The 72,089-nt window shown below is 43.6% G+C and overlaps 1 protein-coding gene across 1 annotated transcript; it reads right to left on the minus strand.

Annotated features, from left to right (window-relative positions):
* Positions 1–11,120: 11,120 nt before the first annotated feature.
* Positions 11,121–38,579, minus strand: PCSK1 (proprotein convertase subtilisin/kexin type 1). The gene is made up of 14 exons (XM_059833436.1): positions 38,400–38,579; positions 36,417–36,521; positions 32,853–32,963; positions 30,413–30,559; positions 29,880–29,956; positions 27,692–27,780; positions 23,467–23,639; positions 20,985–21,197; positions 19,712–19,812; positions 18,486–18,719; positions 17,114–17,271; positions 15,004–15,137; positions 13,006–13,167; positions 11,121–11,483 (listed from the first exon to the last, which is right to left on the minus strand). Exons 1-14 carry the CDS (start codon positions 38,577–38,579, stop codon positions 11,121–11,123), a joined length of 2,247 nt encoding a protein of 748 aa, XP_059689419.1.
* Positions 38,580–72,089: the final 33,510 nt, after the last annotated feature.

The following is a 72,089-nucleotide window of genomic DNA, read 5'->3' on the forward strand; positions in this document are numbered from 1 at the left end:
AATAGGGGCAAGGAGGAATCCTCTGGCGCTGCTGGTTATTTGCAATGTCAGAAACTCGGCTCCCACAAGGACCAACTGGGAAGCTCAGGAGTGACACTGGAGTGGAGGCTGACCCTCCGGGGCTGGATCAGGCTGAGCCCCATCAGCAGGCAGACCCGCTGCAGCCAAAACCCATGAAGCTCAGCAGACCCAACGGCTGCTCACCCATCCCTCTGCTCCTTGGCCCAAGCTCCCCACCTTGCTTTCCAGAAGGGAGCGGGAGGCTTGCTGCCTTGGCAATGCACGTCTGCCCTGCAGCCACTGCAGGAGGTGAGCTGTTGCCTGTCTAGCAGCAGTCGTAGGGAGGCTCCCAGGTCTTCTCCAGCTTTGCCCCAAGGTCTGGGACTCTGTTCAAGCCAGGTCCTCATGGTCACCCAGCTGTGGGCAAAACCACTGCTCTGGTGGGCTCTGGGGAAGCAAACACCATGCTACCATCTTCTTCTTCCCCTGTTTAACCTCTCTGTGGGACATGTTCGAATCCCTTCGTCCATGGTAGGTGCTGCACAGTGTTGGCAAGAAGTGCTTCCTACAGGTCATCAGAAACCTTTAGCTGTTCCCTCGTGTCATTTTTCAGATGATCCCTGTATGGCAAGAAGGGACTCAAGCAGACCTGCCGGCGGAGGGAGCTGCCTGTCCGAAAATGCAGACCCTGCCCTAGCAAAGGAGTAGCAAAGGCAGTGAGGATCTCTCTGTGTATGGACGTCGGCGGGATATGTGTTTCTCTGCCTGTCCTGAGCAGAAAGCAGAGCTGTGTCGAGGAAGGTGCTGAGCAGCATCCAGGGAGCAGGAGCTCTGGACGCTGGCAGCTCCCTGCAAAGCTTGCAGTCTTTCTGTTCACAGCCATTCTCATCAAGAACATTCCCGAGGCTGATTGTGATTCTTCAGAAAACAAAAACGTTTTCTTCACACATGAAGGATCATGACAAGAGCACCGAACGTGAATGTCACAATCACAGGCATGGTCTTTGCCACTCCGAAGTGTAAAGAACAGCTGTTGGGTAATGGGACAGCGACGAGGAGTTGTGATTGTTGCTATTACTACCAGACTGGTTGGGTCTATAGGCACAGAAAAGTCTCTGCCAAAGCATCCCACTGTTGTCCGACACCCACATCCCGCCTTCACCCTTCATCTCACTGCGTCCTGCTCTGACTTCAACCTGCTCGGAGTAGGGACTGTCCTACAGTGCCTATCTGCTAGCGGTCTCATGCAGCACAGCTTCACCTTGGTCAGGCTGTGTTTATCTTGATGAAGCCAGAGTATTATTAAGCATAAAAAAGCAGTGCTGTGGATTCACATATTACCTAAACCTAAAAACATCGTTTATAACATTTTAATCTGGCTGAGGGGCTTCCAAGCAACCTATTTGTCAGCGGTAGTAGTTAGGGCATGCCAAGAATAACCGCGAATCGCAAGGTTTTTGAACAGCAGTCACACAGATGGCACAGCAAGCTGCTAAACATGCGAAGTATCTGAAGATGACTCAGCCTTCCCCTCTTTCAGGGTAAACAAAAGGTGATCTTGCCTCTCCTGCGTTACTTTTCCGGTTAGCTGAAGTGCTAGTGCTCATCTTTCTCCTGGCCATCTGCAGGCTGGAAAAAATTAAAAACTAGGACAGCTGGTGGAACAAGGGAGCTGTGGCACGCTGCTCTCCAGTTGCAGTCTGTGAACGAGCGTGAAACATCGTCACTGAAGGAAAGCTAATGTTACCCAAGAGAGGAGTTAGTGATGATTATCTTTATATTGTTTTATATAGAGGTACATGCATGTGTGTATGTGTATGATATCAATAATTCTAGAGGAGAATGACCATTATCTTCAACCTGGGTAGTTCTGTTCCACATCCCACAGCTCTGGGCTAATTCACAGCTTTCTAGTCCTGAGGACGCCCTTATTTCACGTTGGTTACAATCTGGAGCCTGCTTTGGTACCTGCGAGGGAACCAATAAAATCCCACATGTTACGGGACCTCCAAAGCTTACACACAGTGTGTAGATCCTATTGACAGTAATGGGAATTAAATGCATGAGATACTGGATTTTGTCATTAATTTCACTGCAACAAAAACGCACTGGAATTGAAAACACAATGTTTCTATTTAAATCTAAAAGAGACAAGAAATGCTTGGACTGCTAGAATGTCTTGGTGAAAACATATAGCAGTAAAACAAGTGCTCTTCTGGTACAATTCGTTCTGGTTGGAGACTCAATATAAACTATACTGGCAGCATCACTATTTCATTGATAGTAAGTGCACCTGGACAAGCCATACCAGAAATCACTGCCCAGCACAGATCAAACCTCAGCTGTTTTGTGACTGTGTAGGTAGGGCGGAGATCAGCAGAGAGAAATTATGTTTTATTTGGGCATTTCTGTAGGAGACTTTAGGCTGGGCAGGGCTGGGCTGGACCCAGGTGAAATACCAGCCTGATTCTGTCAACACTGCAAGAATTACTGCAGGCTTCACAGGTTATCCAAGCTTTCTCAGGTTAGGGAAAAAGGTGCATTTTTGCTAAGTTCTCGTATGTCATGTGGTAAGTTCCATGCGGGTAGCCTCTAATGGAAGATCACCTTCAACCGTTCATTAAGGGTTGAGGGCAAGGAGGATGCCTCCCTGAAGCAAGAAGATCATTCTTTTTTAAATTTATAAAGCCTAAGAGGTTGTTAACTCCTTTTTGTGATTCATTTCTTTCAACAGACTGAGTGACAGCAGCACTGCCAGATGAAAACCAAGACCATGAGCAAATCAGCTCCATTTGTGAGTCAGGAAAGGATGAGTGGATTGGGCCCTGTAAGGAGACGGGGTGAGCTAGACATCAGCCTTTTTTATGTGCAAGGTGCAATGCAGTAAATTAAATCTCTTCCTCTTCCACCCACACAAAGAAACTATTTGTATGACTCCGCACACTGCAGATGCAGGCAAGTAGAAGACGTTCGCAGGCTGAGCCTCGGCTTTGTGTTAACAGAAGATGATTACGCTCAGTTTAGTGCATAATCCCCTAGCCACACTTTGCAATCCATGCAGGAATATTTTGTTCCAGAGAGAGGCAATATGGGCTGGGGTTTAAAAAAATCCAAAGGGATTTAGGTCCTCAGATGCTGTTGAAAGGTGAAGGAAGTTGGGCTCCTACTTCCTTCTGCTTCCTTTTAAAGTTTTAGCAATGACACACTCCTCCATCAGCACACCTTTGCAAAAATAACGTGTTGTGGTCATGCCTCAAATAGGTGTGTCTGGGCTTGTCGCATAGCGCAACAAGCTGAGCTGACACAACTGCCATCAGCTTTGCTGAGAAAAGTAAACACTGAGCATCTCTAAAGGTAAGCACATCTTGATTAATGTTCCTAAAAATGGGCAATGGCTTGGACTCTCAGCTGGTATAAAATTACAGGGGCAAAGTCAAGGAACTGATCTCATTAACACAAACTGCAGAGCTGATGAACCTTGAATATCTGGAAATGCTGGGCTTTGGATTTTATAATTAGAATTCTAGTAGGAAAGGGAGACATGAGAGATCAAGAAAGCAATGAATTTTGTTACAAAACAAACCGTATCTGACTCATCAGCATGAGCAGCAGAAAGATCTTTAAAATTTGTCCTTTGAAGCTGGGGTAGTGCAACTGAGAACTGCTTGAATAAAGAGAATGGAAAAGCACAAAATTCTCTCTTTCTTCTCTGGGTCTGTTTCCAATCTGTCGTCTCTTTCTTTTCTCTTCCTTTCCACTGCTATGGAATAACACCCAACTCAAGTTATTTTCAGCTAGTTTCATTTCTCAAGTACACGAGAACATTTGTAGTGAGCCTGTAAGGACAGCGGAGTTATTCAAAATCTATGTCAAAGCAAGTAACAGCACATCTGTCTTCAGCCTGTTCTTCAATCCCAATGCATTTGTAGAGCACCATAATATGAAACTAAATTAATTATTATTATATGCTATGGTCTAGCTTCTTGTTAAATGGATAGCATTCTCTGAACTTCATAAGAAGACTAAGGTCACCCCAGTTCGAAATGCTGGAACATCTGAAATGTTTAGTGAGAATGTGAAGTTAACCTGTGTTAACCTGTGTGGAAGTAGGGTCTCCAAACAGAGGGCTTGCCTGGGGCTTTGCAAGTGTTGTTTCCTGATGAAGAAGGGCTTGTACACACTTCCCAGAGGGAAAGTGATTCACTGAACCAGGTTGAGACCCCATACACTGCAATGTAAGCAACTCATGAAACCAGGCTGCGCACTGTATGGAAGTCCAGGAGTGACTCAGGACACAATACAAAACTGCAAGCAGACATTTGCAATAACTAAGCAGAACTTTAACATCACATCCCCTTACTCTGTGCAGCAGTACCCTGGAGGAGCAACACTTTCGGATTCAGCCGAGAGCTCAGTCAGGTACTTCACAGAATCACAGAATCATAAAGGTTGGAAAAGACCTTTAAGATCATCATGTCCAACCATCAACCTACAGGGCAGGAGAGTGATTTAAGCAAGCAGATAAGATTAAGCACACGTTTAATGGTTTTACATCACCTGCAACATGTGCTTAAACGACTTGCAAAACCAAAGAATGCCCATTGTTTTCCGAGTTGATTTTCCTGAAGCCTGGGGGTCACACATGGCCGTATAGAGAACAATCTTGGACTGAGGTGGGAGATCCTTGCAAATTTTCTGTTGTGACCAGTGGCCTGAAGAGCTTCAGCCCAGCTTTTCAAAAGCACTGAGCAGCTGCACCCAGGTGTGCTCAGCACGGCTCAGCACCAGACTGGGAGCAAGAGGAGGAAACAGATGAGGACAACATCCACACTGCCTAACTTTAGACATGTAGATTCAGCGGCTGAATTGGTGTGTCAATCAGAAGGGAGCTGCTACATACCCATGAGACAGTCTCCTCTATAGTATGATTCAGAACAAGCTCTGAATACTCTAGATGCTCTAAAGGAGACTATTTCTATTAATTTTAAAGGAAATCTAAAGAAATATTCAGAGTACTATGAACACCCTTCCCTAAAGAATTGCAAATTCCATGCTCAAAGCTGTGAAGGAATTTTGACTGCAGTGTTTTCACAAGATACCTGTGATCCAGCATTTACGGTGCCTGATACAATGCTTACCTGTTGTCTTACAAAGCCAACATCACTTAACTGCCTAAAGTGTTCAAAGCTCCCTACAGGGTTATGTCTATTTTTTGCATAATAAGGGTAGGGTTATTTTTCCATTAGTGCAACTGCAGAAATACAGAATTCTTTGGCAAAATATACCTCAGCTGTTAAGAGGATTATCCAATGAACAAATCTCCCTCCCCTGAGGCCCTCTAAAACAACCTGCATTATCAATGCTACTTTGGTGCAAAATCCAAGCTGAAATTTAAACTCTGTTATAGCAAATTAGTGCTGCATCTTCCTTCTTGCTGTTCCTGCTAAGAGTTGCTATGTTCTGCCATCAAAGAGAACTTACATGGAGTCATGTAAACATGTACATACAATTTTTTCATGCAAAGGTATAATGAATGAATTGCATTGGCTTCAGACAGCCTGATGTAAGCCACTGTTTGAGCAGTGTTTTTAGTATCTACAGGTATTTTCAGAAAAGTTTCATTCAAGTATGGTGCACCACTCTAAAGCAGGGTAACTGAAATACAGTGTAAAAGAGGAGAAACTCATGGCTACAAGTAGTTTTTCCTGAATCCTCAGGTTTTAATATGTCCCTCACAAACTGTGAGTTAGCATGAAGGCAACCGCGTTCCCTACTGAACATTGCCTTGACCTCCTGGATGTTTGCGATGCTCTGCATCACACCATCACTATTCTTAAGCACAGGACTAATTCACTAGGTCTAATGGAGGTGGCATATGGCTCTCCTCTTTGTCTAACCTTTATAGGTCTGTTTCACATGAGCACTTCGTGGATCAGCGTATGCAAAGCTGCACGTCGTCCTTAGTTCTAAGTGCATTTCCTTATCAGAATATATGGCACTGCATTATGCCGCGTGTTTATGGTTTCAAACACTGACCGATAACGCGGGCATAGTCAAACAAAATGGTACACGTAACAGCAACCAATTAATTTGTTTTAGGGAAGGAATATGACATCTGAAAGAAAGAGATACATGCTCAGCTACATTTGATGGGAGGTAGTCAAATAGCTGAAATGATATAACCATTAAGATATATTTTCCTGATAACGACCCATATTCACATATTATCTATTTATTTTTCTCTGGTATCTTAGTGGAACTTGGAACATATTTGACCTATTTCTTTCCACTGGGCATTTACTGTGTTGCTGGAAGCAAAATTTCTCATTCTTTCTGGTTACATTATCCTCATAAATTGCAATATGAGAAGTGGTATTTTAAATGAGTACTTGTGTCATTATATAGAAAAATGTTTACTGAAATGACCTCTGTTAGTGCCTGGTAGGGTTGGAGTTTGAGCCTTTTCAGTCTGCAGTCAGAAATACTAGTTAGCCGAGTGATTGATTCAGAGCAAAATACACATTTCTGGAGTTGTCCCTTTCTAAAATTCTATTCTGAATGGCATGGTTCCTAGGAGCTCTGGAAATGGACTGGCTGAAAGGAAAGATTGGGTCAAACAGAAAGGTTTTAGGCTGTCCAGATATTTTGTATGTGCATAAACACAAAAGTGGTGTTGCATAATAATGACCAGGCTTTTTCCTGTAATTTTTAAACTACAGTTATTTTCAGAGCAGAACTAATTTGGGAGCCAACTTCCCTTAGGTTTGTGGTGTTTGGAAAATTGCAGTGGTAGATGTTGGTTTGCTGTTGCAGAAGGAGGGAGAGCACTGCTCCTCCTGCTGCTCTGATGCACATGGAGCTCAGCGTGGCTGTCACCTCCACGGTGCCATCTGCACCTAAGATAGGTAAAAGCTCATATGTAACCTTCGGATGTTTCCTGTGAATGTGCACTTTTCATAAATAGACTACATCCACTCCTAATTTCTGACACTAAGGTAATTCTAGTTTCGTGTTTGTAAAGTCTCCTTTTCTGTCTTAAAGTAATTTTCTTTTCACTAAAAATGCTTAGGATTGTTTTCAGATTGAAGTGATTTTGGGAGAGGTGAGAAACAGGACACTTCTTTGGAAAACTAAGTTTCCAAGTTTGGAGCTACAAGATACGACTGATCAGAAACTGCTTGGATAACTCAAAACAGCTGAAGCTAGAAAGTTCAAATGCAGCCTGACATTTAAATAGCAAGCCAACTCGAGAGAAAATCCATTGTTTAGTGTGGAAGCTAGTTCATATTGCTTGAATGTAGACTTAACATTTCTTTTTTTGTGCTACTTCGGGAATCTATTTTCTACACGCATTTACTAAAAGTATTCCTGCTATGGAAATGTAGCTTATTGAAAGCACAGAAAAAGTTTTAATTATCCTTACAGCATTTGACAAAGCAGGTTTTGTTAATCAAGCAGTACTTAGTTGAGACTTGAGAAGCAAACTAAATGTGATCCGTAAGTCCTCAAGAACTCAAAGCTTTGGAAAGCAGACTTGTTCACCTCCACAGTGTTTGCTCAAACACGATGTCCTGTCAGTCCAACAGTGGGAGAACGGGCTTTCACAGAGAAGGCTGCATCTTTCTCGTCACATCTGGGCATGAGCATAGGCTGGAGCAGCCCAGGGAACACCCCAAGTTGTGTGGATGGCTACATGGTCACCACCAATCCCGCTCCTCAGTAAGGACCAGCAAACAGCTACCCCTAAAAATAGTTCTCCACAACTATTTCCAGTGTATAAGGGTATATAAGGGCTTGGTTTTTTACTGGCTTGAAATGCGGGGGCCGGGGGGGGGGGCGGAACAACAAATACTTTAACTGCTGCTGCTTTGATGGAAGGAGATTAAGACCTGCATGTTTAATTTGACCCCCTGACTCATTCTGCTGTATTATTTCATCATAGTGCTTCTGACATACACATCTGCATGTGAAATAGGCAGAATTTTGTAATTCAGAACCAGCACGTCTGAATTACAGGCAGTGCTGCTGTCACTGACGTCCGCAGCAAATCTTAACTTCAGCGGCAGTTGTGAAAACTAAGCACTCCAGCGTTCCTGGTGAGGAAATCCTCTGCAAGTCTTCACTTTCAATAAATTACACATTTTCTCCACCCAACCCCCTGTTACTTCCTCAAGCCATTATTTTTAATTCTAAACTATATTTCCTGGTCCTTTTAAATCAATTGCTTGACTTCATCTTAGTGTTTTCTTTACAGATGTTAAGACCACACACTCTGAGCTCTGCTAACACACTGTATTATGCTACTAGTAGACAAATTTTAACATCACATCACATACATGTTGCAGTTGCTGTTGGAACATGCCTTTTAAAAAATACCTTTATTGGATGAAATTGTCTCTTTCCCAAGAAAAATCTGGTTCTTTAATATAATTTATTAAGCCTTTTAAAATTCTGTCTGCTCAATAAAATCTTTGCTATATTATAAATACCTGTAACGAAAATATAATTTAAAATTCTGAGAGAAAACATTGTTTTTTCCTGTTACATTTTTCACAAAACCCACACAGGCACCAAGGAAAGACTAACAATAAAAATAATTTACTCCTGTACAATCTACTCTGGGTTGGAAACATTCAAAAGAGAGATTTTAAACTTGTCCTCTGATGAAACTTTGGCTACAACATGGGAACTGATCTTAAAACAAAGGAAAGTCCTATGTTTTCCACCTGTTTAATCTGAAAACTTCTTTCAAGGACTGATTGAGTGTTGCTAGTACTTTCCTCGCTGTAACATACTTGAATGAGGACTGGCTAAAATTGCTGTTGTCTGAGGGAACCAGCCTCTGAGCTCCATTGCATGGGACTAAAAGTGGTCCTACCTCACCAGATGGGAATATCTATTGTGGAGACTAACTCCTAGGTCTGAAAACTAAACATTAGTGGAAATAAGTTAGTGCTTTCACTCTGCCATAGCAGCAATTAGAAATTTTTACGTTTTGCTTGTTCAGAAGTTACGTATTGGCAGAAAGCTTGTGCATTGAAGAGACAGCACAAGAAAGCCTTCTGATTTGGACCACCTGCAGGTATGTTTTTTAATCACTTTTCATTCTAAGCCAATTTCTTAGTAGAGAGGGAGCGATTCAGTACAAGAGACATTCAATGGTGGAGTTGTTATCTTTAACAATGGACTAGAAATATGGAAGAATTCTTCAAATCAACTAAGCTCAATCTATTTATAGCTGGCAAAAAAGCAGACTAAGCCCAACATAGGCATGAAACCATCACAAAGAATGAATAAGCAGAATTTGGTAAGACAATCTTAATTTGGTAAGACAATTTTCAAAGTTGTCTTTAAGCAGTCCCTTTTTCCATCAAAGAAGTCTTAAGTACTGTTACAGTAAATAGATTTACCTTTAAATGACAGAATTTAGTGTGAAGTTCGAAAAATCTCTATCCAACTGACAAATTATGAGCAAAATGCTGAAGTCCTGTCTTAGAGACACTTGCATCATTTTAAGGAATAGATAGTGAAGGAGAGAATCAAATATTCCTAGAATGTCTGGAAAACACATTTCTATAGCAGATGAGAGAGAAAGAAAAGTAAAAACCTGTCAGCACTTGTTTGGATTATCTTTAGCACTGCAATGATATAACTATCCCCTGGGAATCTTCATTTCCTTGTTCTAGATCCCCTCCAATTTCTGTGCATCCAACACTGCTTTATTTTTTTTTAGATTATGAAAAGCAAAATAGTATGTCAATCTTGACTCTGACTTTAAAGAGGTATGTGTGGAAAACTGTTTGTCTGGTATACTGCTAATGTCAGGGAGCTGCCCGCCCTTACTGCTTTCTGACAGCCACTTCTGTCTCCTCCTCTTCCACCTTCTCCTTCCTTCTGTTCCTCTCCCTCCTCCACATCCCATGTGCTCTTTCCCTCCATTTCTGAGTCCCTTCTCAGGGCATTTTCTTTATCTCACACCTCTCCCCATCCATTTTGCCTTATCTTCCTAAATATTTGGGAAATGTTACATCTACCACAGATACTCCAAGATCCAGTCTTTAAGTGGACTTTGCTGGTAGTTATCCTTTCTATTCCAGTTTGGTCACAGTTCAAGGAAAGGACAAAATGATCTCAGCTTTGTTGTCCTGACCACTGTAGATGTAGGCATCTCAGAAGGCATTTGTATTATTTAACTCTAGAAATGTAACTGAGGTTCCATAGATAGGAGGTTGCTCCCCCAAAGCTCAGACAGTCGATACAAATAGATCAGTACTCCATCAGGTAACTCGGAACCAGTGTAAAGACTAGCCAAGTGCTCTGAAGTGCTGTCTATAGGAGCCTCTGTCTTCATTAACTAGATACAGCCTAGAAAGACTAGGCTCATAATTCAGGCACTTCACTTAGGCAGTGAAAGTTACGTGGTGAGAATGCCATCCCATGGTCTGGCATGCCTCATTTGGGGCTCTTTTATGTTAGTGTATGTCTGTCTGTAGTCTAAATTGTGAATAACTGCATCAGTGTTCGCTGATGCTCCAATCCAACTCCAGCCTCCCAGCTGCTCCTTTACAAAAGAACAGAAGGGTAAGGGAGCATTGTTGTTTGGAGAGGGAACAAAAAACCTATGACGGAAGCAGTCCTGGCTGCAAGTGTTAAATCTGGAATAAATGCCAAGTATAAGATAGGCTGCAATATTCATTACAAATCCAGGGATGAAAGTATCTCTGCATAGCTTTGGCAGTTTGGTTCAAAACTGCTTGGTAATTCAGGTTTTGAATCCTACTGCATGCTAAGTGAATACGATGGAAGAATAAGTAACGTGAAAATTGTTTAAAATAGAGCGTTAGGGTTTTCAGGGGAATACTATTGCATTTCACGCCTGAGGGAGAAAACCTACTCTGATGGTATTGAAGAAAGGGTTTGAAAAAAGCTATTACTAAAAAGCATGAGTTTACTGCCTTATCCTCCCACACCCATTTTTTTCCCTTCCTTGATATTTGTATTAAATATGAAGCAATCAAAGCAGCAATCACACAACTAGAGCATACAACAGACTTTTGAAAAAAAACTACAGGTGGGGTGGGGAGAATGAATATTTCCAACTCAGTGCCATACCCTATAGTTTAGTTTCCTTCATTTATAATATCAACCAAAGCTTGCAGCAGTCTATCATCTCTATGCTTGTATGGTTTGGCATTGTAAAAAAGATCAACGTAGTCACTGTACAGACTTTCTTCTGAGTCTCTCAACTGGGAGGGCTTGTTTAATTTCTCGAGGGCTTGATAGAAGTGTTCGTATGGAATATTTAACTTCTCACTTGCAGTCTTCTTTGGCAGTCGCTTCTGAGCCATCTGTCTGCTAAAAGCACTTTGCAGTAAATGTAGCATAGCCTCTGATGAGATTTTATCTTCTTCTTTGTCACTGCTACTACTGGTATCTTCTGTGACTTTGGGTTTTTCACTCAGGTTTCCCTGTGTGGTATGATCCTAGAATACAGATTAGCATAAAAAAGGTTAGATGTCAATGAAAAACTGACTGGATTAAGATTCGCTCTGATGACTGATTTCCATCTATGTGTGGGTAGATGCTCTTTTTTCATTCAGGAGCCACTTAGCATCTAGAAAAGAACTAGACCATTATACACCAAAACAGACTATCAAAAGGACTATATGTTATAAAACATCAAATCTCCCCACAATATAGGAAGTTATAAATCCAGATTCTACATTGGCAGGATAAAACACGTCATTTTACAGCAGGATTTGTCCCAGTCTTAAGAGGTATTTCTGGTTGTACTATGGGAGACAGCTCCTCAGCAGTCTAACTGAAGGAAGTATATGCAGTGGTGATGGCAGCTCTGATCGTGCCACATACCCTTGTGAAAAGAACTGAACAGGTGCTTCCATATAACCTTCTCTGGAGATGATCTCACCTGAGAAAAGACAGTGAAGTATGCCTAACGGGTGGCCATGACATATGTCTTGGAAACCTTGGAAGAGTAATGCCAGATACAGATGGACAGAGAAGTCGGTGAGAGGCGTGACCTCATTTCAACAGTGTCTATGATGCCTCCCATATTGACACAGTAGTATGTGGCTGCATGGTTTCCTCATTTACACTAGGACTGTCTTTCTAACTGAACACTCATTGTATCTTCATCTGTTTTTTACTATGTCCACCAATCTTTTCCTACCGTACCTCCTGAATCCACTTTTACTTTCTTCCGATTTATTTTCTTGCACATGGCTGCCACTTATTTAATGTATTTAGAAACTGTAATCATGTCTCCCTCAATCTTCTCCTTCATAACCTTGGCTGAGGAAGGTTAATCTCTCTATACTTTATGGACATGCTGATTACTTAATACGGAGACAAATTGATGTGCTGTGATTACTGAAGTATTCCGAAGATGTTGACATAATCAAGTACTGTGAAAATGTACAATGCTACCATCCCGTGCATCCGGAAACCCACTGTCACTCTCAGAAGCCTGAAGTATGTTTAGAGCACTTTACCTGAAAGGTAAAGAAGGGGTGACAAAGGAGCTAGCAGCAACAGATCCCCTTAACCAAACCTTCTGAAGCAGTGAGTCCCTGACTTTTGCCACATCTTTTGTTACTAACTTCATTCCAAACTCCCCGGAAGCACTCCAGCAGGCAAAGCTCCTTTTGGATGTGACACTTATTCCACTATAATCACATACATTTAGTGTGCCTGTCAGAGGTGTATTCCTCCCTCCTTGTACCACTCAACTGCATTAGCTATTGAGTTCACTGCTTTAGTAGCAATATCCTCTTACCATCCTGAAACTCTTAGATGTTGGCATATGAAAACAGTGACTAATAAAAATATCAGCTGTTGACATGGAGAAAATTACAATACACAACTCAGAAGTGGTCAGGGACTAGATGAAATGAATACAAAATGAATGTGTCTTCTTACTAGGAAAAAATATCATTTTCTTATAAACTGGAAACTATGTAAGGAAAAAAATTAATGTAACGCTACCTCTACAAAATCCGTCATCTTCTCCACTCCTCTTCTGTCATTTTGCACAGCATTGTAGGATGTGTATACACGCGGCTGCTTCATATGTTCAGGCTGGGTAGCAGTGCCATGCAAAATCAATTTCCAATTTACAATCCTTCCTTCATTTTGTATTCTTCTGGACTAAAGGACAAGCATGGCATTAGCATAGGTTCTCAGGACATAAGAAGATGAAACAGGACACTTGATCTTAAAGTAGGCAGAAGTCACTGAAATAAATCATAAGGCTTTCAATATCTAAATTTAGACAATAATTTATAAGCACCAAAAGACTGATATATTAGAGACAGGATATATCAGAAAGTGGGATTTAATACAATGGCTTAAGTACTCCAGATATTCACATTTTGAGGCAACATAATTATTAATTAATCATGTAAGCATCAATGGAATTTTGTCATAACACAGAATGCTAAAATTACGAAAGTAGTATTTTGTGTTATTAGTATTTGTTCATTAAGCCACTCCTTGCCAATTTCCTCACAAAAGTTACCATTGGAATAGTAATTTGGAATAATATTCTGTAGTGGTGTACAACAGCAATCTGAAACACAGCTTCTGGAAGTGAGCAACAAATGCTTTGTCCATTAGTTTTGGCAGCAGTGTCTGAAGAGTAGAAAGTGGAAGAGACAAGTACAGAGAACACTGAAACTTTATTTTACCAGAGCTTCTTTCAGAATTTTTGCTCAGTCATTTAGTGACTGAAGATAGCTGCTGAAGCTCTTCTTTTCTAATAGAAGTCTATACCAAAGTTTACATTCACAACTTACACACAATTAAATTACGAGTAACTCTGCATGGGAATCTGTGATTTCAGTTAGGGTTATTAATCTGAAAACTTATTTCAGGAATCACAAAACCCTACAAGCTGAGGAAAGAGTGCATTACCTCTTGAGGACAAAAAGCTTGGTTTATGTAAGTTTCAGGAACCTCTCACTTAAAAATGGAAAATGAGAGATAATTACAAAGAAAATGCTCTTCTTAACTTTGTTCCAAAAAATGCATTATATTTATTACAAAGAGCAGGGTATCTGTAACCATGGGGTTACCTATAAGCCTGCAGTATTAACACTACCACTGTTGATAATAATATTTACTTCTACTGCCATGTCCATCTGCTTAGTACTTGGCATTATCCTCCTGTTTACAATTTGAGGCCAATAGGGGTTGGAGGCTCAGTGTCTGATAGGAAGCATTCAGTTTCTGGCAGGATCTGACCCTAATGACAAGCTTATTAACAGACAACTTCAACGCAATTCTCCAGAGATGAGTGCCCTTGATCGCTCTCTCTTTGAAGAGAATGATTTTTCAGTTGCCTATCAAGCAGCTTTATTCTGGTGTCTCGCTGTTGTAATCCGTATCCCCAGGTGGTTTTAGTAAACTTATTTATTTCATATCTGTAGATTTCTTGGCTTTAATCCTTAAACCTTGTTCAGCAATAATTACTCTAAGAAAGAGGTTAGGGAAAGGTATACATGAGAATAGCTCTCTGAGGTCACCAGAAATTAATTAATTCAAAAGGTTTTGAGTTAATGAAAATTATGCACATGCACCAAGAGAAGACTAGATCTATCTTGTGTTCCTTTCTGCAGAAAAACCTAATTTGCAGTTAGTCATATGTTAATGCAATTACATATTTCACTCCATGAATCACAGACAATTATATTAAGTGATTTCTTTCAGTGACATATAATGTGTGAAAAACATAGGCATGAAATCTTTTTGACAGGTACATGTCAGTGAAATGAGGATGGTCCTTCGCATTTATGTAAAGAACAAGAAAATCTGACCCTCTTTTTTCTTTAATCTTTAATCCAGATGGATACTTAGTGTAAATAAACTCCTGTTGTAGCTTGCTTAATGAGAAGACTCACTATTCAACATGCTTGGTAGCAGTCAGTGATCATTTTATCTGTGTTAGCTTCCAAACATAGCTAGTTAACATACAGACATACTTACCACATCAGTAATTCTTAAAACCCAGGTGCCTGTTGGATTCTCTCCCCATGTGTGAACAGACATGAAGTCCCAGTTCTTAAAGCCGTTGGGAGATTTATCTCTCTCTCTCTCAGCCAGTAAGACAGTGCTGGTCCCTGTGTTAGTGCAAGATCAACAGTAGTGACACATCCACTTTTACTTTCCACATTGCTCAGTTTGTACACTATCTTGTGCATGGGTAACCTGGAAAATACACTATTTAACAGTGGCTCATGGAACAGGAAACATGCTATTTCTGATCCGTGGTTCCTTTAATTATTTTCACACCAGTATTTAGGAGCATAAAAACTATCACATCAGGTCACGCTAAAAAGGTACGTCTTGTTTAGTGGTCAGTCTCTAACTCAAAGAAAGTAGTGGATGCACATAAAGAAGCATAAGAAACAGAGGTCAAACACAGCCAGTATTTTTCACTGATGAACAGTTCAGGAAACTTCTGAGATGGAAGTTCTGAAGGCAAACCAGCTCACGCAATATTGTGAAACAAAAGCCTTATCCTGAATTCATCACTGTAGGTTTTTTTTGGTGAGTGGATGTAAATTGCTACAGTCTGGAACTCCAACAGGGTGAAAAGTATTTGCGTTGTTACTATTATTACAAACATGCTGCAGTTCACAAAGGATTTCTGCAGCAGAAGAGACTCTACTGCACAGTAGGAAATTTGTTGTGCTTGTTTGCATGTAAGGAGAGAACAAGGGAGCTATATTTACATAATAAGGAGCAGAGAAGCCCCACGGAGCCTGATCACAAGCTATAAATATATTTAAAGGTAACACCTTAAATATAGAAAAGGAATAACATACATTTGGTAGTACTGTTTTGCAGGAAAGTGGAAGCAAGAACCAAGGGAAAGAACAATTTAACCATGATAGCAACATGATACAATAGCGGATGCAGCAGCACTTGACTATTGCTACCTCACCTAAACCCACAGAAATAGGTACAAACACGAAGAACATATTCCTGTTGTCAGTCTTTTGAAAATGGGCGTTTTTCTAAGATGAAGCCATGCTTCCTACATATTAGCAGTAGAACAGTGTCTTGGGAGGGAAAAAGTAGAGTGAGAGATACTGTAGCTGTCATCTCTATGATGTACCTAGAGACAGTCCATATATCTACTCCTAAACTAAAACTCAGAATTAAATTTGAAAATACCACCAAGATTCAAGGGTGAAACACCGCAAAGCAACATTTCTCCCATAAGACAAAAGGTAAACTCAGAGAAGGAAGAATTAAGGTTAGGTTTAAAAGGAATCCCAGACAAGGTAGGGCTTGGAAATATACTGTACATACAGTATCTTAACCCTGCTCTGTAGTGAGGTCCTGCAATAATGATATGAACACGGCTCTACTGGTCTATTATCTGTGAATTACTAGATTAGCCTTTAATATCAGTAAATTAGATTAGCCTGATGTTTAAATTCATACCTCAAAGCTTGTTTATTTTTTATAATAATATCAGTTGATCTAACAGATCTCACTCTCTATGAAGTTGTTTATACTCATTCTCCTTTATTTTTTTTTCTCCCTATGGTGTTATTTCAGGGAATTGTCAAAATAGCTTGCCATATTCTAGCACATTTAGTATTGTTGTACTAAGGTGCCTAACAGAGGCACTGTGTTTTTAAATACACCAATGGGGAGACACAGTTACATGAAATCCAGGGAGTCAGATACCCTGTTTTCCATTGGTTTGTTAAATCACAGTAAGGCTGGTAAGCGCTATTGAACTATAATTTGTTGTCTGCCGGGAACTCTCAGTTTTTATAGGTCCTGTTGCCAGAACAAAAACATATTAGAAACGGTGCCTTCATTTACTGAAGGGGGATTTTCCAACATGTTCTCAGAAAAATAACCCAGAACACATGAAGGCTGGAAAGGGGTTTCAGAGAACCAGTTCTCTAGTCCCCACGATGCTTTGTCCTCTCACTCACCTGTTGGAGGTAACTAGATTTGTCTAACAATCTGTTTAGCTCCTTTTAAACCACTGAAGAGCACAGAGGTGGCTTTTAATGTAATAAATGTTACATACTACAGCAACACAAGCAAACTGTGTCTTTGCCTCCTGTACCTGATGGAGATACCAGAGTGACATGAAGATCACCTCTACGGGAATACTCAATCGTTGCCTCAAGCTGCACATGCTCCAGAGATGCAACAGAGTTTTCTTGACCCTCGCAGGCTTTTGTGGGAATTTCAATGATGACTTCCTCATTTGCTCTTAATAATCTGGCAAAATTACAGGAGTTCTTTGATTACTCACAGAAACTTTTGATTCTGGATCATTATGTGAAATGCAAATGACACTTTTAACACCCATATCAGAATGATGAGAAAGGAAGAAGTAAAGACAAATTCTACATTCATTATTTTTTTGAATGCTCCAGTAAAAACCATGTGGAGTTCTGGAAGCACAGGTAATACTGAAGTGGACCAAGTGATAGGCACTGTATAAGACAGACTTGTGCAACACACCCTGGAAGCAAGAAAGCAAGTTTGATAATCAAGGGTTTCTGTCCACACTTTGTTGTCCCACAGAGACTACAAATAAAACAAACTTTGCTGTCAGCTACATCACAGGACTATATCAGACTTATACTTAGTTCCCTCACTCAAATATCCAGAGGAGCTGTTATCATGAAGTTAAAATACTGCAGCAGGCACAGCCATTTTAACCCTTTGTAGTCAATGCCATCTCAAGAACAAAAGAGCTTACATCTTCTGTACATTCTCTGTACAGAGAGCTACTGTGCATAGGTTTCCCTGCGCAATTTCCATTACTTCTAATGAGAAAGGGGTATCTAAATCTCCACATAAATAATTCTAAACTCAGAATCTTGGGATCTTTGTTTTTATAATGTAACATAGAGGACTGCAATAAAAGTACATAAAACAGCAAGTATTACATACATCAGTACCGGATCAGCACTCCGCCGAAAGAAGAGAGCTCATAAAAGCAAACTGATAGTAAAATAGCGTAAATAATAACGTTACCAAGCAGTCACACTCCAAAACACTGTAATATGTTTCTACAGACAGACTTCTGGTGCACTCACACCATGTATTTTCAATCTTTGAAATAGCTGTATTTTTTCTAGACAACAAATCCATAAGTGAACAAGTGGAGACAAAACCAGTCTAGATATCCTTATTGATTAACCAGCTTAGTGACTAATTATAACTTACCATATGTTGAGCTCAGTTTAGGCTTACTATGCTGGGAGCACTTGTGAATGTGGCTGCTAAGCCTTTTCAGGAAGCCTTTGAGACACTTGTGTTTCATAAGAGACATGCTATGGATGCAACTAAAGCTCAATAGATCATCTTGATTTCAACATATACTATGCCTGTCACAGGACAAAAATTGCTAAGACTGATTACACTATCTTTCAGGCTTTACTAAGATAGATGTAAGTTTAGTTACTGCTAATGCAAATTCTTACCTTGGTTCAAAGCTTTTGTCTTTGACAATACACTCTCTCTTTTCTGGTACACCTTTCCATCTTTTGGGATCAGCTAAATCTACCAATGCATTGGCATTGAGTAGTCCAAACCCAAATCGGCTGTTGACCATCAGTCCCGCTCCATTCTTTTTCCATCCTGGATTTCCAGCCAGTGGATCGTATTCTGAGGTCCACACTACCAAGTGCTGCATATCCCTCCATGTTAGATTTGGGCTGTTGAGAAAACGTTCCTGGTTAATTGTTTCAGGGCTATCTATCATTTTTCTCTCAATTATTAGTCTGCAACAGAACATGCTTTGAATGTATATGGCATCCTATTATTTTAAAATATAGAGCATGTTGCATGCATATCCTCACAATACTTCTCCAGGTAGAGAAGACTTCTGTGTAAATGAAGAACGGGTGTCTAGCAAGATTAGAGTCCAATTCTTCAAAATTATTCAGGCATTTAAAATTAACTAGCAAAACTAGTACTTCCCACCAGTCTTTGTGGGACCTGGACTTTGAAAAATCACTGGGTATTTGATTCTATCTGTGATTAACTCTACCCTTTAAAATATGGCCCTAAGTATCTTGGCTTATGTCATCAAAGGAGTATGCAATAGAACATGGAGCTGAACCTAAAACATTCAAGTACTAGGCCTATGCCCTAATGCCTGAAGTGTTTTCTGTGAAAAAGCCATTGTCCTGTCCTGTCCTGGGTTTTTTTTACCCTCTCTAAGTGATGCATTCTGACTACCAGCCCTACAGGATCTGAACCTGCCTGCTCCCTGCCTGCTCTGACAGTCAAGCTTGGGTAACTTCCATTTTATGTCTCATCATTGGCAGAAAAGGTTCTGTAAATTGACTAAAGACTTAATTTAAACTCCTGCAACCTATTGCCTTCAAACTATGTTCTCCTGATACACGTGCAGCCTCGCTGCTTTTAAGTGCAATTGAGCAGAACTCAGTAAACAATTGTCGCCAGTGCACAAAATGAACTAAAATTCCTCAGTCATCACGTTTTACTTACATTGGTTCTGCTTCGCTAGGAAGGTGTTGAGACAAGTAGCTGCTGATTTTTGTCATCAGGCTGAGCAACTCTGACTGACAAAAAGTAGAGCTGCAGCATGAGATGGTGCCTCTTTAAAATAGACAATATTTTGGGGAAGATGGTGGGGTGGCTGAGAGAGAGGAGTTTCAAAGGTAATTGTGTGACATCTTACTTTGCTTCCAGCGCTAGAGCAAAAATTCCTGCTGCCAGTGGTGCAGATGCAGAGGTTCCAGTGTGAGTCTCTGTACATTCATTGTGAAGATCAGCACTCGTCTGACAGAAAAAACAAAAAAAACAGATTGCATGAATAAACAGTTGTAAATACAGTCATATCCACACTCACAAACATAACCATGTATCCTTTACTTGGTGTGTATTAATACATTCCTCACCAGCAGAAAAAGTGATGGATGTTTAAATCTGTTCATATTTCAATCCACTCTTTTTACTTCAACTATAATTTTTGTATCAAAACGCTTTGTGTTAGAACAAAATACTCCCACACTGAATATCTTATTTTATTCTAAGGTTTCACAATAAGTGTTTCAGGCTTACTGGTGAATCATAGAAACAGATCATTGTGTTGGGCCTAGAACATTTAAAATTACTGCTTGCTAGAAAATTACTCATAGGATTAGTATTGGTGTTCTGCTCCCTCTTCAGCAGAACAACTATAATTTGCAATGAAACACGTGCTTTATTTGGAAATTAAATACCAACTCATCTGCCCATGTATCTACATCTCGGCTGCGAACAGAAGCCACTTAGGAAGGACTGATCTCCTGGCTAACTTGGATTGACATTGTTTTAATCCCCACCACTGTAGTTTATTGTAAAATTAGCATCCACCAGGGCTGAACAGAAATTATAGGTACTTCAACATTATTTTATCACAGCAATTTTCTTGAGTACAAGTTATTTCTTGCACAGTTAATGAAGGCACACTGCTCTGCCTGCTTGCTGAGTACCTTTTACAGGTTTGGAAGCACTATTGTTGCTGTCGTAAGTGGCAACTCAGGGGCTGACAATCTTACAAAAGGTAGTGGCAAGGTATATCAGAGGTAATGACTCACATGGTACACTAACTTCACAGGTTCTTTTTACTTTTACTCTAAATCTCTCTTCATCTGCCCTTCCTGAAGAATGGGACCATATCAAACTTCATGCAGAGAGCGCTGCCATACACAGGGGACAAATTCAGCATGCTGATTTAACTGCATTGACACAATGATTTTGTTTAGCCATTGCTTTACAGTAGAAGATGTTCCAGGAATACAGTCACTTTTTGGATTACAAATTCCTCAGTATTGCAAGGCAAAAGCACTAAGCATGTAACACATAATGTAAAGCAGGCACTTGAAACCAAGCATTTAAGAGCTCTCACTTGTTATTTGTATATATAATACATTTCTATGTTTGTTCTGAATCTGGTAAAAACAACCTACAATTCTTTGGTCAGTATAATCCCCACTGCTGTATGCTGTGGCCAGAGTTGAAGAGCACTTCTCTGCATACCAGGGAGAAAGGCCTTGCTGAGAAGCACTGCTAATGGAGATAGTGTAGATACTATCAGTGTAACCATCACAGTCACAGTTGTCACCCTGACGGCCTCCGTTCCCAGAAGCCCATACGAAAATGGAGCCTTTCCCACTTCGGCCCTAGAGAAAATGGAAATGACTGGTTATCAAAGAGATTTCAGTCTCTGTAATGTATTCTTAACAACTCCTCACCCCCAAAAAGCCTAATATATCAAACATTTTCAGGCAGAAAAGGACAATTTTCCATAAGCACTATAGAAGACAGAGACAGAAGAAACCAGCTACTTGAGGTATCCTACTTCACACCCTACAGAACATGTCTTAGTTTGACTAGTCTAGGTTTAGTGTTCCAGGTACAACTTTCTTCAGAATAGGTTTTTAAGTTAAAAACAGAGTCTGTGCTCAACAGGTAAGTTTTCCCGCATGCTGATGCTTTGGTCCTGAACGTTTCCAGGAAAAATGCCCATTTTTTTAAAGAAATGGCAAGTTTATCAGCGTTTCTTTCACTTGCCTTCCCTGTAATCACAGAGGTACAGGCAAGCAATATGAATGATGTACATGATACGACCTTTTCACCAATTTATTTTTTCTAAGGAAGCCTTTCACGGTTAGCAGTCACTTGCTGAAATACAGTGAACCAGCAAGCACATCTGACTGAAAACCCTCCCTTCTCTTACAAATCTGTGGGCCAGCACCACCAGTCTCCAGACATAACCACTTTCATTCCCTGCTCTGGTCTCCAGTGTGTAATGGGGAGCAGCAGCTAACAACTGATGCTGACAGCATGAAAAACATCACAGCTATCATAGAGGAAACAGGTATCACCCTATCTAGTCTTAAGCTGTGCTAGTCCTTCAGAGGAGAAACATCCATTTCGTGTGAAGAGCAAAAGTTGATATGTTGTTCACTATTAATATATGTACATTCACTGGAAACAGCAGTTGAAATCAGATTTTTATCATCCCACTCAGATGAGATTTGAAGTTATTCATGCAAGCACTAAGACACTTGCAGCACTTAGAACATTAAAAATAAAGAAAAGTAAGCTGTACTCTTTGTGATACAACTGCTAAAATGGGAAGGACAAGCCCTGTCAATTACAGAAAATGAAATAGTATCTTCCTTTGAGAGCAAAGGCTGCAGCCCAGGAAAGCAGTGGCATATGTAAACACCTGCTTAGATTTCAGAGTGCTACTAATGCTTCTCAGATGCTTAAGGCTAAGCATACGCTTAAGTGCTTTCCCAGGCCAGCAATGAAGGTGTCAGGGATGAAAGTTCTTGGCAACCCCAACTCTGACTGACTTTAAGCAGAATGGAGACCATCCAGATCCTTGCAAAAGGAAGTCTGACAAATGAATGGGTAAATTTGCTCCCCTTAAGAAATAAAAGACAGTGTAAAAAAAGATACATTCTTCACCAAAGAACCTGCTTTTTCAGAGTAAGACCACTGAACATCGGTTGCCTAATTATTGCCTTTAATTCTCCCTCATCTCTTGCTGCCTACCTATGGATTTAGATCTCTGTTTATCACCAGCCCACTCTTCTTGGTCTTCATTCTTCCCTCAGAATACCTTTGTCAGCTGTCAGACTCTTCTTCTCTCCTTCCGTCTGCTAATGTTATCTGCCCTTTTTCCAAAATCCTCTTTGTCTTTGCTTCTGTCCTTCAAGTTTTCCCCCATTTCTCTCCTCTCCTGTCTCTGATTCAGTCTTCCTCACTATATTACTGCCTGTCCATCCTTAGGTATCTTTTTACCTCACTAGCAAGTGCAAGAGTATTTATCAATACATCCCCCGTAGCTCTCAGTTTGCACCCCACTTATCATCCAACCAGATTTAAACAGGATAACATAAAAAAGAACTGTAAAAACATTGTTTCCAATACTTTTCATCATGCATTTTTACTATCTTAATCGGATCATGATATGCACCAATTTATAAACTAATGCAATTAACATAATACAAGCCCATCCACAGGGGGCTAAAATGCATCACTATTTCACATACAAAAATACTCACAAAGCAGAAATTTTGTATTAAATTTTATAGGCTTTCAGTGCAGAAATCCAATTACTGTTCAGTGCAAAACAAGCAGCAGAGAAGGGTGGGGGTAGGGCGAGACAAAGGCAGCAAAAGTAAGGATGGAAAAAGAAAGCTTGTCTGTGGAGAATGGCAGCTTAAAACTGGCTTAGAAAGCTCTAATGGTGCTTGTTTAAAAGTCCTGTTCTGGCCGGTAATTCCTCTGACCTGTATGATAAAAATCTATCTCCTCCTTTTCAAATATGTTTGAGCAAAGACAGCACAAACCATTTTCGTTTCTTCCCTGATATCAACCATTTTAAAATCCTGTTCTCTGGCACATTTTATTGTACCTTTCTGTTAACTATCATACCTGTTTTATCCCATACTCAAAAGCCTTCTGTGCCAGCCGCCCAGGTCCCTCCACAGTTTTACCATCATCATTAGGGCCCCAGCTTGCACTGTAAATATCCACGTGTTCTGGATTGAAACCGATCGAACTGGCTTCAATAGCATCGGTGACTATTCCATCCAGCATACGTATACCTTAACAGAAAAAAACAAGCAGACTGGATTTACTTGCTGTTCCCTCTTCGTCTACGTTAACTGTTTGTAAAGTTTCCAGCAAAATTAATCCATAACTATAGCAACCACAGCCTACTGCTGTTCATGTAAGTAAAACTCAGGACAGTTCATGTCCATGTGAAACAGTACACTTACCCTTTATTTGCAGAGCTCAGTCCTCTCTACAAACATTAAAAAAACCCCTCTTAAAATCTTGGTTGCCTCTTATTTGCTTCTTTCTTTCTACGGAGAGCCAAGAAGATGATGTTTTGCTTACTGTTCCTGCTTCTTCTTACTGCATTGAGCTCTTTCTTGACTCTTTCTTCCTCTCTGCTAAATCTGTAACAAAGACTTCTCAAACTGCTAGGATGTCACTAAAATTCAATAGGTTTTATCAACACTACTTTTATCTTTAAGAGTTCTAAGAGTTTTAGTTCAAAGATGTAGTTCTGAATGTTCTGACTAAACACTTTGTCCTCAGGGTCGTTAAGATTTTGCTGTCTTTGTGACACCGCGATTTCACTAGCTCTTCAATCTTCACCACAAAAAATTCTCACTGTTGTTTTACTGCCACTATTTTTCTACTGTGAGCAATCCAGAGATGCTAGAGATATCTAGCCATTAACATTTTATTAGGAACTGCATGATCTAATCTTCTTCAGAGCAAGCCTGATCTCAGTGGTACTTAAAATTCAGTGGCAGACAGCAGTTCATCTGCACTGGATCTCTTGCTCTGCAAATCCCTAGCTCTGCAGTAGGATTGCTACCACTGTCCAGTGCTGGAGGAGGGTAGAAACAGCAGAAGTCTGGCAAAATTCCCACTATGGCATGGCTCTCCCAGCAACGGCAGCAATGTAAAAGCCACAGCAGTCAGGATTCAGCCTGTGTTTTCAAGCAATAAAAATGTCTGGGTTGTCTTGAACTTGGCGAGTTAGTACTACAGCAGCTGCACCATTACTGGCAGTTGGTGAATTATGAGTACTCATTTTCTAGTATTTTCCACAAAATGGGGATTTTTCCAAAGCACGGCAAGCAAAATGTGGTCGTTCTATTAAAAGAAAAAAAACACACACACACAAAAAAAAAAAAACCAAAAAAAACCAAAAAAAAACCACACCCAAAAAAACCCCACCCCAACCTCCCCTTTGCACTCAATGTCTTGTTCTTTTTTTATACTATCAAGCAGGGAAAAAAAAGACTGTAAGCATAATTCTTTTCCCAAATGGCTGGCCTCTAAGACTCGTAATATCTCCAAGAAAAAGCTGGGCTTTATTATTTCATATTAATTAGTGGCAAAAACAGACAAAGAAGTTAATCCACTCAACCACGGCTACTCCACTATCACTCACAAAGCTAGGAAAAGAATCAAGGTATATCTTGTGCCTCAGGTACTAAAAGGACCGCTTACACTGGATAGGCTTAAACTCATAACATTTTGAATACTCATTTTGCAGTTGGCTCAGAACTGTGAGATTCTCTCATACCACTGTGCTGTGAGCAAAGATCTGCCTGTGTGGAAATCACTGCAAGCTCTGGGTGTTAGCTTGCAACACATAATGAGATACTGGGAATGCAGAGAGTAGTGTACAGATATTTCCCACAGAAGAAGACAAAGCCAACTCTGAAGAGAAATAACGTAGTAAGGAAGAAAACAAGACCAGTGACAACACACTGATGAAAACAGTTCAAGAAAAAACCCCACTGTCTTGTCTTTGTGATCTCCAAAAATCCTGCTTCTTTAAGTCAACTCTGGGATTTGATGACTGCAGCGATATTTCCCTAAGCAAACTCCAATTATGTCCTTTTGCATAAACTCTTTCCTAATCTTGCACATGGTTGCTCCCATCATCAGTCCCACAAAATCAAAGGGCAAAGCCCAAGGTAATTTCAGACACATACATGTATCTGCCTGGGAGAAGGCTATTTTTAGCAACACATCACTGTGCGGGAACTCTCAGCCCAGTCCTTTGTAAAATGGAGCTTCTTAATCATTTGATTTCCATGGCAGCATCAGAGAAATATCGTAGCACAGTACTATGGGTAGGTATGCATGAATATGTATTCACTCTGCTTTACTCCAAAGGCAATCGTACACACACACACATTTCTCAGCTCTACGCAGAACAAGAGGTGACTGTTAAAGGACACTGAAAGGTGTCACTTTGAAAACTGGCATTAAGAAGTATTTTCTTTCACACAGCACACAGAAAAGCCTATGGGATTCACAGCCACAAAGTACTAAAGAGACTAATCAAGGTTTTAGAATAGGGCCAGGCATTGTTGTGACTGGTGAGAACACTCAGAATTATTGAAGTCAGTATTTTCACGGAAAACAAAAGATTTTGAATTGAATGTTTTGTTTTACCCCTCAAGGGAAAGTTAAACCAACCTCTGATGCTGAAGGTTAGAGAACAACGTATTCCAAATGTCAGGGTTTCTTTCCCTAAAGTAGCTGTTGCTGACTGTCAGAGAGAAGGCATTGGCTGTGGACCACTGGATTTATCCAGTATGGCAATTGCTACAAGCAAACAGCCACTTGAAGAAGTCACCCTGAACTAATGTCAAATAGAAGTGTGTAATGTGTCATTTCATGGACTTAAAAAAAAAAAGGAGGAAAAAAGCCTGTGACAAAATGAATCCGATATAGCTTGGAACATCAAAAAAGCCTTCCAATGTTTAGGCACTCCAAATTTATCTGAATCTTTTGAAGACTTCTCCTATCTTCCATTGCTCTTTGAACACATTTTTGTTATGTCCCTATCTTAATCAGGCTGGTGATCTATAACAGCTTATAATGTCTTTCAACTTTTCTATTCTTTCTCCTCCCCCCACCCACGTGTAAGCAGCTTTCTGGGTAATTTGGATTGCTGGACTGCGTTTCCTCCTGTTATTTTTCTTTTCTAGACAAATCACCCAGCACAGATCTGTAGTTTGCATTTGCAAATGAACACAGAGCATATGCAAATAACTGTGGAAGAATCTTCACTGTAGATGCAAGTGCCTTAAAATATGGGCACAGCAGGAGTTCAGACATCTTTGCAGCTTCATCCATTTTGCCCTGCTTTGAAAATTTGGCGTCTTCGTCTTATGAGTGAGATATTTTATTTAAACAGAGCATGACAGCGTAATGCATTATGGCAGAGGCAGACTGCAAAGCTGACATCTATGACAGCTCAGTAGAGTAAACGGGAACCTACAGACACAAGACTGAAATGGTGGGAATGGCAGTTATGGGTGTCAATTGCCACTCATCGTCCCTTTGTTTAAAGGGGAAAAAGGGAGTAATGGAAAAACTAGGACTGTGCAAGTATCTTCCTCTGAGCTAAATAACCATTTGCAACTGATACTTCAATCATGACTATTTCATAAACCTCTAACAGATTAAACTTTTAGTCACAGCTTCAAAAAAATGGCAATATTGATTGATGGGCAAGCAAGATTCTACTTATTTTCAAAATTAACTTATGAAGATAGTAGAGAAGTAAGCTGTTGAAACAAAAACCACAGAAGTTTGACTATCTCGACTGACGTGACCTTTTGAATGCAATTGTGTAGATGGAAACAATACACTGCAGGCAAAGGTGGGTATAAATTTGTATATTCTTACTTTCACTCTACTCAATCGCTCTCCTCCCCCATGCCACCTCCTTCCAGAATAACCAATTATAAGTGAGTCCATCATTCCTTAAAAGATACAGTCTTATCTCTGGGTACAGTATAGGTTGTTGCTATTATTATTATCATCATCACCACCACCACCTATATTGCTGTTGCTGTTGTTATATATTCTACCTATATTCAACTGATAACCAAATTCCAGAGAGCATGCTGACATTCAAAGAATGCTGTCATATAGATGTAACACTCTGCACTATGTCCAGACAGGATTTTGTAGCCTGATACTACAAGACTGAACACTGAAAAGGACAAGTCATTAGTATTTCAGATTAATGGTAGCTGAAAACACTCAGCACTTCACAGGACCTGTCTGGTTTCCATTCATATTAGACATCTAATTATTTTTGTTTTCTTACCTCCAACTTTGGAATTGTAGGCTACTCCAACTCCACATTTTCTGTTGTTGGCTTGCATGGCAATTTCTCCTGCACATCGTGTCCCATGCCTGAATAAATGTATTAAAAACAAACATCACCTCCTAACATCTTTGTGTAATGTACACAAAGACTCATCAATGGCCTTCTTGATTTGGTGGAAGTCTTCGTTGAAATTAATGCAATGCAGCTATTGAATAATTTTTGAGTTGTATCTACGTGACACAAAAATACTTGTTTCTCTTAGGTTTCAATCAACATAATTTTACCTACTTACCGATCAAAGGATCATTGGGATGAGATGATAAATACCTAATCTAAGTCACACTGAAGTCTGTAGACGTATAAGATACCAGTATTTTAGCAGAGTGCAACAGTAGCATGAAAGTATGGGGCTAAGAAGCTGCTAGCCTTCTTCAGACAGAAATATGATACAAGTCTTTTTTAATCACACATTTAGATATTCTTTTTTTAATGACTGCATTTATTTAGGATTTCAGAAAGTTAGCCTTTCAAGTATCCTCATAATCGCTAAATTTTTCTTGTCACCAACTATTTTCTATGCAATTCTTTTTTGCCACAGGTGACTCTTATTCCACAATACAGAAAACCTTCACGTAAGTGTAATTGTAAAAGAGCTGTATTATTTAATACTACAGACTGTTATTCAATGAAATGTTTGAATGCTTCTGGGCTGAATTCCATTTACTTATTAATAAAGATTAGAGGTAATGCAGGTAGATTTAAGAGCTAATGTCATCGGAACAAGAGGATAATGGCTTCTTGCTCTTAAATAATGCTGTAACAAAGTAGAAATGTCATTTTTCAAATGTCTTATTCATGGGATATTTATCCTTTGATTGATTCATTTTTTCCCCAGACACTGATTTATGTTGTGGTTGATATTGTATTGTCTGATAGACAACAGGGAACCACTGCACCAGTTTCTTACTGTATCTTGATTGAGTACTGGCATCCTAATTGATTTAAGAGAATTACTTCTTCTGTGTACCAGCTTTTAAAAAGGTCCATTCTCTTCTCTTTCTGATGGACAAAATACCTCCCTGAACTACCATGGATACACCTAGGTGTGACAGACCCATCAAAATGTTCCACAGAGTATCAAAGAGGTAGCTCAAGGTGGGGCATCAGAGAAAATTCCACAAGTCTGCTGAGTGAACTGGCTGGTCGTCTTGTGTTCAAGCCTTTTGAATCTTCCTAGGTTATTATCTTGAGGACATTTAGGCCAAACCTGGTCTAAATAAAGCTTTCATATGCCTCCGAAGAGACAGATTGTCCCAGGAGTGAACGTAACCTCCTCTGGTGTCTGACCATGTGTTATACCCGTATGAGAGGAGGTCAGAAGCATGACTTCACCTGTGATTGCCTGCACTGTGCTAGAAGCTGTTCTACTGGTCCAAAAGGTACTGCCAAAACTGGAAAAAGCATCCTTAGCTACAAAAGCTGACCTGAAGGGATGGGTTTCTTGGTAGATTCCTCTAAGACACAGTCTCTTCCAGAGCCCTTCGTAGGAGACATATTCTTTTAAAATTTCCAGTGCAAAGTAGAGAACTGAAGTCAAAATCTGCTTAGGGAGGTATCATTCTAGAAACACACACGGTGACATGAACAGACTGTCCCTTTCTTACAGAAACTTATCAGTACCTTACATATACAAAGATATGAAGAAATTCAGGACATTATAGGGAGATTACAATTGTGAAGCTTTTAATCTGAGACTTTAATTTCCTTACTTTCCAGTGTTTGTGCCAATGGTGCACGCAAACCTTTGTGCAAACTGAAACACAGGAGTTTCCTCCCAAACATCAGGAAACACTTTTTTACTGTGAGGGTGACCAAGCACTCGCACAGGTTGCCCTGGGAGGTTGTGGACTCTACCTCCTCAGAAATACTCAAAAGCCATCTTGGCTTGTGGTCCTGGGCAACCAGCTCTAGGTCTCCCTACTTGAGCAGGGGCTCAGACCAGACAACCTTCAGGGGTCCCTCCCTTCCAACCTCAACCATCCTCTGATTCTGTTATACAAATGTTTCCTTTTATTATATAATTGTAATAGGGGACACACATAGATATTTCTGCATTTGCATGTTCTAACACACTAATTAATAAGGTACTGTTTTGTTCTTTTCACACAACTGGGAGGCTACTCACTTGTTTTCGTTTGTTGGGTCATATCTAGGAAAGGGATCATGATCGTTGTCATTGAAATCGTAACTTGCCTGTGGATCCTACATTGAAAAAAACCCCACAGAATTAATTCGGACAACTAGAAAATGCATTTTACAATGTGTAACAAAATGGGTTCTAGAGTCTGTATTTATTTATTTATTTGTTGTGGTTCATGTTGACAGCAATCAAGTTGGTAGAATTTGATGGGCATTAACAATTCCATAAATTTTTCTCAGAGCTTTAATAATTCAGCATTAAACCACTGTATACAAACATGCCTGGGAACTAAACCCATTGAGGGGGGAAAAAAAACCAACCCCCCCCCCATCATTGCTAAGTAACATTCAGCTTCCTGTGACACAGACCAGGTTCCAAATTATGCCTAAGGCAAATATTTCAGTCTCTGTACGGTAGGAGCTGACTTACAGAACAGACAGCAAGCTGGCAAAGAGTGTCTATATATCAAATTTACAACTGATTAATTTATTCCATAGCATTCTAATGCCCAAACTTACATAGTTAGAGTAGATGTCAGTGTGATTCCACTCCAAGCCATCATCTAGTACTGTGATGACAACACCCTTGCCTGTAATCCCTTTTTGCCATACAGGAATAACATGGAGATCCAATTTGGGCAGGGATGGAGTTATTCTTGTATCTTGCTAGGGGACAGAAAGCAATAAAATATGTCAACATTTTTATCCATTTATACTATACAGGTCTAAAGTTGTATTTTAAAGGTGCTCTAAATCACCCCAGCCTGCATTTGCACATTTTGCTCAAATTTTGCAAAGATAAAACAAAAATTAGTTTCTTCAAATGCTTATAGCACTGAAAGATTTACCCTATTACTTGAAGATCCCTGAAGACCACCTCTGAACAAAGAGCATTTTGTATTTATTGGAGGTAGGCAGCAGAAACATGGGAATGGTAGGGATGTGCCAATGAACCTTGGAACGCTGAGTTAATCATCAGACCTGCTGACATTTGTTCTTTTCACTTGATGGGAAGCCAAGACAGTACCCCACAGTACAGTGGGCTGCGTTTTCTCCAAATGTGTTTTCCCCTTTGACGTTCAAGTTAGCCAGAGCAAAATAATTAATGGATAGAACAATTAAGGTAGTCGTTTGGTTACGAACAACTGTGCTGAATCACAACTTTCTGTTTACTACCCTCATTACTGTTCCTGTGGTAAATCAACTGGAAGCATGAATCATCTATAGCCTTCTCTTCCACAGCAAGTTCTTTGAAGAGTAGCTCCTAAATGGGTTGTTTTTCCTCTGTGATATTAAATGTGCAGTACATACATATAACTTAGAAAATTTGCTTACAATCCCCATAAAAGCACAGATGTAAGAAAAGCATTTTCTTTCTGTTTCTCTGTGCATAATTACAGGTTTTTCATTGATCACAGGTTTTTCATTTCTTTGTTTCCAAAGGAATGCTGCACACAATATGAGGCTTAGAAAAAGAAATTTGTTATGGGAATGACCTTTATTTCATTTTATGCTTCTTCTCTGACTGCTGCTGCTCAGGGAATTATTTGAGGTTTCAAGTTTTGTTCTCCAGAATCCATCAAGTAATCATTTTTCTAGTAATGTGTGAAGGTACACTGAATAGAGCTAAAAACTGTTGCCATCAAATCATAATAATAAGGTAATAATAAGTTATTTACTACAAGGCAAGGAACATATTTTGGAAGAAAATATTTAACACATTTAAGCTTTTAATCAGAAAAAATTCGATGTGCACTGCAAACAAGGGTAAGCGTCATGTTCCTGTTTCCCATGTGGGAAAACTAGAGGGAAAAGAAGTGAGAAGCACAGAAAGGTGGAAGAAGGAACTGTGTCTCCTGGAGAGCAAGACATTGCTTTTTTCACAAAACTGCTTTTCTGAACCCTGTGTGTGTTTGTGTATTTGTCCAATTCAGACATCTCGGAAATTTCCTGCTTCCTATTAGAAACAGGCAAAGAAGCAAACAGATATTAAGCGTCAAAGAAAAGCTAAATTCTTAAAGATAACCATTTTTTATGTTGAAAAGAAGTCTGCAGGAATTTTCATGGAAGTACTTTATGCTATGTAGTTTATAATTTATTCTTCCTAGCTCAAAGGAACGAGAGGGCAAACCATTACACAAACAGTCTAGAGTTTGGTCTGTTTTCTCTAAGCTGAACTGAAGAAGAGAAAGGTATTTCCAGCCACTTGGGCCACATTTGTGCTTGACCTTTCTTCTTCATTTTTTATACCCACCTTTAATCCCATCCCCATTCTGAGGGAAAGCAATGAAGCCTGGACTGAAGGTACAGCTAGATGCATAGTGAAAATACAGACTCTCAAAAGAAACCATATAAAATAGATATGTTCAACTGCATTTCTGAGTTGTGGGAACTCTGCAGACAGAAACTATAGAGCTCAGAAAATTTCTTTTCCTTGAGGTTTTGAACATGTGAGCTGTAGAGACCCTCTTGTATTTAAATCCTAGTCCAAGAGTCTGAAGGTTCTTGCCACGTGCACGCATATGGTTTCGTTTTCCTCTGGAGTATGCACTCTGCACTACCATTTTTAATAAAGAAATACATGGCCAGCTTCAGACATGATAAGGGACTTCTTACATGCCAACAGCAAATATTTTTAAATTATCATAAAGGTAGCTTTTAACTGTTATTATCATAAAGGTAGCTTTTAACTGTTACACTGCTTTCTAATATCAATCCCTATCCTAAGCAGCAGCCTGAATTGGCTTTTAGAATCTTTGCACAAATGACACTTCAAAGAAAACAGAAGGTTGCCTGGAAATATTATCACAGAGATCGCTCATTTTTATAGCATATGCTAATGACAGGGACTCTTCATTTACTCCCTTCAGTGCAATCGCTCTGATACGAGTGAAATAATACAGCTGACAGCACAACTGAAATCCACCATCCCCAGTTCCACAATGAAACAAATCCTTACCAGATACCACTGCTGATTCCACATAGGATCATTGAAAAGGTTTTCTGCTGAGTCTCTCACGGTGGCACGCTTAGTTCGCTTTTTTTCATATTGCTGCTCTGCCCATGACACCTACAATTATTTGTATAAATATGACAAGTAAGTCTCTATAGGTTAGGACTTTCTTAGCTTAGAGGGTAAGGGGTTTCCTCACACAGCAAAATTTTAATGCCTAAAGCAAAAATGAGCAATGTTTGATGCAAAGAGTAGGATTATTTATACTGTAGTACAGTGTACTTTGTGGAAGAGGAGTTGGTGAAATCATGATACTATAGAAATCAATTCATAGAAAATCATTAAGTACAAGTTAACAGCAGCATTCCTGTGAACGCCACACAAGGCAGGCTTTTCTATCAAACGTGTAGTGTGGTTAGAAGGTTATCTAAGCAGTGGTGGTTACTGAAACAAGCAAAACCACAGCCTGCTTCTTTCTCCTACCTACATTTTAATGCCTATCTATTTCTATTGGGCGTAAAAAGAAAAGGAGAAAGATTATCTCTGGCTTTAGTCTAGCAATCATAATGATGCTGTTACTCATAGCCCAGCTGGACCTTCATCTCTCCTTCCCAGTGGTGTTTTGAAGTGTGATCAATTAGTAAGCTATGAATATTGGACTAACTTCATCACTGGCATAATTCCACTTCAGGCAACTGAAAGCCAAAATGCTTCAGCGTGTTTTGCTAAAGCATTGATACAACGAGCTGATAGCATTTGTGCACAGACACAGCCATCTCTAAGTCACTAGGTTGCATTTTAAAAGTGTATCCCACTTTGTTTCCTTGAATGCATTACTAAACCCAGTTCAGATCAAATCCTGATTCTGATACCTCGCTCTGTGCTGTGTGTTCTTTTTGGAAACGGGAATAAAATGTTCTTCATTGCTAGTACCTGGACAGTCACTCTGACACAGATCAAGCTGGTGCTTTTCATCCCAATTTCCAGATGAGCAAAGCAAACTCAGGTGCTGTAGATTGCTGAGATCCTGATATAAGCCTCAAGTGGAGGATCCTCCTCCTCGAGGAGGATCTAACCTTTTGCTTTAAACATTTGAATAAATTTCATTATTTTTTTCTACTGCAATCCAATGGGTTTATGGTCCTTACATCTATCACCATATATGAAACAATAATAAGAGTGACTCAGAAATTATAATGGTAAAAAAGTACTAATTTGATTAAAATATGATTTTCTAGTGAACGCCTAATGGAAGTTCACTGCAAGAACATAAACCCTTAAAAATGGTAGCTACACCAGGCATGTTTACTGAAAGCTCTCTAATACTATTCCCTTTGCTATATATTTCACGCTAAAACTCCTACAAACTGTAGTTAGTCACAGAAGATGAATATACTCATGCAAGTATCAGTATTTTAAACTGCCCTACTGACAGCCAGGGCCATACATACTTGTGCACAGGTTAGAGCAATTACTGTTTTCTCTCTTCTCTGCCCACACCAAAGCTTGGCCTCTTCAACACCCAACAGTAATTAACAATTGACAACTTCCATGCTTGTTATTTTTTTCGATGTGGACAACTGCACTGAGGGAAATGAGCCGAAACTACCAAGCACATATGTCAGGCAAACAAGCCAAATGTTTGTCAGTCAGCAGCTGGGTGAGGTTCCAACCATCCATCTACGGCAAAAGCTGAAGGCCCCGTGCCAAAGCTCCAGTCGCTGGTATATAAAGCAGTGAAAATAATCTAGATTCAGGTCTCTTGCAAGAAAGTAGACTTGGAAACTAGTGCAAATACTTGAAGAAGTTAGCGAACCAGGTAATTATCCCCTTTCAGTATATTCACAGCCTTTATCTGTTTTACAACAAACACGGGGACATCTATACGAAGCAGATAAATACTCAGATTAGAGCCAAGTTTTACCCCAGCTTTCACACTTAACATACCATAAAATTCATGGAGGCCTTATACTAACAAAAGCAGGATTCCCTTCTCTCTCCCTTGTCAAAGATTGAATTAAATCTTTTTAAATAGGCCATTGCTGAACAAGAGCAGCTCTTTGGAGCAAAGGTCCATGTATAACTACAGAGCATTACATGATTGCTTTGTGTTTATGTACTTACATAATGACATAATTACATCTCATTCATTCACATAGTTAATTTGCATACTAGATGGTAAATAAAAGGGAAATTGGAGTAAATTTAGCAAATCACCTGCAGCACTTTGAAGCTCTGTTTTTGGATCCAAGTATGTAAGTCTGCAATAATGTTTGGCAGTAATGTGTACAACACAATTGCTTCCATTCTGCTTATGACATTACAATTTGGTATATTTAACATGGTCATGCTTCCCTGTGTAAGAGATGTGTTCAATATAACAAGTCCAAAAAAGGGAGGAACTGAACATTATACTGTGATGGCACTGATCATTTGATCATTGGTATACGTATAAATGTGAACACTAATTTACACTAAAGCTGTGGTTTTGCACATCCCCAGTGTAGAATGATTTCACCTAGAAGACTTTAACGGTTAAACCAATGTTTGCAAGGAGACAGATGGGAGCGTACAGTTTTGAAACAGAACAGGAAAAACAAATGCCCTGTCTCTCCCCCTCCTTCAATTCTTCTAGCTACGTACGCATGGACTATTTCCTCCCAGATGACATTTGCATCCAAAACCTCCAGATAACCAATTACTTGTTCTCAAGTGATTTGTTCTTATATGATAAATTCCTGGTTTTCACAACGAGGTTATTTGATGTTTTGGACTGCTCGTATTTTTACAATGACTGCTGCAATAACACTGATTTGAAATTCAAATTTCATTGTTCTGAAATTGGCCAGAAATTGTTTTTAAGAGGGGCTGACAGCATTCTGGCCTGTTCCTTAAATGTGCCACCTACCCCATTTTCTCAGTATGTTTACAAACAGGTGTGCTTCTCTCTCAAATAAAGTCAAATAAATGGGGAGTCTGTTTCACCAGCGGATCATACCTTGGAGCCCTGGCTCTCCAGTGTGCCTGTTCTCTGATTGCAGTGGGATCCCAGTGCACCAAAAGACTGCAAATCTAGAACGTGTGATGGATCCTTTGAGTAGGGGTTTTAGCTTGTCATAGAAGAAGCCAATCCAGACAAACCTCAGCCTTTTTCCCCTACTTTTTTTTTAAATATTCAGCCACTTTAAATCAAACTTAATTCCCATGGTAATCGCACAGATGTGGCCTGATGAAACTTACTGCATTTGTGGATTTTTACTTTGAATTGAGCCCTGTGGTTCCTCACCCATATTTTCATCAGCGACACGTGAACATCTGAAATTCCAAGCCTCTGCAATGCTGCATATCTTAAATCTTAATTTGGAAAGCACTTGCAAAAAACATGGTAAGAGAGGGTCACATTCTGCCTGTTAATGACAGAATAATAAAGTATTATTCAGCATGATTACGGATGGCTGAATATATTAGACTTGCAAAATGAGGAAAGCCTGCCTGTGACCTCATTACAAAGCTAGCAATAAGGAGACAGAATAAACAGAGGGCATGAAAAGAAATAAATGCAACACTCACCCGCTCATCATCAGAAAGTCTTTTAGTGATATGAATGGCACTTCTTCGAGACCGTCTTGGATGGCTTTTATGTCTGAATAGGTAGTGATTTTTGAGTGATCCGATCTATAAGACAGAGGCGTACTTTAACTATGGAGAGATATTTCCCCAGTGCAAACAAATATCAACAATCACAACCTGACCAAATTCATTTGGCTTGAAAGGGGAAAGAAAAGAGCAAGAAAGTAGCCGTTAGATATTTTAATCTAAACTAAAAAACACTCTTCAAGTAGTAAGTGCTTCTCACAGCCTGTGTGCTGCTAGGAGAAACTGGGGGAATAATTTCATGTAAGCTAGTGAAGCAGCAGTCATTACTACTACAGTACTCAATAATCTAGTACTTGTAGTAGTGACCAGTATACTCATGGACATACCTTGACACGGTCATATTTCGAAGGACAGCTTTTATGTATGGTCACACACCAGTTTTATCTGCTCTGCCTGGGGTTCAGCTGAACGGGTGTAAAAAGCTTTGTGTGGCTTCAGAAACCTCACTGTGGGGTTGGTTTGTACAGGCATCTACCAAACTGGCGTTTTCACCTGCACAGTAGCTGCTCACCCCTGGGTGCACCCCACCGGCTTTAAACATCCCTCTTCCCTAAGGAGGGGCTGTTCGAAATCGGCAGGGACGAACCCACCGACTCCAACGACAGAAAGACCAAACCTTATTTACAGAGGTGGGATCACGCCTAGGTTTGAGAGTCCGGAGAACATGCCCGTGCTGGGGACATGGGGCTGCCCGCCCGCCTCCGAAGAGCGGGAAGGAAGCCGGGAAGGGGCTGCCCACAGCACGGGGCCCACCTGGGGAGCGGGGACCTCCACCCCGCTCTCAGCCTGCTCCCGGCGGAGGGCTGCGGGCCGCGGCGCGGGCGGGAAGCGGAGGAGCGGCGGAGGAGCGGGGTCCCCAGCGCTGCCAGACGCGCTGCCTGGCACAGGACCCTCGTCTGGAGGTGGGACGAGGCTGTTACCTAAAGGCGGTTACTCATCCCTGACAACGCTGACGTCACGGCATCCCAAAAAAGCGCCAGGAGGGCCTGCTGGGGAGAAGCCCCGCGATGGCGATGGCGCCTCCGGGGGGGCGGGATGGCGGGGGGCCAGGTCGGGGGCGGCGCGGGGCCGGAGCCAGGCTGCCCGCGCCCGCCTCCTGCCCGGACCCCTCAGGGACAGCGGGGAGCCCTGCCCGCCCCTGCCCGGTCTCCTCAGGGAGAGCGGGGTGCCCTGCCCGGTCTCCTCAGGGAAAGCGGGGAGCCCTGCCCGCCCCTGCCCGGTCTCCTCAGGGAGAGCGGGGTGCCCTGCCCGGTCTCCTCAAGGGAGCGGGGTGCCCTGCCCGACCCCCTCAGGGAGAGCGGGGTGCCCTGCCCGACCCCCTCAGGGGAGCGGGGGTGCCCTGCCCGCCCCTGCCCGGTCTCCTCAGGGGAGCGGGGGTGCCCTGCCTGCCCCTGCCCGGTCTCCTCAGGGAAAGCGGGGAGCCCTGCCCGCCCCTGCCCGGTCTCCTCAGGGGAGCGGGGGTGCCCTGCCCGACCCTGCCTGGACACCCTCAGGCAGAGCGGGAGCGCCCTGCCTGGTCCCTGCCCGGTCCCCTCAGGGAAAGCCAGGTGCCCTGCCCGGACCCCCTCAGGGAGAGCCGGGCCCCCTGCCCGACCCTGCCCGATCCCCTCAGGGACAGCGGGAGCGCCCTGGCTGGTCCCCGCCCGGTCCCCTCAGGGAGCGCCGTCCCCAGCCGGGCGCCGCGGCCGCGGGGCTCCGCGCCAGCTGCGGACCCGGGCCCGGGGGGCGGCGGGGGGAAGGCGCTGCAAACTCCCCGGAGCCCCGCGAGCGGCAGCCGGGCACAAGTTTCGGGGCAGCCCTGAGGAAGGAGGGCGGGAGGCAAAGGAGCCCCGGCGCGGGGCAGCTCCGCCGGGCTGCCCGGCGCCGCGCTGCGGTCCGGCCCCCGCCCGGCCGTACCTGCCCCACGAGGTCGTAGTCCAGCTCCTCCGCGATGGCTCTGGCGGCGTCGGGGCCCGCCGGGATCTCCGCCGCCCACTCGTTGAGGAACTGCCGCTCGGCGCTGCCGCCGCGGGCCAGGCAGCAGGCGGCCAGCAGCGCCAGGGCCGCGCACCGGCCGGCCCAGCGGCGCCCGTCCATGGCCGCGGGGCGGGGGCAGCGGCGGCCGGCGGCGAGGCGGGCGGGCGGGCGGCGGGCTGCGGCGGGGCGCCGCGTTGCTAGGCGAGCGCGGGGGAGCGGGCTAGGCGGCGGCCCGGCGCGGGTCCCTGCCTGCCGGCGCGGCGCGGCGCGGCTGCCCGGGGCTGCGCGGCGCCCAGACCCTCCGGAGCCGGAATGGAAATGACTGTTTACACGTCAAAGCGACGACAGCCATCCTGACGTCAAGTGTACCTGGCCCCCGAGCCGGGGGGGGGGGGTAATTCCCCGGGGGGGGGCAGGCGGCGTGCGCGGAAACGGGCGGGCGGGCGGCGGGGGCGAAGCCCGCCGGGCCTCGGGCGGGCCCCGGGGCACGGGGGCGGCCGTCCGCCGCGGCGGCAACTTGGCGGACTTCTGCCCCCGGGACGGGGGTCGCGGTCGCCGCGGGCGGGGGCGGCGGGCCTGGGCTCGGCGCCGTTCTGCGATCGTCCCCGTCAGCCCGGGCGATCGCTGAGGCGCACCCCGCGCCGCGGGCGAGGCGGGGGCGCGGGGCTCGCCGCCTCCTCCCGGCCGGCCCCTCCGCGGGCGGGTGTTCTCCCCCAGCCCCCGGCAGCGCTCGGCTCCCGGCCTCGGCGCAAGGGGAGAGCTGGAGGAATAAAACGTTTTTTCCAATTAAGCTAATAACCCGGGACCTACTGCGCGGTAATGCTTGATGGATGGGCATCATCCCCAGTACGTCCAGCACTCCGTAGGTATGCTGCATTAATTGGGACCGCTACCCGCCCTGATTATATAACAGATATCTTCATCCTCAAGTACCATTGCTCGTTCTAAAATAATTTTACCTCGCCTTTTCTTTTAAAACCACATCCACCGGTCTGCACCTTGCAGTTTCTCAGCAGATGCTGCAGTTCGTTAAGTACTCGCGTATTTCCGTATTTCCATTTTCCATCTGCATTTCCCCAGCTGCTTCTATTTAGCTTTCCTACTATCCTTGCATTGTCTTCCCTCACGTGTCGGAAAACGCCCCTAAAAATTTCCTGATGTTCCCTAAATGCTCTTGCTTCTGCCTCTGAAGCTGAACCTTTCAGCAGTTTCAGTTTATAGTTAACTGTATTTGACTGCTTGATTCCTCCAACTTTTAAACCGGGAGGTTTGATAAGTTGCTTTTAAACATCAGATGTGCTTCAATACTGCTTTCCTCCTTCTCCTTATTACAGAGCCACAGATATGCCTGCCCTACCCTGCGTTGGTTTCTGAAATAGGAAGATAATGGAAAACATAAACACAAAACAATGAGGAGTGGAAAATACTGTAAAAGGCCAGCCTTTTAGTGTCTGAAATCTCAGCCTCGGACACCATTGCGCCAGGATGGGTAGGGTTGTGAGAGCCTCCTGGGGACCCCTCTGCTCCGGGAGGGATCCAGGGATCGTAACCACTGCAGCTGAGGTACTGGCCATGACGTGTACAGGAGCCCAAAATAGTAGGAATCTGAAAGGATCAAGGGAGGGGAAGAACGATGAGTGTGTAGTAAGTATGCCAGAAACGCCAAGAGAATATCAATAAATACCAATATGAATACCAATAAAATCACACTACAGCACCTTCCTGCTCTTCACCCATAGTCACTTTCTGCAACATGGTATAACGACAGGACAGGGTTTGTCAAAGTCAAGCCAGCGACTAGGACATGTGTTTTCTGTTCATTTTAATTTATTGTATTCGCTGCATGGCTTTCTCAGTGTTCACAGCCAGAAATGTATTTTCTTCACTTTCCTGGACAGATGCCTTAAAGATCCCTCTGTTCCATTTTTAGCAATGTTTCTGAGGCTTTCTTTAAATGTGGTTGTCTCACCAAGCAATTTCTGGGTCCACACGGGTTTTTCCTGTGTCATTTTTACCACTGCTGTTCTACTCAAAACGCAAAGGGCTTTTTACCTCTCATTTCTCATCATGAGACTGCAACTTGGCTTGAATTTTACATTTTGTATTAAGCAACTGTGCAGAAACATTATCTGCATACAGAAAGGAGATGACAGCCATATGCGTGTATAATGAGAATTTATATTCCCAAGCCTTAATTCGTGGTTAGAACACCTACATCCCCAAGACTGTTTTGAAAATCTCAGTACTCTTTTCTAAATTATTAATGCATTAGCACGTGTTTATTTATTGGGACATCCTTCTGTGCAGGACTTCAGTTAGATGTGCTGCGTAGAGTCCTGAGTTGTGCTAGAGATGAGCTATGGGCTACACAAACTTGGTTATCCCATCCATTAATGAAGGATACTGTCCAACCCACTACACTCCCATCTAATAATAGCACAATAAAAAGGAACAGCTTGCTCAGCAGCATCAGGTAGAGTCAAAGATAATTGTTTCATGCTCCATAAACAATTTAGGTTTTTTGTTTATCAGTGAAAGATTTATTTAGCCCCTAGCGCACCCAGTGGTATTCTGCCCGAGTGTAAAATCAGAAACAAACACAAGACCAATTATAGAAATATTATTTCTAGTGTATAACTTCAGTTTAATATGATATTCAAGACAGACGTGCTTCTGGGGGATGTACGTTCTGATAAAGACCTGTTTGCATCTGGTGGAGAACTGTTAGTAAAGCAGCTCTTGAGGGGTTTTTTTGGGGTGTGGTAGCTGAGTGGGAATCATTACATTTCCCAAGCTGAAGTATCTTCTCGTAGACCAAGTGCAAAATGTTTCCTGGCACACAGGTAAGGTCCCCATCAATACAGAGTGCGATACTGAGTGTGAAATCCTAACCCTCAAAGGGTTGTAGTCACTGGTTGCAGGAGAGGCATGAATGAAACCCCTCAGTCCTGATTTTCACCTAAGAAGGGTGTAAATCCGTGGTCATTACTAAAATATTTTTTATTAAGAAAAGTATATTGCAGCAGCATAAATGAAGTCAAAATCAGAACCCATGGGGCAGGAGTAATTTCTCAAATCTTGTACTGCTTCAGCAAGTGTAAATACGTATCTTCACCTGCTTTACGTTCTGGATGCCTCCCCTGTAGCACACTTGGCTCACAGGGGTACATTGAAGAACTTTGTACTAATGTTCGGTAACTTGCTCCAGGACATCTGGATGAAAATTATATTGGAAATGTCCTTTTACACACCCCACGTGAAAACTTACCCCCATTACAGCCAAAGGCAACGTTCCAGCGCTCTCATGCCTGGGAGTTTAACTGATTGGGCTTTTCTTCAAAGGTGCGTAAAGGAACACAAGTCTGATGAGGAGCGGCTGAGGGAGCTGGGGTTGTTCAGTCTGGAGAAGAGGAGGCTGAGGGGAGACCTCATCGCTCTCTACAACTACCTGAAAGGAGGTTGCAGAGAGGTGGGTGTTGGTCTCTTCTCCCAAGTGACTAGTGACAGGACTAGAGGAAATGGCCTCAAGTTGTGCCAGGGGAGGTTCAGGCTGGATATTAGGAAAAAGTTCTTTACTGAAAGAGTAGTGAAACATTGGAACAGGCTGCCCAGGGAGGTGGTAGAGTCACCCTCCCTGGAGGTATTCAAGGAGCGTGTGGATGTGGCATTGTGGGATGTGGCTTGATGGGCATGGTGCTGTGTGGTGTTGGGTGGGTTGGTTTTTGGTGTGTGGTTTGTGTTTTGTTTTTTTGTTTGTTTGGTTGGTTGGTTGGTTTTTTTTTTAGGTTGGACTTGATGATCTTACAGGTCTTTTCCAACCTTAGTGATTCTGTGATTCTGTGAAAGGTTTCAGGTCATTGCTGTGGTTCTGTAGCCGCATTTCTGATCCTTCAAAGAGATGTCCATGAAAAAGGGAGACAGACTGGCTTTGAAAAGCCAAGCACTTACACACAACACCCTGTTTCCTTGCTTGTTAGTAGGGCTAACACATTTAAACCTAGCAATTCTTACTCAAGGCTCAAGTCCATATTTTTGAGCCCAACTCTCTGCTTGACTGCTGTGGCATGGCTCCTGACTGCTGCGGACAGGGGCTGTGCTGGGAAGAGGGGTCCTGGGTGGAGCATCACGGGCTGAGGCTGGTGTGGGAGCTGCTCTCTGCTCCAGCTGGCACCGCGTGGCTTCACCACGTCCACACCGGCCACAAGCACGTCCCCTCAGCCGGAACCAGGCAGTCAGGCAAAATCTGCCACACTGGTGAAGGCCATGGAGTTCAAAAGCTTCACCGCCTCTGAATGGCAGCCAGGATCCGGAGGAGTATGTGGATTACAAGTTGGGGAGCACAGGCGTGAAACCCTGCAACTCGTGAAGTGAGAAAGCTCTCACGGAAATGCAAGCGCCCCAGGAAGATGGAGTCGCATTCCTTTGTCTTTGTGCCCCTTGTAGAAGAAGAGCAATTGTCTTTCTTGCTGAGGCAAATAATGAACAAGCGCAGATAAACAGGAGCAGAGCATAAGGCGAACCAAAGACAGGTAGAAGAATTAAGTTTATCTGCAGAAAGAAATGAAAAAGTTTCAGGGGAACACCATCATTTAATCACCTTATTATTTTGAAAGAATATTCCTGATGAAGAAGGGTATTATGTAATGACATTTAGTTTTGAGTCAGTCACAAGGTAAAAGCCAGAGAGTGAATTCATCTTTGATGTCACTTTATGAAGTCAACCCATTTGTTTTTGCAAAATGAAACTAAGCATTTTCTGTCTACACACAGAGCTTTCTTTCAATATGTGGACTTAATTAGGTTAAAATATCGGTCGTCCTTCATGGGTAGACAATAAGCCATCACTGTGGGAAGCCAGAAGAGGCATGTTTACGAAGCAGAAGGGACACGTCCTGAGCGTGTTACTGCATCCCTGTACTCTGCTGCTGAACTGACAGAGAAAGATGAGACCAGGTCTCGGTGCTCGAGATCTTCCACCTCCACAGGCGGCCAAAGCAGAGACCCGACCACAGCAAGCCTTGCTCTGAAAGAAATAGAGATTCAGAGGGGGAGGCACTTGTTCGGGGGAAGAGATCCAGGCACAGGGATCGAAGATGACGCAGTCCTAGTCTAAGTGCTTTGGCCACCGCCCATCACCAGTGCTCACAGTTTGAGGGAGGCAGTCGGGCTGTTCTGCCGGCTGAGCGTGCACGGAGCAGCTCCCGGGCCCGGCTCGCTGCCAGCAGAATACCTCCGACGCTCACCCCGACTGCTGAGGAGCTGCTCTGTGCTATTATCCGTGAGGAGCAACGCCTTCTTTCTTCTTTTATTTCTCCTCCAAGTGCATTCACCTACAAGAAAAATGCGTTGCAGAAAACCTGTTGTAAAAAGTGGCCGCTGATATTTCTGCCTGCATCTCATTATAAAATCTGCCTGTCATTAACACTGCAAGATCAGTAGATCTTACACAGCTGTCGGGAGCTAAATGCTTTTGCAAGATAAAACTTCAGGTCGTAAAGTATAAAACCAGCCGGTTACACAGGTGTTGATTTTATTTTACTGATTCTATTCGAAAGGTCCAATGTGAGAATGTTAACACCATTCAGATGGGAATTTGTGTTATATGTAGCTTTAATTCGCTAAGTCAGAGCACCACATTTTAAAATTAGAGTAGCTGGAAATGCAGTTTGACGGCTAAAGTGGATGTGGTAGCTGCTGTAGTTTAATTATTTAAATACTAAAAAGGGCTGTGCTGCTTATATTTAATTTGGCTGTGGACCAAAGAACTCTCTTGAAATCCACTCTTTTTCGGTAACACTATTTCTTTTTCTGCAGGAGCCAACACTACGAAGTAATTGAAGAATAGTATAAAAGAAGCCATATGTGTAGGCAATCACACAGAATATGGGAAACACCTGTTTTTCCATCAATTACTGCCTGCAGACTAGTGGGGCATGTTTATTTTGGGGGCATTACATTTGCTTGGGTAATAGCGCATGACACATTTTCAGTTTTACGGCAGACGAACACTGAGAACAGCTAATCATATCTGTATAAATGAAACACAAACATGCCCTCCCAGCCATACGTGCAGCACACCCCGCATTACCCGCTGCGCACTCTCGGGCAAGCAGGAAGCAGTTGGTGAACAACTGTCCATTTGTAGCAACCTGGCTCATTCTGTTTACTCTACAGAGCAAACTAATTCAAGCAAAAAGCCTGGAAAATGCATAGGCAGGGCTGTAGGAGGGGCAGAAAACCCCAGAAAAACAGCAATAATGTCATTATTTGGAAGCGACACAGTTCCCCCAAAGTATTTTACTGCAGGCAATAGAAAGAGGCAGAATTGCACGTTGACATCCTACTTGTTCGTAATCCAGATAACAGAGGTGATCAAAGAAGGGAAAAATTTTAGGGGAATGTTTTATCAATTTCAGCTGCATAGATATAAACCCCCCCACATTTTTAAATTCTACGTCTTTGGGTTATGTTTTTAATAACATTTTACTTACAGTAAAGGACTTTATTGTCCTCACTTGCAAGCTCTTCAATAAATCCCTAAGCGAGGACCATTAAATTCATAAATTGTTGACGTATTTTAATAACAGCATAAATAATATTTAGCGCTGATGAAAACCCTGCTGAGAATTCAAAATTACTATTTTCGTTACACGTTTAATTTAAAGGGGGTGTTTTAGTAGAGTCTTTTTAGAAGACTAAGTACATTGATTAATTATTTTTAAATAGCTCTTATACAGTGTTCTTCCTCTTCATGTTCCATTTCAAGTGTGATGAAAAAGAAAAGACTGGAAAGAACAGAGAGCATGAATACATGAGAGAAAAGTAAGAATACATGGGTAAACAGATTAAACCCCACTCAGAGCTCTGTAAAAATGCTATATAAAGCTATATTAAAAATTGTCTACTCCTTCTTTCTTTCTTATATTTTGCAACTTATGAGTAAGTAACAAAAAGTGACAATAAATTACGATTTTAGGTTAAAATTTCAGGGAAGTTTTCTTGTGTGAGGAAAGAGTAGTCTCACTGGAGACACTGTGAGAAACCAAATTACAAGTGATTCCTACGAAAGTCGGTGCTGAGCCCATAATGTACACATGCAAGGCAAAAGAATCATAGAATAGAACAGAATCGTCGAATCATTTAGGTTGGAAAAGACCTTTAAGATCATCGAGTCCAACCATTAACCTAACCCTGCCAAGTCCACCACTAAACCACGTCCCTAAGCGCCTCATCCACAGGTCTTTTAAATACCTCCAGGGATGGAGACTCAACCACCGCCCTGGGCAGCCTCTTCCAGGGTCTGACAACCCTTCCTATGGCAAGTAATGACTGCTGTTAGATGGTCAGCCTGTCACAGAGAGGAGGGCAGTGCCGGTCACCTACCAAGTTCCTTTTCGTCATTACCCCAAGCACAGGTGAGCACAGGGTGAGTGGAAGCATGTGGCTTTCACCTCCATCTTCCCAAGGCGTTTCTTTGTGTCCCACCTGACCAGGTGGGATGGTACCCGACTGCCCTTCTGAGGCCACGTCAATGTCTGCGGACACCTTGCCGGGAGATACACCCACTCTCTGTAAAACTTACCTGAAATCAGGCTGATTTGTTTAAATTCCCCTCCGGCTATCCTCATTTCAGTTTAAAACACTTAACTTTGGCTTCCATTAGGTCATTGAAGAATAAATTTAAGTCTAACTGTTCTGAAGCTGAAATTAAAATGTCCCCATGTTGGTTTGACCAATACAGCCAAAGCAGCACCAGGCTGTGGACAGGCAAGGCTTGTGCCTGTGCTTTGCCCCTCCTCGGGGCAGCATTTCAGGTGTCTGTGCTATCCATCCTGCTCTGCTGAGTGGCACTGGGCCACAGGCTGTGCTTTTGGATGCTTTCAAGGGCTACCTGTGTACTTTCATCTAATAACTCAAATGCTGATTTATATCAAATGATTAAAACCCAGCTTGAAAGGTGCAAGTGTCTGAGCTACTGGAGCACCACTGACAGTTGGAGAAGAGTTTTTGAATATTCTTTGAGCTGTGGCTCAGCTATGATAAAGCAATGGCATTTCAAAGGAAATCACTCACCCCTGACCAAAGCTGCTGTTTAAGTACAGAGCCAGCCCTTCTGTGCGTGCATGTCGTGCGTGCCATTGGAAGCATTTTTACCAGTGCTGAGCAGTGTGGTAGCCAAAGGAAATACAATTTTTATGGACAGGGCATGCGTTTTAGAAAATGCTTTAAAGATGCAGTAGTAAAATCAGAGGATTTCCACTGCGGATTCGCATAGGCGTACGCCCTCTCCGTCTAACACTGTCCAGTAACAGGTCTGTCTGCCTACCTCCGTGCTGCGTGGGACTGCACTGTCTGCTCACTAGAGACTTTTCCAGATCCCAGAAGGGAATGCCAAGCAGCATGTTCCTCTTATCTCATATACATACTCGGCCCGCTGAAGATGCCTGGATCTTGCTGTGCTAGACTCTGCATCTGTTGTACTGATGAATTCTTTCTCCAGAGGATTTTTAGTGAGGTTTTCAAAAACCTTCTGCACTTCAGGAGATATAATTCCAAAATAACAAAACCAAGATGTCACCCTAAATAAAAAGACTATTTAAGTATTAAGGGTACAAAGTTATTAAATATCTTCCTATGTGTGGTGGATTGACCTTGGCTGGCTGCCAGGCACCCACTCAGCTGCTCTCTCCCTCATCCTCCTCAGTGCGTGGGGTGGAAAAATAAGCTGGAATAGCTCATGGGTCCAGATGAGGACAGAGAGATCACTCGCCAATTACTGTCGTGAGCAAAACAGCTATGACTTGGGGAAAATTAATTTAATTAATTCAATTTAATTGGCAATAATTTATTGCTGATTGAAAATAGAGTAGGATGGTGAGAAGCACAGATAAGAAGTAAAACACCTTCTCCCCCCTCCAGGGGCTTAAACCCATGACCCTGTGATTAAGCGTCCCACGTCATACCACCTGAGCTGCCCTGGCCCTGCTGACCTCAGGAAGACCCCGACCTCTTACCACGCTGCTGGAGCTTGGCCTGTGCCTATCGTGCCTCCATCCAGCAGCGTCGGAGGAGCGTGGCTGAGACAGGGATGCAGACCACCTCTGAGGATGCCATGGATGAGATAGCAACACAGCCCCCGGCTGCAGCCATCGTCCCAGCAGTCACAAAGAAGCACTGCGCAAGGAGGTGGATGGATGGATCGACCCACAAGCTTTTCCATCTCGTTTCTCCATTGAGGAAGGGGAGTGAGAGAGTGGCTGGGTTGGCATCTGGCAGTCAACTGAGGTCAACCCAGCACAGTCCTTCTTGGTGCCAGTACTGGGTCTGGCTGGGGTGGAAGTCACTTCCCTCACAGCAGCCTGTATGGTGCTGCGCTTCGCATCTGTGGCTAAACCAGTGTTGGTAACACACTGGTGTTTTGGCTATTGCTGATCAGTGCTCACACGGCGTCAAGGCTTTCTCTATCTCTTCCACCCTGCCCCAAAGCAAGGAGGCTGCGGGTGGGATGGAGGTTGGGAGGGGGCATGGAGATATTCCAGCTGACCAAGGGGATATCCCATTCCATATGACGTCATGCTCAGCAATAAAATCTAGGGAAAGGAGGAGGAAGGGGAGATGTTAGTGATTATGGCATTTGTTTTCGCAAGTAGCCATTAACTGAGCTGAGGCTCCGTTTCCCAGGAAGCAGCTGGACATCTGCCTGCCGATGGGACGTAGTGAATGAATTCCTTATTTTGCGTTGCTTATATGTGCAGCTCTTGCTTTCCTTTTTAAACTCTATTATCTCAACGCACAAGTATTTTCACCTTCCGTTGATTTTTTTTCTCCCCATCTCCCAAGAAAGGGGAGCGAGTGAAAGGCAGGGTGGTTGCTTGGCTGCTGGCCAGGGTCAGCCCACTACAATATGCCATTAACATACAGAAATGTTCACAAAAGGTATTGTACATGTTGCAATTTAGGACTTTTAACATTTGCAGTTAAAGACAGGGGTGCCAAGAAGAGATACAAGACCCCTTCCCCGCCTTTCCTGTCTCAGCATTGCATGCTGGCGTACGAGAGAGCTGATCCCTGGAAAGCAATGCAGAACCAGCAGGCATCCAAGGAGCAGTAAGCTGGGCTGGTGGGGCACTGAGGGAGACACTGCATTCTTTAAACAGGCAGGAAAACTGCCCCTAGGCACACACATCAGGATTACTGAACTGAGCACGTAACCTGAGCCCAGCTCTGTGACTTTTTTTTAATATTAAATGCCACAAGGTGACTGCCAGTTATCTGAAGAACTATTTCCCTTGTAATTTATAAAAATACCCACTGCAAATCTCACTGGATGATTTATTCTCATCCTGTATTTGGGGGAAGCCACAAAAGAAGAAGAAGGGTGTATGTCTTAAAAGCAGTCTTCCCTAAATCACCTTTCTTATGCCAAACAATCACAGAAATTTCTTGCTCCTGCATACAAAAGGCATGTTGTGATTTCCCTAGCTACCACTGCTGGGTCCAGGGAAGACCAATCTTCCAGCCTCGCCTCTAAGAAAAGATGATTCAGACAGAGCACAGTGCCGTGGGATGGGGGAGACAGGAGAGAGGACCACAGATGAGGCTGATCGTGTAAGCAAGGAAAATTTAGCTCCCAACAAGCTAAACTTAATTCCAGTGACAGCTGAAAACATTAAGCATCTTCCAGGATGATGGTGTCTAGCCACAGGCAAAAATGTGCTTTCTGGGGAATACACTCAATCGAGTATCATTAGAAAGGAGACAAAAAAGGTTAGTGAAATCAAAGCAAATACATTCAAAACTTCAGGCCAATTGTCTCGAATAAATGTTTCAGTAGTCCTGCGACAGCCATCAGATTGGGTGTTATCTATAATCAGAATAACCTAGGCCAAAAGGTATGCTACCATAACATTGCTGGAAAGTTGCATGGAACTCTGTAAATAGAAATACTTGTTTTATCTTGAAATTTTATGTAGTGTTTAATAAACTCTTTTTCTCTGAAATACGCCATTACGGACAGCCCACTTTTCTAAGCTGCTTTCCATCAGCCCATCTTCTTTGTCTTCTGTCTTCTGTCGTCCGTGATACATTTGAACAGGACTCTATATAAAGATTTATTTAATCGAATTAAAGACAAAGCCTTTTTCAGATACAAGCAAGTGCTTTCAGTTAGTTCCCCACAGATCAAATACTTCGGCTTTGTATTTTATTGTTCAAATCTTCCAAGTTAATAACAGTTCCATCTAAGACTAATACCAGCAACATTTCTAGATCAGGTTATCCTAAATAATTTTGTTGGATGTTTTTGCAACAGCAAAAGGATATTTGCAGGTTTCTCTGTATTTTTATATAACCAGCATGAAATCCTGTTGCTAAGCAGAAAGCAAAATCAATATAGAAGGCAAACCATACCAGCTCATCTTTGAATTGTTGTAGACATTTCACTTTCTTGTAACCCTCTTCTCTTTTAACAGTTTTCTTCTGTAAAAATCTGACATGACTTTGTGGCTAGTATTTTGTATTTCACCATATTCTAGAATATATCACATTAAAAGTTGTGCTATTTGGCTAAAAGGTACCATTTTGATGAAACTGCTAAGACAGCCTCCACTATTAAATGACCACCTCTGAATAATGAGTGAAACAGGCTGAATTTTAAGCAGATTCCTTCCACTAATCTGCCAATATTTGTACAGCTTTCTTTTCCAGTCAAATCACGGCAACTGAAACTTTTGCTGAAATGCTATATTGCAAAAAACTCCTCATGTTCACTGTTGCAAGAACACTTAAAAGCTTACTCTCCATGTAAAGAAAAAAAAAGAAATAAAATCTCCTTTTACTTGCATTTAATTTCATTTTATTTAGTAGGAAGGACTCAGTGAACAATCAATCTCCTGCCTCGTAACTGCAAGAGGCCGGGATGGCTCATGATGCCTCGCACACGCCTGGGAAGGGTCGTGCAGAGGAGTGAGGCTCTTTCTTGGTGGCTCATCCTTTCCCCTTTAGTGGCAAATCTGTATTTCTTAAAAGCCACTGCACTTCTGGAATTCTATACTTGTGTGCAAGCAGAGCAGCCAGTGCATGTGTCCATGTCAGTGGGCTGAGATAAGCATCCCCTGTTCCCACGGTGGGCTTGGAGGTCCTCTGACGTTTGTGTGTTAGTCAGGTGGCATCGCTGGCCTCCCTCCGGCAATTTGGCTGCTGCCTGGGCACAGCTCAGGGACAGGAACCAAACAGGCACGTTCACCCAGAGCTCAGAAATCCTGTTGAGAAGATCCGCACCAACTGCCTATGGCTACGGACAGGGACGTTCAGATGGCACTGGCTGCGCCACGTGCACCCGCCTGGGCCATCCTTACCCATGGCTCTCCGCACTGCACTCTGCGCTGTAGACCTGTCTTAAATGACCTGCCAAAATTCATACCAGCACGGCCAACTGCATGGCCCAGCATGGCCAACAGCATGACCAGAACGGTCAAGGGCATCCCAGCGCCTGGGCTGGTGCCTGCGGCGTGCTGCTCACTCTCAGCCACACCAAGAAGGAGACACGATGGGGTAATGGTCCTGACTATCTGGCGTGTGTGCCCAAACTCTGAGCTGCAGGACGCTTGTGCTATTGTACTTGTGTGCTTCGATGTTGCGTGAAGCTCTGGACTAACCCAACCAAACAGAAACAGCCCCTGTACCCTTTCCCTGGGACAACCATTCTGCTAAATCTTCTCTGCACTGCTGACTGCCAATCTGTGCAAAAATCAACTGCTTTACTTCTTTAAGCTGGAAATTCCTCTTGGCACTTGTGAAAAAAAGAAAATACAAAAATATTCCATCCTGAATACCCAGGACAGAAATAAGTATCTCGTGATTGAGCAGATATAGCACAGCTTTTGCTGGATTAAAAGGATGATTAATTCAAACATTTCATACTTACAAAAGTTATTTTGGAACGAGCGTGAGCAAGATATGCCTGGAAATTCCCAATTAGATTCAAGAGCGTGTTGGAGTGAGTAAGCGCACACCCACTGAAGCAGATGTTTGTTTGCACTATCGCAGTGCGTGTATCACCTACCCAACTGACTTCAGAGACAAGAGGGGGTGGTTAAAAGATGATGCTGAATTCAAAGTGACCGTGTCATTTAGCTTATTATTGCACTTCTCAGAATAAACAGTTCTTGGAGAAGATTTCAAAACAAAAGGCAGACAAGAGAGAAAAGATAGCTCTAAAACCATTTCCCTGAACAGGGTTTCTGGGCTGGCATCTTTCTCTGAGCTAAAAAAAGGGAAAAAAAAGAAAGGGAAGGAAACAGCCCTGGTTTTCTGCAGCAGCAGGGTGACGTGTCAGAGACAGTCAGGCATCCAAGCAGGGTGTCAGCCACCTGATATTTTTCTAAGGAGATCTGTGGGATTCTCCGTGCTGCTGCTTTAGCAGGTCGGAGATGGTCTCTGCTGCAATTCCCCAGCCTTGCTGCCCTCCTGGTGCCCAGTTCCCTTTCTGGATTTCAGGGCACTTGTGCGGCTGCTCCTCGGTCTGTGCCCTGCTTCTCCCTTTGCCTTGCCTCGCCTTCCTTTACTGATGAAATTTAAGAGATTTTGAATCAGAATCCTGCTATTTTATCACATTGCTTCCTTCTACGAAAATGCATCCCATTCCCAGAGTAATAAATGTTTCCAGACAAGCAGTTTAGGCTCTTGTTTACCTGTGCCATGCTCACCAGGCGCTCGCATGCCCACACCGTGGTGGCAGAGGTTCGCACCGTGGCCCGCCAGTGTCCGTCTGTCTGGGTGCCTCATCGGCTGCTGATCCAGGGCAGGTGATGGTCTCCGGAAAGGCAGGGGTGAGAGAGGTTGCCAGTCTCCATCTCTACCTCTCCTTCTGGCTTGTGCAAACAATGAAAGGGGACTGAAGTAAAACAGTAAAACACAAAGCTGCCATGCAGAAGTCTCACGCTGGTGTGCAAGTGAAAAGAGAAAACAAAAATCCCCAAACCTATTCAGACCAGAGGTTCCACCACCATTTCTAACACCAGTTTGTCAGCTCTTAGTTTGCAAAGAAAGCCAAAAATCATAGATCTCTTTCAGATGAAGAAAATAATGACATGTGTTCTGATCTTACAGATGCAAAGAAAATCATTAGAAGAAATACCAATATTTTTTTTTAATATGTACTCCACCGCTTTCACATAATTTCCTTTGGGAGAATGGTAAGTTAACAGATCTAGCACTAATATATCATGATTCATCAGCTTACGCTTTACAATGAGGAACAGAATTGTTATTCCTTCTTTATGCAGAGGGAAACTGGAGGAACAGGGAGATACAGTCACTTACCAGAGACCATGCAGCAGGGCAGAGAAAATCTAGGCAGTGCCAGGCCAGTGCTCCATCCAGGCGGTGAGTTAACATAAGAAATCAAGAGTATTTTTCATTCCTCGTATCTATTGGAAGTCAGTTTTCAAGCAGTGAAATAGCTTACTTAGAATGTTCCTAATTTTTCCTCTTGGAGCAAGTTATCTTTGCCCTCCAAAGGGAGGAGAAGGTGGGTAAGATATTTACTGATAAACAACAATCATAATTGTTCAGAGCTTTGAAATCCCATTCTCCACAGTGCACTTTGCTGATACTGAACAAAAGTGAGCATATGTCCACAAAACAGCAGCAATAAATTCTACTTTGGGCAAAAAAAGCATTAGTACCTACTGAAAGTGCTAAGAGATGATTTAATTTGCAGAAAGACACAAAATTTGTTATGATATACAGAAAGCTTATATACATCCTGAATTTGTTCTTATTACACCACATCTTCAGCATAAATTGCACTGACATTATTGCATTTACTTGTGACTGAGGTGAATACTGAACCTTGCAAACCTTGCTGCCGCAGCGGTGGGCACCGTGGCTCGGCTAGCCGCCTGCCCCGGCCCCGTGGTGGAGGTTATCGCTCCTGGCACTGGGGAGTATGTATTCCTGCCTCACTTCAGGGCAAAGCTGAATGCCTCAGATTAAACTCCTGGTAAGGCTGTGTCTGAAGGGAATGCCAGACTTTATATTTATGTAGGCAAGGAGCATTTTAAGTTCCCTCCGCTGTTTAATGCAGGCAAAGTGGCAGAGGAGGGGGATGATAACGTGTTGTACAGCTGTTAATATAGCTTACCGCTACAGCTACTTGCTGAGGGAAACCAAGTCAGAGATCTGAGTCAGCTCACGCTGAGACGACCACGATCGCCCAGGTCACTAAAACACCCTCTTCCTTGTGCCGCAGTGAACAGACGTACAGGGGAACCGCAGACACTACCTGGTTGGTGACGTACATAGGGTATGAATATGGGGATTCATTTGCTGAACATAAATACAGTTTTGATTATTATTTAATTATTATCCTAATTTCTATGATTCCTTAAAAATCTTCTTCAAGCTTTATTGAGGGTAGGAGATAAAATATTGTAGATATGTCAAGCCCCATCTCTGTCTATGATCATGTCAGCATCATTCCAAGGAAAAAGTGACACCGGATTTGGTTTACCCCTCCAAACGTGTATATCTCTTAAACAAAGGAAAGCAGTCATCTAAAAATGTGAGAATTCACGGCTGTGTCACTGCAACAGCAGTCCTGCACGTTTTTTTTCTTGGGTGGCCCCAGACACTGGCCACGTGGATGGGTCTGCACCCCGAGGAGAGGACAGAAACCCCCTTTCCCATCCCCTGGGGACACAGCAGCAAGGCTGCCGGCAGGTTTTCAGCAGCGTGTGGCCCCTTGCCTGCTTGCGGTACCCTGACGTCCCCTCCCCAGGGATGCAGGGGCTGCCATGGGCTTGTTCCCTGCATGCGACAAGGGACCGGAACAGCAACGAGTTAGGGGTCTGTGCTTGAGGCAGCTGCGTAATTGTGAGCCCATTTTCTGTCTGCTGCACTCCTCTAACATAAAGAGGTGCTTGATCCTGGCTTTTTTCAAAGGACCCATTTTGCTCCGTCCAGGCGATGCTGCTATTTCTTCTTCTCTTCCCTTTGATCTGAAGCAGACAAGAATCAAGACTGCTCTCCGGCTCCTCGTCTGTGAGAGGACCCAACACTGTGGTACTAATAAGGGCTGGAGAACAAGGCACAAGTAGGAAGGAAGAAAAAAAATCGCATGTGACAAAGCAGAAGCCCTGAAGGCAAGTTTTTCATGTCAAAACACTTGTTGGCTGCTTGTTTTGAGGGTTTCAATTTAAACAATATATGAAAGGCAGTGGCCTGAATCCTTCCAGTTGGAGCTTTGGGGAGATCAAGGCAAATGCCACAGCTGCTGCTGCACTGGGCTACTAAGATGCTCTCACAATGCTCTTGTTTAAGCCTATTTTTAGAGACGGAAACCTCTGCTTTTCTACAATACTCAGCATTGCTGCACCAGGAAGGCTGTCAGAAGGAATTCAGCTTTTGTGCTTCCTTTTCCTCTGACCTTAATATCTACAGCTCTGAGCTCTGCTCGACATTTCCAGCAAAACCTTCTTTTCCAGATTGTCTTGATTTTTTTTTAAGCATTGACGCCACTCATAAAAATTCAGAAAAATAAGATAATTAGCGCTGCTTGTAAGTAACTTTTAGGGAAATGTCAGCTGCTCTGCATTCAGCATATGCTGAAGCAATATTCTTCAAATGCTTGAAATTCCATCTCCAGCTTGCTGTGGATGAACAGGTCGCACCCAAGCTGTGTTACGACTGAAGTGCCATCAGAAAATTATAGATATCAGCAACCTGCAGACTGTGTTAAATATGGAAGGCTAAAATTACCACTGAAGGAAATAAGGAAGGTGAAGTGAGATTTCTGATAAGAGCTTTGTGCTAGTGGAGAACGCCTTCTATCACTGATTTTGGGAAGAATTTATTTACCAGAAATTTTGCTAATAGCCCTCATCTCAGGGGGGCATCTGCTGTGACTAAGTAGTTAACACGTGTCCTCCTCCCCGTTCCTAGGTGTGAGCACTGGGTGAGCAGCTCCTCTGAGCCCTTTTCGTTTCCAAGCTGGTCGACCACTCTGGAGGAAAGGCACGGGTGAAGGAAGCAAGCCAGGGACAGCAACCACCCGCATGACGTGGGGTCACCGCCAGCATCTCCACCGCGCCGTGAGCAGCCCCGTTGGGACCGCTGGCCTGGGAGAGCAGCTGCCTGACAAACCAGTAACTTCCACTGCTGGATTCATAAATATCGTCTCGTCCTTCTCAAATGTTGCAGTGCTCCCACGCTCCTCCATGAATCTTTGAAAATTACAAAACTATTTGAAAATTATGTTCCCAACATGAGGGTAAGAGAAAAATAACAGTTGTTTATTGCTAAGCAAGGTGTCAGATTAATAATATTAATTTATCTTTTCAGTGAGCCCTGATTCCGTTGAAATCAGTTGGGACGTCAAAGGAGAAGAGGATTTCTGTCTGTATATTGAGTTTCCTGTCTAGCTGATACAGCTAGTCCGTTTCAAGCAGGCTGCCTTCTCCCCCCCCACACACTCCCCTTGAGAGAAGCACCAGCTTGCTCCTATGAAGAAATATTTCTCTTGATCTCTGTAGTGCCTCTCATCCTAATTGCAGCTATCTTGTTTCAATGTCTCATTGTCTTCCCAATTAGAAATCAGCCCCCGGGTTTGATTCCCATCCTCCTTGCTCCTCGGCGGGAGCTGGAGGCTTGCAATCATGGCTTGAGCCTTGTTCCCTGTCTCCGGAGCCAGCAGGCTGGTTCAGAGGGTCTGATGAAGGCGGCAGATAGTCTTTGTGCAAGGTTCCTATCAGCAAACCCAAGACGCAACCCGCAGACACTCGCCTGCCAGCACTACAGCTGACAGGCTGTGGCATAATAGCTGCTCAGTGTTACAGTGCTCTCCAGCTCTCTAATTAAAAAAAAAAAAAAAAAAAGAGAGAGAAAAAAAGTAACAGAAGTGAAGCTTTCTGCATACTAAACACCCTCCATTTCTGAGCATGGATGGAAACACGTTTCTAGCTGTTCCCCAGGGATGGGGAGCAGAAGTGTCGCCAGACGTGGCCATGGGAGCAGACCCTTTCCAAAGTCGCTGGGAGATCGCGCCTCGGACATCTGCGGGGTGAAGGGTTTGCCCATGGGCTTCACCCAGCAGAGCTGCTGGTACCCACAGCGAGAATCTTCCCTGAGCAGGGGCATCAGGCTGCATCCTCAGAGGGGGCTGAGCCAAGGGCACATGGTGCCACCGTATAAATCCAAGGGGAGCGATCCCAGAACGAAACTGGAGAGAGAGCAAGCTAACATAAAGATCAAGGCTGTCATAAAAAGTGTGTTGGCTTTGTTCTTGCACTCTTTTCTAACTCTCTGTTCATTCTGTGGATTTGCTTCTGATTTACAGTGGTGCCAATGAAAGGAGACCTGGGTACTCTTATGTTAATGGCAATGCCACTGATAATGGTTAACAGAATTGGATGTGAGCGATAAAGATTCAGCACTGCCCTCCAGGAGCTGAAAGAAGCTTGAATGTTCTGGCTCCAAGGACTGGTGGGACAGAGCACACTTCTTTGAGCCTTCAGGCAAGAGTTTACAGATCCGTTTCAGTCCAGAGCTGCCTTTTCTCTTCCTCCCATATTTCCCCTTGGAGTCTGACTTGCCAGGCCAGTTGTCTCATTGCAAGCGTGGCTAGATTATCTCTTTTTTTTAAAAAAAAAACAGAGCAATCTATTTGAAACATACACGCAAGTGCAAGATTTACATATAACCCCAACTGCCGAGAAAAAGAAAAAACCCAACATTTAAAATCAGCCCTTTTATTTGATGAGAGCACGGTGCTTAGTATTCAGGACATCGCATCTGAATACATTGAGTAAATTATATGTGCCAAACTATTCACGCATCGCCTGACTACAAGATTTACTCACACAAACAGCCACAGAAACGACATAATAAGAAACCTTCAGCGTATCTCCAGAATACAGATATCCTAGCTGGGGAGCGAGCCTGACAAGAGGGTTTGCGCTCCAGGAGAGGAGGCATCACTTCTCATTTAGGTGCTCGATGGGACTCCGAAATCTGGAGTCCAAGGCAGCTCTGGAGCGTCCTGCCAGCACGACCCAGGCAACCCAGGTCTATCTGCATTCAGAAATACCACTTTTCCTTTTCTCCCACCCTTTTTTTCTGCTCTAACAGGCTCCAGATGATTAACTCGGATCTGTCAGGGCGGTCTGAGTGTGTGTACCATTTCCCACAGAGCTGGTACAGGTAAGCTGGGTTGGTTAGATGCCTGTACAAACACCCCGTTGTTGCACTGCATGTCCACGGTCAGGCAAACAAAAAACTCCATGCAGTGGCTAGGAAAGGAAGGTAAGAAAGAGCAACGTTTTCAAGTAGCTTTCAGTAAAAATAGCCAGGATAACCCTACCTGGAAGGTTCAGTTGCATTTATGGTCAGAGCTCGTGCTCTGCTTTGAGGTGTTTTTACGAGCTCGCGGGTTTGCAGGATGCCTGCAGATTTGCTGTCTCTGGTAAGTGTCCAACAGAAATTACCCCAAACACAGATTGATGTTTGCTTTGAAGTGGGTGGTCTTTTTAAACTGATGTCAAAATGAATGAGGACCTGAATCTCTTTCCCCTCTGGTTCATGGTGATGATGATCTGAACCAGCTTCTACATGCACATTGCCTACCAGAGGTGCGACATGGGAGGGGTGGGTTTATCAGAAACTCCACAGGGATGACAGCTGTTTTCTTACTAACCCATGTTCCTTATACTCTGATAAACCACATTTTCCCTTCTGTACCATTGCACCTGCATGTAGCTTTGGAGAAGGCTCAAAACCTAGATGTGAAGATAAACTGAGCTGGGTTGAAACAGACTGGCCAGCCAAGTCCCTGCCTGCGTCTGCCATTTCATAGAATCATAGAGTCACAGAATCATTTAGGTTGGAAAAGACCTTTAAGATCATCAAGTTCAACCACAAACCTAACCCTGCCAAGTCCACCACTAAACCATGTCCCCAAGCGCCTCATCTGCACGTCTTTTAAATACCTCCAGGGACAGTGACTCAACCCCCTCCCTGGGCAGCCTCTTCCAGGGTCTGACAACCCTTGCAGTGAAGAATTTTTTCCTAATATCCAGTCTGAATCTCCCCTGGCACAACTTGAGGCCATTTCCTCTTGTCCTATCACTTGTCACTTGGGAGAAGAGACCAACACCCACCTCACCACAACCCCCTTTCAGGTTTGAGTTTCTTGCCTTCTGCCACCCGTCTGACTGGCACCAGGGAGCTCAAGAGGAGCCCGCCGTCAGCAGGCTGATGGGAGATGGGTGCCAACAAGATCAAAAGAGCAAGTAGACAGGGTATCCCGATGTGTTATGGTTCAGAGGGAAGGTCCAGGCTGAGACAGCTGGTCAGGACCAAGGGTGCGTGAAGCACGACGTCTCTGTTGTAAGAAGTGGCACAAGGGAGGGGATTCAAAAGTAGAGTTGGGTTGCAAGTCTGTTGTGTGGTGTGGCTCACAGCATCCAGGAAGCATCATCTCACCCATATGAAAAACATAGGAAGGATGTTGGGAAAGAGCTGGTGAAGGCGGCACAGAAATGGGGATAAACACCCCTGGGCAGAGCACAGTGGGGTTTGTATCACAGGTGATGGCAAGTCTGCATCTTCGTTTTGCCTTAGGCGAGTGAAGCTGCAGAGCATTCAGTCCGGTCTCAAATAAGGGGGAAGAAGAATAAGAACCTTATTTCTATACATACATTCTGCATAGGCTGTGTATCACACTTTTTTGCATTTATTGAAACATGATTTCGGTGAAATTTGATGCCCTGCAGGGAAGCACAGACTAAAGTGCAGATCATTAATCCTTAATACTGAGTAGATGCAGCTTGTTAGTTTGCATTTCACCATGTAATTATCGCCGCTGTGAAACGTTCTCAGAAATGCTGGGCTGCGATTCTTCTGCACATCCAACCCAGAAAATCTGCAAGAGGATGTCTAGAGGGGACAGAGGCCACCGGCATGACGCTGGGAGTGATGTTCCCCGCTTTCCGGGGCAAAAGCTCACCCATAGATGTTTGCTTCAGAAGCCTCCTTCATGTCTGTGTCCAGGAGGGTGAAGACACACTGTCAGCAGCTCTGAAAAGCAACAGCAGATTGGGGCAATTAATTTGAATTTCAATATAATGTGTTCAAGGATTTCACAAGTAATTTACGATCCTAAATTTGATCTTCGCAAGTGAAGTCCCAATCTCTTTGGGATCCCCAGCCATAACCTCCCTTTGCTGTGTCCATGACTGTAGCACCTGGGTTTGACTCTGTTGATCTTTTTCTGCAGACCCACCTGCTAGTGGGTTCATCACACCCACCCCAGGAACTCTGCTGAAGCATCTGACACTTAACATGGTATGCGGGCTACCCTCCCTGCCTTCGTCTTCTTAATTGCTGTATTTAAAGCAGTAGTTCAGTTTAGAGTTAAAATGCTTTGTTCAGATATTTTTTAAAATCTGTATCTTGAAAGACGGTGACAGTTCCACCCTGGAGGATGGATCCCCCAGTGAACAGACACATCCCAGGCAACTTGTGCCATCTACTTATGGAAGCATGAAGATGCCTTCACACCCATTGGAAAGTGACCGTCACCTGGCTAGGTGGGTGAACAGCACTTGGGCCATTAACTAGTCACCAATCAAAGTTGTCTTTAGCCACAAAGGTCTTTGCTAAGCTGCCACAGGGCTCTGCAGGAGGTCAGTGAACATGTTCGTAAAAATGAGTCTCTGCTCAATCCCTGGCCAGAAACCACGAGGAGAGCCATGCTGGCGCAGGCGGCCACAGCAGGGCTATGGGTCGAATGCTGGAGTAGTCACTGGTGGGCGCAGGGGTGGGAAGGTGGCTGGACAGAGTTGCAGACAGTTTTGGGAAGAGATGATAGTGCATGTGGCGGGAGCGCAGAGGATCGCAGAGATGAACGCAAAGCCTGGTATGACCATCAGTTCGGGCCAGTCAGCCCAGGGGTGACCGGACCCCTCCGGCGGTGGCTGCGGAGCCGCTTGCTTTGGTCTTCAGCTGCAGGAGCTTCCCGAGGAGCAGCCGGCCATCGGCCAAGGCCCCCACATAAGGGAAGATGAAAACCTCAAACCAGAGCCTGTTCCCAACCGTTCTGGCAACATGAGGTGCTGTAGGCAGCGACACGGGCGGCAAAGGGAAGATTACAAGCCATGAGCAACGTGAAAGCTGGGTGTGCTACCACCGAGTGAACCTGAGAGAGCTGTGGTATGAAAACACGCGTGGATTCAGCCAGCTCTTGTGAACTGCACGCAGGCTCTGTGACACCGCTACACAGGAGGGGCAAATTACCGTCTCATCATTTATTCAGAGCATCCTCAGTTTTTTTCAAAAGTGATGTTAGCAGCACACTGTCCATAAGCGCAGGCTTGCTGATGGCTGTGATGAACAGGCATCACCCTGCACACGTCGGTTTATCGACACCTTCTGCTACTATAGAACAGGTATACAAAGCCGCGCTTATTTAATAGGAAATGTAATAAAAAGAGGACGAAAACGATCTCTTTTTAAGAGTTCCGTCTGCTTGCCCTGCTTTGTGAGATGAAAACATCAAAGGCAGAAATCTTCTGCTGAATGACTGACGGCTGATCTGTCAGCGTGTTTGTCCATCTCTGCCAGCCACACTCACACCAGCCCTCTCACAAAGCTACCTGCTGCAGGCTGCCGTGTGATGTTCTGGCGAGCTTGCTGGTCACCATCGTGATATAATCTCCTTCCACAGCAATTTAATTAGCACAGTGAAAGAACTGACCTTTCTCAAGATTTTATTTTTTCCACTATGCTAAAAATATCCCGCTGAATGTGTCAATAGTATCCTTGATGCACACAGCACTCTAATACCCTGCTGTAAGGAAAGTAGCATTTTAAAAGGACAATTTCATAGAGAATGAGAAAAAGAAGCTTCTAAACGTCCTTTAAAATAGGCAGCGTTATTTAGAATGCAAAATTATTGCAAATGTCCTGGATCAAAAAAGGGCCATAGATAACAACACACCATGCTTCTCACAGAGCATTTTATAGTAATAGGTATTACTAGTAATGGATATTACAAGGCACTTTACAAAAGAAATATATATTTTTTATCCATCATTCATGGATAAAGAAGCAGAGAAAATTGAACTGATTTGCCAAAGCCCATCCCCCAAGCTGTCCATCCTGCAGATTCTGCCCACCAGGACACACCTGAAATCTGCTTCTTCATCATTTATTAATGTCATCTTTGCCTGGACTGCAAAAGCATCAGCCGATGCTGTACAGCGTTCTCGGTCTCTTTGCAGAGCTGCTACAACACACAGCGCAGCACTCGCCAGCTTCTTGCCAAACCTGACAGCGCTCCCCATTCTTCCTGCTCACCCACTCCCACAGAAAGATAAAACCCGGGGGGTCTTCGGAGACCCCCTGCTGCTGCTGAGTGATGGTGTGGGACAAAGATGACCCACCCCAGCAGCCGGAAAGGCACGGCTCGCCCATCTGTGTCTGCCCTCCCAGCCCACACCTGAGCACCGGGAGAAGTCGGGCTCACAAGCAGAAGGAAACGAAGTTTTGTCGGTCAGTGGACGGGATGTGATTCTCCCAGGGAGAACGCCCCTTCCTAAAATCATTTTAAAAATGAGAGGAGAGCAATTGTTTTAAAGCAATATTCAGCCCAGCCATGGGCTACCTACATGTGATTTGTTGGCAATCAAGTGCTGCCTCATGACCAGTGATTCTTGTCAGAAAGCTTAGTCTTCAAGGCTGACAAGGTAAGTGAAATATTCTGTATTACTACATGCAGTAAAAACCTGCTATCCTCTTCAGCTGCCTCTTTCTACCATTTCCTTGCGAAAGAAAGCAGGAGCTGGGGGCTCTGGCTGGGCCAGGACCCACTTCTGCCCCCAAAGCAGGCAGAAGGAAGGTAATTGTGAGCTCAGAAAGCTCAAATCTTCATCTCTTTCACACTAAGTAAACACCTCTCTGGTAAAGTAAACACACTCACAAATGGGGGAAATGAATTTTTTATAGGGATGTAAGGGTTCTCAAAGGACATGAGAACTCAGCTCGTAGTCCCAAGCCTGTCCCCAGGCCAGTTCACACAGTGGCACAGTGCTCCGCTGAAACCAGGGGGTTACATGTCCAGAGGTCTGTGTCCCCAGTGCCCTCATGTTTCTTGTCACCCCGATTTTACTTCTCTTGTTTCCGTGCAGCTGGTGGTGGCAGCCCAAGGATGCTCGGGGCTGTACAGGCACAACAACAGAGCTGGGCTCAGACGGTGCTGTGGGCTTCCCATGGGGAGGATGTCTCTTCTCAGCACCAGGAGTGCGTTGGTGCAACTGCCAGCAGCAGGTTGGAAGACCCTGGCTCTGCCTGCATGGGCTGGGAGAGGACAAGGCCCATTGGCAGTTCTGCATCCCACCTGCTCCTGCCCTCCTCCCCAGGACACCTCTGCCTCTGTGCAGTACAGCAGCTTTGCTGGAAGAGGAGCCTAAGTTTTGGCTCCATACACGTCCTACCAGTCTTTGTGTACTGCCAAGACTTGTCTGCCAAATGTTGTCCACACTACATCTGCAAGGGATGATGCTATGTACCACTGTAAAAATATATCACAGAATCACAGAATCACTAAGGTTGGAAAAGACCCTTAAGATCATCAAGTCCAACCATCAGCTAACCCCACCATGCCCATTAAACCATGGCCCACAGTGCCTCGTCCACACGTTCCTTAAACACCTCCAGTGAGGGTGACTCCACCACCTCCCTGGGCAGCCTCTTCCAGTGTCTCAACACTCTCACGGAAGACATTTTTCCTAATATCCAGCCTGAACCTCCCCTGGTGCAACTTGAGGCCATTTCCTCTTGTCCTGTCACTCGTCACTTGGGAGAAGAGACCAACACCCACCTCACCACAACCCCCTTTCAGGTAACTGTAGAGAGCGATGAGGTCTCCCCTCAGCCTCCTCTTCTCCAGACTGAACACCCCCAGCTCCCTCAGCCGCTCCTCATCAGACTTGTGCTCCAGACCCCTCACCAGCTCCGTCGCCCTTCTCTGGACACGCTCCAGCACCTCAATATCCTTCTTGGAGTGAGGGGCCCAAGACTGAACACAGCATTCGAGGTGCGGCCTCACCAGTGCCGAGTACAGGGGCACGATCCCCTCCCTGCTCCTGCTGGGCACACCATTTCTGATACAGGCCAGGATGGCGTTGGCCTTCTTGGCCACCTGGGCACACTGCTGGCTCATATTCAGCCGGCTGTCAATCAACACCCCCAGGTCCTTGTCGACAGGGGAGCTTTCCAGCCACTCGTCCCCAAGCCTGTAGCGTTGCCTGGGGTTGTTGTGGCCGAAGTGTAGAACCCGGCACTTGGCCTTATTGAACCTCATACAATTGGCCTGGTCCCATCGATCCAGCCTGTCCAGATCCCTCTGCAGAGCCTTCCGACCCTCCAGCAGATCAACACTCCCTCCCAACTTGGTGTCCTCTGCAAACTTGCTGAGGGAGCACTCAATCCCCTCATCCAGATCATTGACAAATACATTAAGCATATGTATTTATAGATATTAAACATATATATTAATAAGTTTGTGTACATGCGCATGCATGCACAGGTACACATGTACACCCATAGAAAGAAAGCAAAAAGACCCTAGCCAGTATCTTTTTAGTAATGGTTTGTATAAAAAGAAGGATGAGGTTAAAAAAAAAAGGAAGAACAAAAAATGTTTTTCCTTGCTCGCACTGGTTTGTTTGAACGGGCCATTATAATAAAACTAGGCAGTGCTATTTTTAAGACACAACACTCTGCTTAGAGATGTTAGAAAGCCATAGGGACAGGATGGGGACTGCTTTAGGGGTGAAATAAGCCCAGCCTTTTTCCTCCACGCTGTTTTTGAGACGTCTTAAGCATCATGGCTCTTTGCAAGCAGTTTCCAAGTTGAGCTTAAGCATGGACTTAATCCTGCAACAAAATACAATACACACCTACTCTGATCCCGCTGCTGGTTGTGCCATACAGTGCCTATGTGACTGTGACCCGATGCATTGACTCCCTGTATCTCTAATTGCCAAGGACAACGTGAGATACAGACTGAGCAAAACCTATAAATCCTGCGAGCACTCAGCTACGAGAGCAATAAGGGCCAGAAAAGTGCCCAGATGGACTACATGCATTGGAAAAATGGCCAAGTGCCAAACATAAAGAGACTAAATGGTAGGAAAAGAAAGCAGATCCAAGCTTTCAAGGGGTAATTATAACTTTTGGTAAGTGAAAAAGAAAATATTGAATGTCAAAAGTCTGTGTCATGCCCATGTAAGTTATAGGAGTGACTCATACCAGCTTCACCTCAGCATCATAAAACTGGCGTTGAGCACAACAGCCTTCTCCTCTGCCTGCAGCTATTTATAACGCCTTTTTTCCCCCCGTCGGCATGACCCTGGGAATACAACAGCAGTATCTTGACTTTATATCTTCCTTTCTTGCTTTGGGTCTCGCAGCGCTTTGGAAACCTGAATGTGCTTGAGACAGAGAGACAGACAGCTCTCTTTACCGAGGGAAAACAAAAGCAATTTCCATCTCTTGGACAGCAGCGAGGCCACATGCACCGGGGCGGGCAAGGAGGTGTCACCGGGCGGCTCTTGGAACGCTTCCCCTTGCAGTCTTCAGGCCACGCAGAAGCAAAGTCACCACTCCAAACCCGCCGCCTTCTCGGGGTTTGCATTCTCCTGAGCCAGACAGGAGTTTTACAAATCGGATGCAAAGTTTCTGCCTGCCTGGTCCTGGTGTCAGCAGTCGTCCCCTGCAGTGGCACAGCCTCTCAGAAGGTTATACGCTGACCTGCCCCCAAAGTCGCCACCCTCTTGGCTGGTAAAACAGCCCAGGCAACTGTGCTTTTTTTGCTGCTCAGGCTCCTCGGCCTCTTGAAGTTTTACAAGAAAAGGAAATGTTTGTATTTTCAATGCATCCAAAATGAATAACGCTCTTTTGATTTTTTTTGGCCATTTCATCAAGGTTACATAGCAGTATATAGCAAGGTTATACAGCAGTATATAACAAGTCTTGGTGAAATTACAGCATCAAACTAAATAAGGATCTTAGCAGATATAAAACAAATGAAGGATTAATTTGCACGTGAAGGATTAATCCACATTGAAGGGTTTGCACTTCTCTTTATGCACTGAGTTGTTATGGTAGCTTGAAGACACACTAGCCATAACTGTTAATGACAGGGTCATAAAATGTTAGTTACATGCATAAACCATAGCATCACATTTTTTGATATGTTTTGGAGAGGATGTGGAAGACTCCATTTCTGAAGGTACTCCCATTTTTTCTGGTTGACTGATACCTCAGTGACCCAGTGGGGCTATAAAAAAACCCAAGACGGTGTACAAGTGAGCCCACCTCAACGGGAACACTGTACACCAAAAATAAGAGGCTTCCTCCCTGAAGTCCTGGAGGATTTGCAGGTGGTGGGTGCCGTGGAAGTGCCCAGCCGCAGCACTACCAGAAGTGCCCAGCGAGGCTCTCAGGGCTGACGGGGTGCCTCCGGCGACCTGCGGCACGCTCCCCGGTGCACCCTGCGCTCCCTTGGGACAGGCATGGGCTGTGCCTGTTGCTCGGCTGACTTCATCAGCGGCAACAAGGGGCCCGGCAGCGGAGCCGTGCCAGAGCAGCCTGCTGCTGGACACCAGCGGGCAGGGAGAGCCTTCGCTTGGGAGAGTAGACACCTTCTCCGTCCTCCTAAAGCCAGGAGCATCCCCGTGTTCAACATGCGCATCGCGCCGAGCGGCATGCAGCAGAAGCCCCAGGAGATGGGTCAACTCTTCTGCACTGACCGTGGCCGGCTCTTGGAGCAGGTGCAGGACAAATGATGGTAAGACCAACAAGAAATGGAAACAACAGGGTATTTTACATGAAATTGTGGAGGTTCATTTGGTGTGCAGTTCTGCACAATGAAGATACCTCTAATTTAAAATTAAAATGGGAACTGATTTTTAATTTACCCTTCAGTGCTTTCCCTGAGGATTGATAGCATGCTGCAGGCTTGAAAGACCTGCAAAAGCAATTCATAACAATAACTGTCACCCAACAGCCATAACTTCCAGGGTAGTGTTGCAAGTCAAAAAGCAGCCCATCCGAAAATAGAAATATATGGTTTCTCTAGCAAGGTACACCTGACCATAGTTTCATTTATTTCCTGGGCTGTTGCTCAAACTTTTGCTTGAAGGCAGAATTTGATACAAGAGTATGTAAAGTAGAGAAAATCTTCATATGCAGGAAAAGTAAGTGTCATGTAATGCGGAGAAGTCAAGGAGACTGATGTAATGATAATTAGTCATTTTTCAGCTGCCCTTTGTATCGCCATTTTTTCAACAAAGTCTTTATTGTGTTACAGAGTGGAAACTTTCACAAACTATGGAAAAAGACGGCTAAAACCATCTTAAAGTCTTTTTTCAAGAACGTTTAAAGAGCAATTCAGAAGACAGAGCATTGAGTGGGGATGGCTTGCTGTCCCTGCAGTGGTGGCTGATATCCAGCAGCACTCCCTGACCTGCTGCCATTTTCAGACCTGTATTTTAAGTAAAAAAAAAAAGGTTCTTGCCTACTTTAAAATGAACAGTAAGTGCAGCGTTCCCCAAGCAGTTTCACAGACAGCTTAGCCGTCTCTGTATCTGTCTCAAGTGAATGTGGGCTGTAACCTTCTCACCTGTGGGACAGGATGAGGTGGGGTGGGATGGGAGCCTCGTGCAGGCTTTGGTGAGCTCTTAGAGGGAGCACAGCAATGCCATGCACATCCAAAGGGACATAAAGCCCCATGTCCTGAGGAAACTCCACCTGTTACAGAAACCCTGGAACAACCCAGGTGACCGTGGCTACATCAGACGTGTCCTCCCTCGGGGGAATTGCATGTGCGAAGAAATTACTGCAGCTGATGTGGGTGGAGGAGCTGATGCACCATCACTGCAGGTTGATGCCTGCTGCAGCTCAGATCCCTCCTTTACCCCGCAAGACACAAACGTGAGCGTGCAGACGTGGACAGGCGAAGAAAGAACAGATAAAGCCAGGCTACTTACACTCATGAGCACAAGCCAGTCTCTGAGCTGGCTTCCTCCAGGCTGGGAGGCAGGTTGTGGACAACCAGACCTCAAAGGAGCTGTAGCTGGAAAGTGTCATTTCAGGAAAATGTCTTTTCACCAATTTTTCCTGCAGGACAGAATCACAGAATCACTAAGGTTGGAAAAGACCTGTAAGATCACCAAGTCCAACCATCAGCTAACCCCACCATGCCCATTAAACCATGTCCCACAGTGCCACGTCCACACATTCCTTGAACACCCCCAGTGATGGTGACTCCACCACTTCCCTGGGCATCTTATTCCAGTGTCTCACCACTCCCTCAGGAAAGAAATTTTTCCTAATTTCGAGTCTAAACCTCCCCTGGCGCAACTTGAGGCCATTTCCTCTTGTCCTGACCTCCATAGCTGTTAGTGTACCTGCTCTCATTTAAGCGGCTAAGCTCAAAAGGTAAAGCTAATGCTTGGTATTATTTTAAAACCTTCCTGCAATTAACCAAATACGATAAATTTACTATAGGCTACCAAATCAATGACAACAAATTCCAGGGAAATGTGAGCAAAACCAGAGGCCAATTAAATCATACCAGAAGAACACAGGTATGGCTGTACCTTGCACAAAGTGTTTAATGAGCAATCAATTATTTTAATGTGTGATCACTTGTTATTTCTTATTTCCATCCATGATACCATGGTTAAAGCTCTTGAAAGCTGAACTAAATTACTGCTACTGGTTTTTACCATTATTTTACTGCTAAAGTGATTTGTGCTCCTCTAGGGTATACAAGTTGTGCTTGCTTTTTCACAAATACTCTCGCTGATGGTATAAGAAATACTATTTTCTGTCCCACAAGATTTTTTAAACCAGATGTATTTCTGTTTCCTAAACGAACATGAGCACGCTGTCTGATTTAAGTCTGTGGGTTGCACTTGTGAAACCAAGTGCCCAGAAGGTTGGCAGTCTGGTGCTTGAGCGTCGATGGCAAAGTGCCTTGCAGAGTCAGCCATTAACTATAAAGGCAGCTTGGACCTACGGTGCTCTGACCTATTTGCATTTACCTAATGAAAATGGTACACTAGAAAGAACTCACACGTCTTCTTGCTCTTTCTCTATGCCAGAACTGAGGGGTTCAGCTGCTGCTGTGCTGAAAAGAAGTTTTAAAAATCACAAAGCCTTGCGTGCAAAGAACAAGACCAATTGTGCATTTTGCTCCAGAACTGTAGCAGGGAGGTACCAGATGCTCGGTGCACGCTGCCGTGGCACGGCTAGCCACCTGCTCGAGCCAGGATGCGACCCACAAGCTCACACGGTATCCATCCTCAGATGATTTAATCAGCACCAATAACCCTCTCCCACTGCGACGCCAGCACTGCCTAGTCACTCATCTCTGATTAAGAAACAGTGAGTCACTTTCTGATGCTTCCCTGGTGCTTTTGTCTGCAGAATAATTTGAATTAAATATTTATGAAGAGCTCTGCATAGTCACAAAGTTGTTCTAAAGGTCAAACCTATGGGAAAAAGGAAAGTGTACAACGTGGTGAGGGCACTCTGATGCTGTGGTTGTGTAATGTCAGGAGGTCCTATTGAAAAAGGGCTACTCTTAAAGAACAAGTTGTTTTAACTCCCCATATCCAAGAGGATAGCCGGTAATCCATTTAGATGGTCATTGCATTCCCTGGCTACCCAAAAATTCAAAGAGCAAGACATATGTTTTCTCACACAATGTGTAATAAAGAATCATTTTCTCATAAGCCAAAGTCATATTTGATTTGACTCCCTGAAAAGCGCCACCACCCCCCCCGGCTCCCTGTGAATGTTGCTTTCACAGCAAGGCAGCTGATGCAGATCTCATGCCCGGGACTGTACACATCCATAGTGTGGTGACAGGTTGCTGAATGAGACTACTAGTAACCGCTTGCAAATTTCAAAATTCAAAAGTGGACTTTTGCTTTGCTTTTTGTAGCCCTCCTTTCTGGATTATAGACTTTATTTGCTTAAGATGTCTTAGAGTACAAAGGTTTTTTGCACTTGTTAGAGACTATACTCTTCTTTGCCATTTTACTTTATTGCTAGGATTATAATCTGCTATTTTACTTTATTGCTAGGATTATAATCTGCTATATTGTGGCTTTCTGGGATCTTTGGAGAAATGCTTCATCTATCTGACATACAACACCAGCTCTCTCTGCCATCATGGCTACTAGATTCACCCTCTACTTTCCTTTTAGGATTATTTGTGGGGAATGGCTTTTTTTTTCCTAGTAACTTTTTTATTATTTTAATACAAACTACTGAGACTTGTGCTTCTTGAGAGGTGTGAGAACATTGAAGACCTTCTGAGAGCACAATTAAGGTTTTTTTCAACTATTTTGAAGCTGTTCACAAAAAAAAGCCCCGAGGTCATTCTATTTCTTCTACTGTGCCCTCTGGAGAAAAATGAAGAGTAAAAGACAAGTTATGCTTTAACGAGGAGCGTTTTTGCTATATGCGCACTTCAAATTAAAATCATGTTTTAGAGCTGTACTCATTTTTCTCTGGAGGTTAATTTCACCTTGGTACAAGATTTTATTAGAATAATTCTAAATCTCTTCATTTTCCTGTTGGACACAAATTCAGCAACACTCAACAAGCGTAAAGTTCCTTGATGAGCAGGAAATCAAATGAGCGAATTGATCTCATTACATGCACCCAATAAGTGACGCAGAATTGACTCTCTTGCACTAATCACTTTTATCAAAGTATGCAACAGAATCAGGCGTTTTCCCAAAGCAGACTGCAAATCACACATTTACATGATTTAGGAGGTTCATGTAGAGAATCAGATTTCCTTTAACTGCCCTCAAACTATGAGTCTGTATCTCCACAGATAGATGAATGGAGCCATGAGAGGTCACGATCAACATGGGGAGCTGTTTTGTTATCGTGACTGTTCTTTGGGAGCCTTGTGGGACCATCTAAAAGCGCCTGCAACCTGGCCCACCAGGAAGGCTGGCTGCCCTCACTGTTGAGAGCAATAAGGGGTTTGGTGCCATCATGTCCAACTAGTAACCATGTTTATATGAAATTGATTTTTATCTTATTAAGGACCGGGTTTGCCCTTGATAAGAAGGGATTGGTTTCCCTTCTCCCGTGACCTGAACATAAGGACAGCAGAGGTATGGCTGTGGCTCATCGCCAGCCATCAACTCTTGTTGCTCTTGATGTGTCTTATATCTTGTGCTTTATCACTGACACCGGGGCAAATGCTGTCTTTCAGTACACAGCCTTTATTAACCAGATTATTCACGATAGGTTTGCGTATGCTAAAGTGAAAGGAATTGCTGTGCCTCAGGCGTGGGGGGTGAGCAGAAGAGCCTTGTGTTGCAGTTGGCCATGCCTGCCTACTTGCTATCTGTGCAGAGCGGGAGCAGGAAAGTTGACTGCCAGTCCTAAGAAAAAAGGTATAGCGAAAAAAAGGTATAGTGAAAAACTTCAGAATCCGTACATTGACACGTGTTCATCACGTTCATTCCGAACATTGACGTGTTCATTTTCATCAATATGAATAGAAGAAAAGGAAGGCATATGGTCACCTTCATTAATATTAATGGCAACAGAGGGCTAGATGGATATCCTAGCTTCCCTATAAATATTAAATAGGGTATCTTTTTTAACTCCCATGAAGACCCCAGATAAAATGCAAGCAGGAGGACACTGACACCCCTCTCCAACAAATGTAAAGGATAGTACATTTTAGCTTGCTAAGCATGTCTATTGCTTTCCCAATATTACATCAATAAAATTCCCATTTGCCCGATGTAGAACATTCATTTCCTCATGGGTTGTTGCCAATTATGGGAAAGGACTGATCAATAAAGTAAAATGATGGGATTCATGAATGTTAAAAACTCATGCATAATTTACAGACCATGTTTAATTCCAGCATGCTGGAAATGAGGCTGCTATAAAACAGAGTAACTACCATGCACTGCAGATGGGAAGAAAAACAAGTCAAATTACCGCATTTGGTTAAGATATAGAAAGTATTGTCCTGATATTTTTAAAGCAATCAGGAGATATGGACACGGAAAAAGATTGATGACTGTGATTATCTTTTTGCTTGCTGACGTAAATTAGCCTTCTGGGAAACCTAAGTTATTTCTCAATATGCTCTTAATGGTCTGAGTCAGAACTGCAGATGATCTCTCTCCTACAAGGGATTTATAGTAAAAACAAAGGTGAGAGCTTCCGTTGCAAAGGACAATAGAAGTGGGAACAGAAATATTTCATGGGTGTGAGCTCATCCTCCAGTATGTCACAGGTGCTACTGCTCAGCAAACACGTCTCTAGCCATGAAAATAAAGTGTTTACTTTTCCAGCTGGATCAGGTTGATGATTATTCCAATCATTGACATTATCTCTGCAAACAAGGAATTATACTTCAGACTGGCAGTTCAGGGTTTTCAAGGTAATGGAAGTTGCTTTTGTCTGAGATCATCCCTGTGTTACCGACCCCGTGTCAAGGGAGTTGAATGACTGATGTACTCCCACGTCTCTTGTTCTGATTAATACGCTTATCCTCCCAGCTCCGCAGCTGGT

The sequence above is a fragment of the Gavia stellata genome, chromosome Z (genome assembly GCF_030936135.1).
Source record: "Gavia stellata isolate bGavSte3 chromosome Z, bGavSte3.hap2, whole genome shotgun sequence".
NCBI classification, from domain to species: domain Eukaryota; kingdom Metazoa; phylum Chordata; class Aves; order Gaviiformes; family Gaviidae; genus Gavia; species Gavia stellata.

Coding starts and splice junctions, on each gene's coding strand:
- PCSK1 (XM_059833436.1), bottom strand. CDS start 38,579: ATGGACGGGCGCCGCTGGGCCGGCCGGTGCGCGGCCCTGGCGCTGCTG. Junction 36,522..38,399: donor ACTACGACCTCGTGGGGCAG/GTACGGCCGGGC, acceptor TCTGTCTTATAG/ATCGGATCACTCAAAAATCA. Junction 18,720..19,711: donor GCTCTAGCGCTGGAAGCAAA/GTAAGATGTCAC, acceptor TTTTCTCAACAG/CCCAAATCTAACATGGAGGG.